This window comes from Rutidosis leptorrhynchoides, chromosome 2 (assembly GCF_046630445.1).
Source record: "Rutidosis leptorrhynchoides isolate AG116_Rl617_1_P2 chromosome 2, CSIRO_AGI_Rlap_v1, whole genome shotgun sequence".
NCBI classification, from domain to species: domain Eukaryota; kingdom Viridiplantae; phylum Streptophyta; class Magnoliopsida; order Asterales; family Asteraceae; genus Rutidosis; species Rutidosis leptorrhynchoides.
Window position 1 is genome coordinate 301728879 of NC_092334.1, and position 72089 is coordinate 301800967.

The window sequence follows — 72089 nt, forward strand, 5'->3', positions numbered from 1 at the left end:
TTAAGATATATAAGAGTATATTTTTATATAAAGTTTTATTTATTAATAAATGAATTATATTATTTACTCTAATAAATCTTTTAAAAATATTTAAAAATATAAAACGACGATATTTAAACTATATAAAAATCATGCATAAATTTCAGAAATCATTTTGAGTCAAATTGACTGTTGTTGACTTTTGCATACTAGACTCGAGCATTAGGATTGTGGTACACTATGACTTGACCTAATTGTCAGACAAATTTTGACCAATATATATATATATATATATATATATATATATATATATATATATATATATATATATATATATATATATATATATATATAAATTAATTTAGGTTCGTGAATCCGAGGCCAACCTTGCACTTGTTCAATGACGTTATATGTATTTTTACTACGAAATACAGTATGGTGAGTTTCATTACTCCCTTTTTAAATGCTTTTGTAATATATATTTTTGGGACTGAGAATACATGCGCTTTTATAAATGTTTTACGAAATAGACACAAGTATTCGAAACTACATTATATGGTTGAATGATCGAAGCCGAATATGCCCCTTTTTGCTTGGTAGCTGTAATAACCCGACTTTTTTACGTTAACGTTTCGTTAAAAACTTAACAACTGTTACTTAAAATTTACAATTTTGTATGTAATATTTTTTTAATATACTATTATTAATATTGGTTATATGTTTTTTTAAAAACACTACGGTTAGTGAAAACGAGAAAAATATATTTTAAGACAACAAAACGTATGATTATTAATTTTAATAATTATGTTATATAACAATTGAGTTTTAAAAATCATTTTAATTAAGTAGGATGTCAATACTTATATTTTTATTGGTATTCAACAAGTATGTTTATGCATATTATACAAACGTTTCTACATGTATGTGCATAGTTATATACACTAATAATTCAAACTAATAATTCTGTTTATTATTATTATTATTATTATATATTATATATTAGATAATAGATACAAAATTCGTGACTCACTTGCCAACTACTCCCATAAATTACGTAACACATGATTTATAAACATTATAATTACTTTATTATATAATTTAAATATAAAAACGATATTTAAATATATTCTTAATAATTGATTTGAATTAAATATAAAAGGTTTCGAACAATATATATATAGATGTATTTTTTTTATAAATATAAAATTTACCGATTATTGAATCATATTTAGATAGGATACATTGGATTTAACTAACGGATAAAAACTTAATTATCACCCTTGACAATATATTATATCTATATTTTCTTACTATTAAACCCGTGACTACACACTAATACCCGTGTTTATCTAACTTAAAACCGTGACTCTATCTTATCTATATTATTTCTGATTCAATCATTCATTTCATCTAATACACACACGTACACAATTTTCTCAAAGAACACCCATCCACTATTCATCATCATCATCGATCTTCTTTCCTCAAGAACACCTCCAAGAAATCACTTGATCATAAAATCGTTTACATATTCGGATTCCTCTCGAAGAGCTCTACACATCCATACCAACAATTTCTTGATTAGAGTTGAGGTCTACGGTTACTTGCATTCCGATTTTCGGTCACATCTCTGTGATTTATTTCTGAAGTTGTCAGGTGAGTTTCATTTGCTCCCTTTTTAATTGCTTTTGCAATCTATATTTTTGGGCTGAGAATACATGCACTTTATTTTAAACACAATGGATACAAGTATATACTAAATTCTACACTGAGTTTAAACCGAAAATCCCTTAGCTTTGGTAACTGTTAACTGCCAGTTATAAGAACTGGTGGGCGCGAGTAGTAGTATATGGATCCATAGGGCTTGACATCCCCGTCTGTTCCAGGTATAGAAACCCTAGCCTGAACTATAAAATAGACGTATGCTATTTGAGGTTAGTACACGTTCGTTTTCATGTATTGTACATGTTGGTTGCATGTATGTTAAAACAGGGGTACTTATTATATAGACGTTAAAGTTTAGTTACCAGGGTGCTCAATCTTGTAGAATATTTTGATAAACGTTTCTGGATGAAACAACTGAAATCTTGTGATCCACCTTTATATACAGATTATGCGCAATATTAAAACTATGAACTCATCAACCTTTGTGTTGACACTTTTAGCATGTTTATTCTCAGGTCCCTAGAAGTCTTCCGCTGTTTGCTTATACGTTATACAAGCTATGTGCATGGAGTCATACATGCTTTATTAGAGAAAACTTTGCATTCATAAAATCATCACTATGTATCTTATTTTGACTGCATTGTCAATGGATGTATTATTATAACTATTATTTACGGTGATTGTCTATATGTAAAAATCATCAGATATCGAAAACCTTGGATTTAGATATTCATTTACGTGTGTCTTTTTAAAAGAATGCAATGTTTACAAAACGTATCATATAGATGTCAATACCTAGCAATGAAACCAGTGAATAACGTACTACGTCAATAGCGATTTTGACGGGTCGTTACAGGTGGTATCAGAGCGTTGGTTGTAGGGAATTAGGTGCATTAGTGTGTCTGACCTAGACTATTTGGATACATTAGTGGTCTAGTCTACAACCGTGTCGTTACACTTATATGTGATTATGTGCGTATTCTGACATTAATATAATATTATTATTACTATCGGTGAGAAAGTATTTCTCCTTTTGATTACAAACCTTCTCCTGCTCAAGCGAGTTCATTTTCAAAACCCCGGTTATTGAAAAACCAGGAAGCGTCATTCAGGACTTTCGAAATTCCAGACATTCCTACGTGAGTTATTACTTATATATTTTTATAGATATCATTTGTGTTATATTATGTGCTTATGTGCTTCGATTAAGAAATTTCGGACATCTCGAATTGTGAATCGGAAGAAGTCTTTTCCAGCTCACGAAGATTCTCGGTAGTTTCAAAGACATTCTTACGACGTTCCGTTTCAATATTTTAATTATAATAAATATTATATTCCTGTACTATTTTTAGTACACCTCTTTTTGAAATCATTTTGATTTATTAATTCTAGAAAATGACAATTGTTTCATATCCATAAATATTTTGGAGTATTGTTGGAATGAAAGCATGAGTTAGTGTAATATAATGACGCCCGATCAACGTGGTTATATTATGGTAAGTCATGCGGAAGTTCTAACGGAACGTGATGGGGTAAAAATTGATCAACCTTACCTTCACCATGTACCATGTTACATGATTCCTTTATTTTCTCTGCTGACATCTGAATATACTAAGACTCTATATGTGACATCATCTAAGGTCACACATAATTCCCTTCCAATCCTTGTCATATCATACTTGCACTCCGAGCAATTTATTCAAAGGTATTCGTCATCAAAGGAACATGATCTTGTTTTACCCAAATTCCATACTTAACTACAAGATGCTCGATCTTTCTACATCAATACGAACATTTCTATCCTCACTTGTTTCCTAAACGTCGTTTAATCTCACCAACCAAAATTTTGGGACGAAATTTTCTTTAAGGGGTAGGTAATGTAATGACCCGACTTTTTTACGTTAACGTTTCATTAAAAACTTAACAACTGTTACTTAAAATTTACAATTTTGTATGTAATATTTTTTTAATATACTATTATTAATATTGGTTATATGTTTTTTTAAAAACACTACGGTTAGTGAAAACGAGAAAAATATATTTTAAGACAACAAAACGTATGATTATTAATTTTAATAATTATGTTATATAACAATTGAGTTTTAAAAATCATTTTAATTAAGTAGGATGTCAATACTTATATTTTTATTGGTATTCAACAAGTATTTATACGCATATTATACAAACGTTTCTACATGTATGTGCATAGTTATATACACTAATAATTCAAACTAATAATTCTGTTTATTATTATTATTATTATATATTAGATAATAGATACAAAATTCGTGACTCACTTGCCAAATACTCCCATAAATTACGTAACACATGATTTATAAACATTATAATTACTTTATTATATAATTTAAATATAAAAACGATATTTAAATATATTCTTAATAATTGATTTGAATTAAATATAAAAGGTTTCGAACAATATATATATAGATGTATTTTTTTTATAAATATAAAATTTACCGATTATTGAATCGTATTTAGATAGGATACATTGGATTTAACTAACGGATAAAAACTTAATTATCACCCTTGACAATATATTATATCTATATTTTCTTACTATTAAACCCGTGACTACACACTAATACTCGTGTTTATCTAACTTAAAACCGTGACTCTATCTTATCTATATTATTTCTGATTCAATCATTCATTTCATCTAACACACACACGTACACAATTTTCTCAAAGAACACCCATCCACTATTCATCATCATCATCGATCTTCTTTCCTCAAGAACACCTTCAAGAAATCACTTGATCATAAAATCGTTTACATATTCGGATTCTTCTCGAAGAGCTCTACACATCCATACCAACAATTTCTTGATTAGAGTTGAGGTCTACGGTTACTTGCATTCCGATTTTCGGTCACATCTCTGTGATTTATTTCTGAAGTTGTCAGGTGAGTTTCATTTGCTCCCTTTTTAATTGCTTTTGCAATCTATATTTTTGGGCTGAGAATACATGCACTTTATTTTAAACACAATGGATACAAGTATATACTAAATTCTACACTGAGTTTGAACCGAAAATCCCTTAGCTTTGGTAACTGTTAACTGCCAGTTATAAGAACTGGTGGGTGCGAGTAGTAGTATATGGATCCATAGGGCTTGACATCCCCGTCTGTTCCAGGTATAGAAACCCTAGCCTGAACTATAAAACAGACGTATGCTATTTGAGGTTAGTACACGTTCATTTGCGTGTATTGTACATGTTGGTTGCATGTATGTTAAAACAGGGGTACTTATTATATAGACGTTAAAGTTTAGTTACCAGGGTGCTCAATCTTGTAGAATATTTTGATAAACGTTTCTGGATGAAACAACTGAAATCTTGTGATCCACCTTTATATACAGATTATGCGCAATATTAAAACTATGAACTCATCAACCTTTGTGTTGACACTTTTAGCATGTTTATTCTCAGGTCCCTAGAAGTCTTCCGCTATTTGCTTATACGTTATACAAGCTATGTGCATGGAGTCATACATGCTTTATTAGAGAAAACTTTGCATTCACAAAATCATCACCATGTATCTTATTTTGACTGCATTGTCAATGGATGTATTATTGTAAACTATTAATTTACGGTGATTGTCTATATGTAAAAATCATCAGATATCGAAAACCTTGGATTTAGATATTCATTTACGTGTGTCTTTTTAAAAGAATGCAATGTTTACAAAACATATCATATAGATGTCAATACCTAGCAATGAAACCTGTGAATAACGTACTACGTCAATAGCGATTTTGACGGGTCGTTACAGTAGCCTAAGAATTAGGGAACATCACTAATTTTGAGAATTGGTGCACGCCTAATTGACGCGAATCCGAAAGATAGATCTATTGGGCCTAACGAACCCCATCCAAAGTACCGGATGCTTTAGTACTTCGATGTTGTTTTATCATGTCCGAAGGATTTCCCGGAATGATAGTGGATATTCTTATATGCATCTTGTTAATGTCGGTTACCAGGTGTTCAATCCATATGAATGATTTTTGTCTCTATGCATGGGACGTATATTTATGAGAACTGGAAATGAAATTCTTGTGGTCTATTAAAATGATGAAAATGAATGATTTTGATAAACTAATGAACTCACCAACCTTTTGGTTGACACTTTAAAGCATGTTTATTCTCAGGTGTTAAAGAAATCTTCCGCTGTGCGTTTACTCATTTTCAAGATATTACTTGGAGTCTTTCATAGCATATTTCGAGAACGTTGCATTCGAGTCATTGAGTTCATCAAAGATTATTATTAATTCAATTTATAGTTGGACAGTGGATATTATGAAATGGTATGCATGCCTGTCAATTTTCGATGTAAAGAAAGTTTGTCTTTTAAAAACAAATGCAATGTTTGTAAAATGTATTATATAGAGGTCAAATACCTCGCGATGTAATCAACTATTGTGAATCGTTTATAATGTATATGAACGGGTCCTTTCACTCGTCTCTACATGAGTACCGCGTATCACCCACAGACGGACGGACAAAGCGAACGCACGATTCAGACTTTGGAGGACATGTTGCGTGCTTGTGTTATTGATTTCGGAAAGGCTTGGGAAAGGCATTTGCTGCAAGCTGAATTCTCTTACAACAATAGTTATCATTCGAGTATTAATGCCGCACCTTCGAAGCGTTGTATGGACGCAAATGCCGTTCTCCTATTTGTTGGGCCGAAGTAGGTGAAAAGCAAATCACCGGACCTGAGGTAGTCCATGAAACCACTGAGAAGATTGTCCAAATTCAAGCGAGACTCAAGACGGCCCGTGATCGCCAAAAGATTTTTGCCGACCTTAAACGTAAAGACTTCGAATTCAACGTGGGTGACTGTGTAATGTTGAAGGTCGCACTTTGGAAAGGTGTGATCCGTTTTGGAAAACGTGGGAAGCTTAACCCGCGATACATTGGTCCTTTCGAAATCTTGGAGCGTGTTGGACCCGTTGCTTACCGTCTGGATCTTCTGACTCAATTGAGCTCAGTTCATCCTACCTTTCACGTATCAAATTTGAAGAAGTGTCTTGCTGAACCAGAATTTGTCATACCACTGGAAGAACTTACGATTGATGACAAACTCCACTTCGTGGAAGAAACTATTGAAATTATGGACCGTGAGGTCAAAACTTTGAAACGCAACAAGATTCCTATCGTCCGAGTCTGATGGAATGCCAAACGAGGACCCGAGTTTACCTGGGAATGAGAGGATCAAATGATGCAGAAGTATCCTCACCTTTTTCCAACTCCTCCATCTACCTCAGCTTAAAATTTCGGGACAAAATTTTCTTTAACAGGTGGGTAATGTAACGACCCTGGATTTTCCAACGTATAATAATTAATATTTATTATTAATACTTGCATTATACTAAATGTATTCTTATACATTTTACTTGTTACCGTATTTGACTTTAAATGTCCCGACTCGTCTTTTCGACACATGCTTTTCTTGAATAATATTTAGAATATTATTTACGTTCATGATTAATTATTATTAATTATTTTTAATTAACTAATGTAAGTAGTTAATTACTTGGGCTTTTTATTTATTTGTTGCATACTTGGACTTGGGCTTATATTATTGGACTTGGAAGCCCACCCTACTTTTCTTAATGGACTACTAGTAAGCCCACTTTTATGCTAGTGATTTATTAATGATAAGCAAGGTTAATTAAGTTAATGAGGAGACAAGAATGTCTCAAGCATGCAAGACCTCTTTCCCATACATTTAACCTTATACCTCATACTAGCATTCACCACCTTCCAATACTTGCAAGTTGAATTTGACTTCCCCTTTTGGGCACCTAGAAACCGTCGGCCACCTTGTGTGGGGAGGGAGTTCAAAACTTTTTTTTGTGCTACTTATTTGCTTGTATTATTTCATTTCACACACACATCATACTTACATTTTATTTTCTCTCAACTTTCTCTCAAACTTTGTAAGTAACAACTTTGTTTTTCTTTTCTTTTTCTTCCTTGAATTTGACTTGTACATCATCATTCTTACTTGTTTGTTGTTAAAGATCAAGTTATCTATCTTGTATCTTCATGTAATCTTGCTTCTTCCATCTTTTGTTTGATGAAGAACCAAGAACAAGGATCTAAGTTTTTATAGCTTATGGTTCTACACTTGAAGTTCATCTTTTCTTTCTTTTAAATTAGTGATTTATTTAATTTTGGGTCAAGTATTACTAGCTAAACTTGATCTCATTTTTCTTGGAACTAAAGTTAAACTTTGTAAGTTCAAGAACATGGAAGTTTAACTTTCTAGTTATAACTTCATACACTTATGTTGGATCTAAGTTTCTATAGCTTATGGTCTTCCAATTTTGTTGTAAATAAAAGCTTATGAGCTTATATACATTTTACAAGATAAAAATTTAAGTTTCATAACTTATGGTTTCATTAAAGTAAAGATCCAAGTTCTATAACTTAGGGTTTAACTTAAGAACACTAGATCTAGACTTTTTAGTCTAGTATCTTTAAGATCTAACTAAGATCTAAGTTCTACAACTTAAGATCTTGTTTATTTTATTTACTTTCAAGTTTGTAGCTTAATATTACTATTAGAACTCATGTATGTGTCGGATCTAAGATCTTGATGTAACTTTGGTTCATCAACCTACTTGCAACCCTTAAATGAGTTGTGCTACATATCTTAGACATACACTAGTGTTATGATAGTTAAAACTTAGTAAAGATGATGCAAACATATCAACGAGTTGTACACTTGAAGCTACAAGCATCAAGGATGAGAACTGTGATGAGCATCAAGCACCAAGAACCCACCGGAACACTTTGCTTACTGTTTTCCAGGTCTGATCAGGTCACCTAGGCTACTGGAAAGATGATTTCCAGTCATTTCGGTTCGAGTAGATGACTTTCCGTTTAGGCCTCGTCTTAATTCGAGTTACGGTTTAGGATTTATAGCCTTCCGAAAGTCACTACGCCCTTTTAACGTTGTGCTGAAATTTCTGACCTACTCGCACTTAAACCATCTCCACGGTCAAAAGAAGACGAGTTTGGTTCTGGAAATTGTTCAAACACTAGGGGACTCATATACGGAGCCATGGCCACTGGTCTCACCTCATTTCAGTTTGTATAGAGGTCATGGCGGCTGAACGAATTCAGCCTTTGTTTCAAACTCTATTCTTGATTGAAACTTACTTTACACTTTTTGATTAATGATGAATGATGATGATACTTAAGACTTAATTTACATAATTTTAAACCTTTGGGAACGATTTACTGACTTAGTAACTTTTGACTTTGGTTGAGGACCTTTCGGACCAACTACTTGCTTACTTATCTCGTACCGACTTTACTACTTTTCACTGTGAGTTATAGCATCTCTTTTTTACTTTAACTATTTTGGGAACTGAGAATACATGCGCGTGTTACATTTTACATACTAGGCACGAGTACTTAAACTTTATATATGTGTAGGTTATACAACGGCATAAACTTTCCCCTTAGCTCGGTAACGTTTAGTCATTGGTCTTTGAACCGGTGAACGCGAATCTTAGATATAGATCCATAGGGTTTGACATTACCACTCGGGCTAGTAGCGCTAGCATTTAACGGATATTTAATACTTCGTAAACTTACGCACTCGCCAAGTGTACTTTTAGGGGGTGATATTACGTTAAGTTAGTTACTAAGTGCCCACGGTTGAACATATACTTTTCATACTATTTTTAAACACTGAAATCTCGTAGCCTACCTTACATTACTGTTATACTTAAACTATAGCTCACCAACATTCGTGTTGACGTTTTTAAGCATGTTTTCTCTGGTGCTTAGAGGTTTGATTACTTCCGCTGTTGTAGTATTGCTGTGCAGACACCCGCTGCTTCTGTTAGAGATGACTCCGCATGAAACATTCATTTTGCATTCAAACTATGTTACTTTTGAAACAATGGATTTGTAATGACCATTGGGTCACGTACTATTATTATTGCCTTTTATTCGTAGAAGCCCACTATCGTATGTTAAACATTTGATGTTGGTTATGACGTCACCTTTTCTTATGAATGCAAACTTATTTTAAAACAGCATATAGTGTTTGACCTTGTAATGATCCTGTTGTTGATGATCCATACACGTTAATTTTGTACGGGGCGTCACAATCATAGGTGGTGGTGGTCGTCAGCGGTGTACATTATGAACGGTGGATAGAGTGAAGATGGTGGATGAATGAGTGTGGGTGGTGTTTGATTTATTTTAGTGTATGCATCCATCTAAGTGTATGCGTTGTATATGTATATATATTACATAGAGAGAAAATGGATAGATCAAGCAACAGCAGAAATTGATTTACACTACTTTTCTGGTACCCACACAAATTTGTTTGTCGACAATAAATCACGAGTAAAATAGAATGGCAGAAAAAACGAAATTGATTGTGATCTCTAACAAAATTCACGCGTAATTATTTATTTTTATATATTATATTTAATACTAATAATTACTAATTATATTAATAATAATATTGTTAATATTAAGAATAATTATTATTATAATAAATTTTATTAACAATGATAATAACAATAATAATTTTTAATAATAATAATTATTAATAATAGTGTTAGTAATGATATTAATACTAATAATATCGATATAACAAATTAATATTAATACATAAAATGAAGTATTATAAATTTTTATATATAATAATTTTATAAATTACTTATATTACAATATTTATATAAATAATTATGTATAGAATTTATATATATATATATATATATATATATATATATATATATATATATATATAACATGTATATATATTACATGTATTAACCTACATTTGTTGATATATAAATATTCGTTATTAACTTGCTTAAGGAAAAAATAAAATGAGTATTTCTAAATAATGAAATCAAAATTCGTAAAATATATAATTACATTTTAATTTACAAGTAATTATTCGTGAATCGTCAGGAACAGTCGAAGGTCAAATAATTTAATGAAAACAGTAAAAAAAAATTTAGACTCAACATTACAGACTTTGCTTGTCGTGTCAAAATATTAAATCGTATCGAGAGTTTGATTTAAAATTAGTCGAAATTTTCTTGGTCGTCATAGTTTCTCATAAACCGTGGTACAGGACACCCACGATCAGACCTGCGGTCGATCGTGGACCTAGCTGTGTACTACTTGGGTTTTGCAAAGGACTCTTTTTGACTTGTTTATTATGTGTATTGGTCGTTTGCTAGAGATCATGTAGGTTTGTGAACTTGTATTGTTCTATACGCATTAAGTACTTAAGGCTTGGTGTCACCATCAAAACAAAGTGATTAACATTTGAATATTATCATTTGATTACTAACCAACATCTATGTATACTATAAAAATAATTTTCCCCATAATATATTATTAACAGTATTAATTTTTGTTTTTGGTTTTATCAAATTTAAAAAATTTAAACTCAAATTCAAAATCAAACTAAAACTTGAATACAAATCCAGTTTGACTTATTTTAGTTTTTGATTTCACTCACTTTGAATTTAGACTTTGTTTCGAGTTTTCTAAGAAAAGAATGAAGTGAAGAGAAATGAAATGAAATGAAATAAAAGGAAGTAACATCTTTTTTATTTAGATAACACTAATGTAAAAAATTGGACAAAATTTTGTCTAATTAGATAAATTTAGACAAAATTTTCTTTCCAGTTTTTTTGTCTTGCTTTTTCTTTTTTAAAAAAAAGTGAACACTAATTTTTTTCTTCTTTTCTTTTAAAACTAAAATAAATAAAACTATCAAAACATCTATATAGTCTAATAAACCTCTAAAATGATGACATCATCATTAAGCTAAATTACCCTTTACTTTTTATAATAATGATGCCATAATTATATATTAATATTAAATTAATTAAATAAATAATACAAAATATTTTATATAATGAAATATTATTCTCTCCTAAAATGTAATTTTATTTTTCTAAAAAAATTTAAAAGACATTTATTATTATTAATAATAATAATTATTATTATTATTAAAAATATAAATATAAATATTCAACTTCGAGCGAACTTTATGTTTGTAAAATCAACGACAAGTTTCTTAGTCAGAATTCGTGGTTTCACGGAGCAATAAACTAAATGACTTTAACATTTACATTCACTTAATACCTAAAACGTATCATTAAACTTAAACTGTTTCGTTTAAACAAACCCGTGTTTCCACCAGTGACGAGTGTAGGAGTACACCTACGGGGTCCTGTGGCACCACTAATTTTTCGAAAATTATCACAATAAAATATTTTTTCTATATAGGACACCACTAAATATAATAATGTGACCCCATATATTTTTAGATTTTAAAAATTCATAGTTTGAACTATTAAAATATTTGAAATTAGCCCGCTTAAAATTTTATAGTATGGGCAATTTATATATTTAAACAAAAATAAACTTAGCCTTATCCAATATTCAATTGACTCTATTAAGTGAGTCGAACATTAAGTGTCGATTTATTGGCGACTTGACTGCCGCTTAGAGTCTAAATTTAATTTCAGACAGGTTTTAAAACCAATGGAAATTTAATTATACTATTTCCGTGGCGTCTCATTTTAATTTTATTATATTATTTTAAAGTTTTCCTACTTATAGACTGGAAGTGCTTTTAAATGCAATCTCTCTATCCATAGAACATTGAGAGTGATGACTTTTAATACTCTTGGGGTGTTTCACTCTAGGTAGAAAAATGACTTGTCTTTATTCTAGGATAGGAGGAGGATTGTCTACATCTTACCTCCTTCATACCTCACTTTGTGGTATTGTGTTTTGTTGTTGTTGTTGTTGTTGTTATTGTTGTTATCCAATTTTCTATTTCCTTTGTATCTAGCGACCATCGATGAGCATATGTGATTTCATTTCGTCATTCCTAATTTCGTGTCCTTCCCTCTTCATCCGAGTCATCCATTATTATGTAAGTATATGTACATTCATAAGGTTGCACTACTCCTTTTGTATGGATGTATATAAATATATATATATATATATATATATATATATATATATATATATATATATATATATATATATATATATATATATATATATATATATAACTAATTAATATCAATAAATTGCCTTTCTAAAAAAGTAACTTAGTTGAGCTTTTTTACTAATGATGTATCATGTATACATGTTTATAATTAGTTTCTCAAATGATTGATTTTCATTTAAGTATATATGTTTAGTTTATGTTTATAATTGTAACTTTTTAGTACTGATCTTTCATTTAAGTACATAGTATTTATATTGTTTATAATTGCAATTTTTTAGTACTAATGTATCATGTATATATTTTAATTTTATTGGTGTACCATGTATATATGTTTGTAATTAGTTTTCTTAGATGAATGATCTTTTTTGATACTAATGTAATTAATAAAATTGTTTTTTCGTACTGTAAATTTTTGGTACTGATGTATCAATAAAATTGTCTTTTGGTTTTGAATTTGACAATTATTATTAACATGTTAAGATACTTCGATTTGTGAATGATTATCTACTTGCATATATTGAGAAATTTTTGTTAGATTATATTAGCAATGATGCAATTATGGATGAATTTTATCGTATGAAATCTCGTAGACAAAAGTAAAAACTTACTTTTAGAGTTGATTGTATTAAATATATGATATTTTTGAATAGGGGTTAATATTTGTGAAAATATCAATTCCGTTTTTGTATAAATGATATCATTTTGTATGGTGGTTGTTGTAATGACAATAGTAAAAAAATATGAACAACCTTTTGTGAGTACTATCCAATATCCCGACCCGACCCGATTGGACCCGAGACATTCAATATTTGTGCAAGTAAGTTATCGAATAAGTTTTTTGAGACCTCATTAAATTTTTATTCTGGAATCGCCACTGGTTTTCACGGGTCATTTTACTAGTTTAGAAATATACGGTTACAATCAAAATATTGAAGGCCCCAATTTTGCGGTGACATAGATGCTGTGGTAGTACATTGTAAAATACTCTGTAGGGTCATACCCCTCTTACCCTCCCTGATGGGACTAATCGAAAAAAAAAAAAAAATTAACTGAATATCTATATAACTAACGGGTCCTACTCTAATCTCAAATCATCTATATGCAATTTTGTTTTATTATATTTTTCAATTATTTTTGAAGCATGGAAAAAAGTATAAGATGATGGGCAAATTGATGGGCTAACATTATCAACTTAATTTAGTTGCTTTATATGTATTTTTTTTTAACTTTATAATTTAGTTTTAACGTCTTTCTATACATTTATTTTTTCTTTAAATATAAATTTGAATTATTTGACGCGACTAAAGCAAAAGCTATAATTATTTGACTGGACTAAAGTTAAAGCTTGAATTATTTGACGGGACTAAAGTTAAAGCTTGAATTATTTGACGGGACTACAGTTAAAGTTGAAATTTTGGTAACTATATTAGGCAAACTTCTATTGAATACTTTCATAACATTGAACATTCAAAACATTTAAACATTCAAAAGCTACAAACTTATATTGATAGTTTCATAACATTTAAACATTCAAAACTTATATCGATTCATAACCTAACAAGAAAAAGATGTCAAGTGTGTCAGATTTTTCCACCGATCAGGTAAAATATTATATACAATGTCAATTTAAATCATATTTTGTTTTCAAGTTCAAACTAAATAAATTCACAATTTCAGGTGTTCAGCAATCGTGAAGAATTGATTGAATGGGTGAAAAAGGAGGCACGTTCTCATAGTCAAGTTATTATCATCAAAAGATCAAAAACAAAAAACGGTTACTTAGCCAAAATTATATTTATGTGTGAGCGTGGCGGTATATTCAAAAGTAAAACAACACCGGAAAAAAGTTTACCAAGTAAAAAAATAGACTGTAAATTTGAGATGGTAGCAAAGTTTTCAAAAACACATGGTTTTTGGTGGATAACAATGAAAAATCCACTACATAATCATGAACGTATAATGTATATGGAAGGTCATGCATATGCAATGCGATTGACTAATGATGAATTTCGTTTCGTCAAAGATTTGTCAAATAATAATGTAAAGCCTAGTGAAATTCTTGCGTCGTTGAAGGAGCGGAATCCAGAAAATGTATCTTCAAGTAAAACGGTGTATAAAGCAAAAGAAAAACTTCGCGCGATCAGTCAAGCAAATATGACTCCTATACAGGTAGTAATGTCATTTTTGAAGTTAAAAGGCTATGACTTTCAGTATCGTACAAATAATTCTACTAATCAATTAGAAGAATTATTTTGGATCCATCCGGTTTCATATGAAATATTTCGTACATTTCCGCACATTTTATTGATGGATGCTACGTACAATACAAATATTTATAAGTTGCCATTTTTTGAAATTGTTGGTGTTACTTCTACCAACAAGACATTTTCAATAGCATTCGTCTTGATGGATAAAGAAAAAACGAAGCAGAATTTTTCGATAGTCGAAATATGACCATCCAAGTTTCCAGCTATTACGGAATTGTGTTTCCATTACTGCTATAAAAAAATCCATGCTGAACTTGGGCATCTGAACGGGCTTGAAATAACAAATGAGAATTGTGGTTGTCAGCTAAGGACGTGTTTTGGGCTACCGTGTGCCCACGAACTTTCAAGTTATTTAAATGCAGGTATGTTTATTCCATTAGAGTCGATTGACAGTTTTTGGAAGATACTTTCGTTTTCGTCGTGTATACCAGCACAAGATGGCAATTTTCATAACGACCCTGAGTTGGGCATGTTCTCTCATATTCTAGAACCTGCTGTTCACAATAATACTCGTGGGCGTCCAAGTGTAAAGGTATAAAAACAAAAGGCTTCATTTAACCAACAACATGAACCTGCAAGACATAGTTCTTATGCACGAGGTAGGTTCAATATACCAGACTTGAACCAAGAACCCGCCAGGCATAGTTCTTACGTACAACGACCTTTTTTTTCCAGATCCATTGTTGGATCAAATTCCATATATATTTCAACCGTTCGTAACGAACATACACAACGTATTAGGTGACGGGAACTGTGGATTTAGATCTGTAGCTTCATTTCTTGATCTTCATGAAAACTGTTGACGACAAATTAGAATGGAGTTGCTAGAAGAATTGACAATGCACCAAACAACTTACACTGAGATGTTTGGAATAGTTGAATTGCAAGAACTTTATCAAGCGATCGATATTCCACCAGATACTATGGCAATTGAAAGGTATTGGATGAGTTTGCCGTCAATGGGTTTTCTAATTGCTTCAAGGTACAATGTGGTTTTGCTTTTTTTGAGCAATTTAGGAGATACAACATGTTTTCCACTTTGGTCACCAGAGTCGCAACAACATAATATATGTGTAATTGCTCGTGTATATGGTAACCACTTTGTGAAAGTGGACTTGCAAGGGTGTTATCCGGTACCTCCAACACATCCACTATGGAATACATACAAATGGGATGGTGAATGGGAACATCCATATAAACATCAACAAGATATGTATATTCAACTTAGACGTTCCAATTATAAGTCTTCTTTTGAAAATCTGGATAAGTGAGCTAATGTAAAATTATTTTATTATTGTTAATGTTAATTGTTTGCTACTCTCTCCGTCCCAAATTAAGTGTTTGGTAGAAATTTTTGTTGAATTTAAGATATGTGTGATAAATATCAGTTTTGTCCTTATATTAAAGGTATGTTTGACTGAATTTATTAAAGATATGAATGAAAGAGAGTAATAAATGAGGGTAAATTAAAGTTATTTTTTAAAAGTAGACAATTATTTTGGGACATATACAAATTGCAAGGTAGATATTTATTTTGAGAAAGAGAGAGTAGTATATAGTTCTAGTTAGTCGTTATAAAAAATAAAAGGGAATGTAATAAATTAAAAGGAATAAAGATTAAAAAATTACGGAGTATAAATATAAATATAAATATAAAAAAATATAAATATGGTGCAGTAGACAAGAGTTGAATCATATATGAATTGGAAAAAAACTAAAACAAGAAGAGAAAATTGCGCGGATAGTCCTTGTGGTTTGTAGCACCCAGCGTGGATAGACAAAGTTGGTGATTTGGGGTTAGATAGTTATTATTTTTGAAATGTTGTGCAAGGATAGCCCAATTAACGTTTTCTGTTTGATTGCTCTGTTAACCCATTCCCACGTGCCTTTCACATGAGGGTATTTTAGTCTTTAAACAATTCCCTCTTGATATCCCCACCCACCCACCTACTTTTCCTTTTAATCTCAATTAAATACTACTTCTTTCCGTATTCAATCTCTTCAATTTCTTCATTTCTTTAAACAATTCCCTCCCGAATGAAAATGTTAAAATCAAACCTGGAAATAAGTGAGATTACAAACACCTCAATCCTTTATCTTCCATCTTTAACAAAAAAAAAAAAAAAAAAAAAAAAAAAAAAACGAACCCTAATTTCATTGAAGGTAGATTAAGAGTTCGGTGGTGATGATTGATTCAAAAATCGGTGACAGTTATTGATTTTGGTGAACATTCTGGTGAAGATGATAAAGAAGGTTCAGTGAAGATGAAGATTTATGGAAAAATATGAAGAAGGATCTGTAACATTTATATTTTCGCATCTAGATCTAGGTAATCCATCTACGCTGTTTAATCTTCTTCATCATCGCTTCATCGTTAATTTGTGGGTTTGTTGAAAAAAAAATGAAGCTTTGTCGTGGGTATGCTCTCATTGTACAATTAGGTGATGATTGATTCAAAAATCGGTGACAGTTATTTTTAACTGTGTTCATTTAAACTCCCATCATTTACGACATGAAATTTATTGTTGGATTCTTTGATTTGATTCCCATAAGCCTATAAACAACAAAAGAATCTGCCAATCCCACCACATAATCCACCAAAAATAGCACATCAAATAAAAGTAATAAAAAAAAAATAGTCAGTTACCAGTTTCATGAAAAACCCACAAAAAATTACTATCTTTATTTGTTCATGAGCCATCGAATTATATCTTTATCAACTGAAAACAAACTCAGATCTTTATCAACAAAAATTAGTATATCTTTATCAACTGAAAACTCAGATCTTTATCCCAATTTCATGAAAACCCACAAAAATTATATCTTTATTTGTTCTTGAGCACCAAAAATTTGATCCGGCCGTCACGCAAATATCCACCAAAAAGAAGACAACGACGGCAGCGTTACCAGTTGAAGTTGTTATTAAGAAAGTGCTTAAAGCTCCTAGTCTTCAAGAATGGTTTAAAGGAGCCATCGAATCTGCAAATCGCGATGCAAAATCCGTACAATTCCAACTCTTAGTTGTGGACACGAGTATGAGTATAAAATACGGAGTATAAAATGATTAAATTGGAATTTGTTTCTACAACTGATGAGATTGGAATTTTACTTTGATAATTTGATTTTGTTATTTTACTCTGATAATTTGATTTTAATGTAGGAAATTGGTATATGTTGAAGAAATATTTCAATATATATAATTATATATGTTGAAGAATTCGTTATATGTTGATGAAAATACCCTCATGGTACATGATTCAGTTTTAACGGAAAAAGTTAACAGTATTAGTGAACTGGGCTATCCTTGCTCCACTTTAAGTCACAAGGACTATCCACACTCAAATCACCAACTTTGTCTATTTACGCTGGGTGCTACAAACTATAGGGACTATCCGCGCAATTTTCTCAAACAAGAAACTAAATAATATTAGGGAGTATTATTATTTATTTATTATTTTATTTATTTATTAAAAAGAATACAGAGATGTCAGATATAGGGGGGGAGGGGGGGTCGATTGGGACTATCCGTATTCTGTATCGGTGTAAAATTATTCCACTTGGCGGTGAACCATCAGACAGTGATGCAATAATACTGATTATTCCTTTAATTATATATTCTAATTTCTAAATAAGTTTACTTTAACCAATTTAGTTGTTGAAATAATCATCATCATGTTGTACATAAAAGCAGAGATTCATCATTTGAAAAATACTAGATTTATGTTCATCTAGTGAGAGAGAAACAATTTGACCAAAAATTTGTTCGCTAGTCACAATCAATTAACCATTAACCATTATCCACCATTTTCAGATCCAAAATTGGGTCTCAAGAAACCATTTTTACAGATTTCTGAACTGATCGGAACTTGCTTCACCTTCATCAACAATTAATCATTTGTTTATCAATGGTGTCAGGTAAACTTTCTTCAAATATCTAATCTTTTACATTGATTTTGCTTTAATTCAGTGATGCTTGAGTGGGGTTCCTAAACTTACAATTAGGGTTTTAGTTTGTAACATATTTCACAACATAATTAATTAAGTACCAATCATTTGACCTTTTGATTACCAATTCGGCAAACTTTTATGGCTTCGGTAAACATAATAATTCAATTGATTGATAGTTATAATATACTCGTAGTTCAAGATTAGAAATTTAATAGTACTATGTTGAATCTTTTACTAATGGGAAAATAAATATCATCTCAAGTGTATAATAAATAATAATTCATACATAGGTTACCTTTTCTTAACTGCAGCATTATTATTTTATTCTGAAGGTTAAATGGAGAATAAAATGAGGATGAGGAACAAGTACAAGAAACCAACCACTTTACATTGGTATGCAGGAAGTAGATATAAGTTATCCGTTGTATGCAGCTGCTTTATAGGATGCCTTGTTTTGTTCTACTTTTATTTCTTGAATCAAAGTCAACATAGTCAAGGTGTGGTAACAACTTCAATGCACACGAGCCTTGATCCAATTTATCGTGAACTTGTTGAAGTGGAGGATGAGGCGATTAAGATTCCTCCTCCAAGGAAACGGTCCCCACGTGCTATAAAACGAAAACCTAAGAAACCAACTACTTTAATGGAAGAGTTTTTTGATGAGTCTTCGCAACTTAGATACATTTTCTTTCCTGGTCAAAGGACTGCAATTGACCCGATTAAGGACGCCGGTAACGAGAGTTATTATTATCATCCTGGTAGAATCTGGTTGGATACGGATGGGAATCCTATTCAAGCTCATGGTGGAGGTATTCTATATGATTATCGATCGAGGACCTATTATTGGTATGGTGAATACAAAGACGGACCCACTTACCATGCTCATAAAAAGGCAGCTGCACGGGTTAGTATTCTAACTGTTTTTGTAGTATGTATGTATAAGTATATATACACAGACATTAGATGCTTTTCCCTATCATGCAAGGTTGAAAAACTCTCTACTTGGGGTTTACTCAGTTGGGCACTTTCTAGGGAATAATCGGCAACTCGGAGAGTAACTAGCAGATTACTCGAATGTTGACCAAGTTTGACTTCGACTGATTTTGACCAAATTTTGACCGAGTTTTGACCAATTTTCATAGTTTTAGCGTAGATTTTCCAAATAATCCCGAGGTTTGGCCCAGTTTTGATCGAGTTTGATCTAGTACTCGCCGAGTAATTCCGAGTTCCGGAACACTGTTGTGATGTAACTTATATTAGCACCTCATTGGTATTTTGGTGATCGAACGGTACTGCAATACAACAATAATGACCTTTTTTTTTGGTTGATTTGGTCACTGGTATTCTTAGAAGTTAATCAAGTAATTTTCTGAAATATTGAGCTAATGGACTTTTTACTAACCTGTTTCTAATAATCGTCACATTTCAAAACTTGTATGAGTGTCATTCTTACATTCAAAACTTGCATATTGTGAGTTAATGGAGATGAATGGATTATGATGGTCGTATTAATTCATCTTAATTCATTATCATGTACTCTAAAGGCGACGAGTTAACCCGTTCACTTACAATTTTTCAACTCAAATGACTCAAATTGAATAGTTTAGATAAAAAGGGAAGAGAGAAAAGGTCAAATAGGTTGAACAGGTCAAATGTAGTCCAAAGAGCAAATTTACTCTTTACAACTTCAGAAATTTTTCGGATTCAAAAACTTATATTGGTTTAACACATTAGTTATTGATTGAAAGTTGTAAAGCATTTTTCAACCTGCACTGTCTATTTTGTCACATTTAATTGAAATTGAGTGTTGGCCTTTCATAAAAGTTTGCTCTGTAAGTACAATCTTTCTCTTCATCCTTGTTAGAAACTTTCAAATTCGATCATGCATAATCGTTTTCATCGCAGGTTGACATCATAGGTGTAGGTTGCTATTCTTCAAAAGATCTATGGACATGGAAAAACGAGGGTATTGTTCTTGCCGCAGAAGAAACAGACGAGACCCATGATCTTCACAAGTCTAACGTGTTAGAACGACCAAAAGTAATATATAACGACAACACAGGTAAATATATAATGTGGATGCATATAGACGATACCAATTACACCAAAGCGTCCGTTGGAACCGCAATTAGCGATTCTCCTACCGGGCCCTTCGAGTACATTAAAAGTTTCAGGCCACACGGTTTCGAAAGCCGAGACATGACAATTTTCAAAGACGATGATGGTGTAGCGTATTTAGTATACTCTTCAGAAGACAACAGTGAGCTTCATATCGGGCCCCTCACTCAAGATTACCTTCACGTAACAAACGTTATGAGACGAATATTTGTGGGCCGGCATCGTGAAGCTCCAACGTTATTCAAACATGACGGGATTTACTACATGGTCACCTCGGGTTGCACAGGTTGGGCCCCAAATGAGGCCCTGGCCCATGCGGCTGAATCTGTTATGGGCCCGTGGGAGACCATGGGGAACCCATGTGTAGGTGGTAACAAAATATTTCAGGTTACAACATTTTTTGCACAAAGTACGTTTGTACTTCCTTTAAAGGGGTATCCGGGTATTTTCATATTTATGGCGGATAGATGGAACCCGTCGGATTTAAGGGACTCGAGATACGTATGGTTGCCGTTAATAGTAGGGGGACCTGTTGACCGACCTCTTGACTACTCGTTTGGGTTTCCGTTGTGGCCACGGGTCTCAGTTTATTGGCATAAAAGATGGAGACTTCCTTATACTAAGTGATGATGTAGAGATATTTTTTTTTTCTTCCCATTTTATGGGCTTACAGTATACTTATTTTGTGTACATTATATATATATATATAACGGTGGTAGGTTGTGTTCTCTATGAGTGTGCATTTAGTGTTAGAGAAATAATATTGATCAGGCACATATTGTATTTCATATGTATCAAATTGAGAATGTAGGAAAGAAATTTGCAATAGATTCACTCCAATTTACTGATATTATACCTGCTAGTTATTGTTCGTACATGAATCTTTGGTCATGTATCATATGTACAATATGTACAATGGTGTTCATGAGTTCAGTTTTTCGTTTCCTCAGTTATTTCGGTTTTGTTTCCTCAGTTTTGAAATTTTTGAAGATATAATTGAAAACTGAATTGAAATAAATTCAAATTTCAAAACCGAAACTGAATTTAAATTTTTGAAGAAAAAAAGTTGTTTAACAAATAAATATCTGTGGCTAAAGTTTATTTAACCTTTATTTTACTTTACTAAATGTTGATGGTATAAAATCTTGAGGTAGTCTTCAAAAATCTATCCAACTATATGAGGAGGAGTTGTATGCGACCTGTATTTTTACTAATGTGGCATTTCTGTACGGTGTCTCATCATCAAAACAACCGGTTTACAATTTGTAAGAGGTCACATATATATATATATATATATATATATATATATATATATATATATATATATATATATATATATATATATATATATATATATATGTATATGTATATGTATATGTATATGTATATGTATATGTATATATAGGGGCAGGATCGATGGGGAAGTAACCAATCGGGGGGAAGCGGGGGGAAGCAAAATTTTTATTTTTTTTTCGTTTCTTTTGAAATTTTTTTTTCCGGCATCAAGATCACACGAAAATATGAACATTTAGAAGAGACACTTCGTGATGAATGTTATTATTTAGGCGGGAAAACGATCGACAAAAATAACATTCAAGATAATATTGTTCGTGAAGAATATGAACGTTTTTTTTCTCCATGTTTTGTGAAGTAAAATTTAGCCCGATTTAGAGTTTAGGGTTTAGGGTTTGGTGTTTTGGGTTTATTCCATAAACCCAAAACACCAAACCCTAAACCCTAAACCCTAAAACCTAAACTCTAAACTGTTCGTGTTAAAAACTAAATCTAAACCCTAAATCTAAACCCTAAACCCTAAATTTCTAAACCCTAATATCTAAACCCTATAAACCCTAATATCTAAACCTCAATAGCTAAAACCTCAAAATACGCTCGAAAAACACGATAATTGTTATATATTACTTCTTCGAGTGTTTTCCCGCCAAAATAAAAACATTTATCACAAAGTGTCTCTACTAAATGTTCATATTTTCATCTCATCTATAATGTTCGCGAACAAAGTTTTTTCAAAAAACGAAAAAAAAAAACTATTTGCTTCCCCCCGATTGGTTACTTCCCTCTTGATCCTACCCATATATATATATATATATATATATATATATATATATATATATATATATATATATATATATATATATATATATATATATATATATATATATATATATTCTAGAAAAGCCGCATCAACCAACTACAATGGATTAACGTTCCAAGAAACCCAAAACATATTATAAACGGCAGTTTTCACTTTTAGCTAAGCCACTGAAAATGAATATGAACAAAACCAAATCATACAGTTTGCTATTATAGCTTGTGCCTTGTAGCGGGTCACCCTTAGAGTCTCTTGTGTGGACAACTATCCTTGTTCTGTACTCGTCAATAAGAGCGTAAAAGTCTTATAATGCAACTGTTCCTAGACATTAGAATAACCACTACTATCAAAAGTAATACATGTTTGAGGTGCAGAAAGATTAACATAATCCTACGATTTATCAACTTTAGAATAACCATAACCATTACTATAATAACCCAAAAGCAAACAACGTATTGTTATAGGACTTGTTAGTTGTTACAAGTGTTGCAAACATCGGCCGACTTGGCGGACGCATCGTTTTTTTAGGCATGACCGATGCGTCGTGGCAGAAAAAATGGTCAATAGTAAAGAGTTGGTTAAAGTCGGAAAAAGTCAGTCAAAGTTGGAAAAATCGGTCAAATTCGGTCATAGGTGGTCAAAGTCAGTCAAAGTAAAAAATATTATATATTTTTATTTTGTAAGATTTATTCATGTTTATTGTAAATATAGTTTATATTTTAAGATTCGATTTATATATAATATATTATATATAAATATATATTTAATAAAACTATTTTCAAAAGTCAACGTTGGTCAATGCCCGACGTGTCCGCGTTGCGTCCCCGTCTCGACCGACTCGTCCCTCCAAGATCTTAACCGATGCGTTCCCGGCTCGCGTCTTTTACAACCTTAGTTGTTACCCAATCTATTCTATACTTGGTTATTATATAGTAGTAGTATTAAACATAAATTAACTTTAGTATCCCATAAACAAATTCCTACACATTTTGAAGCATCCCAATCTATGCTTGATTAGGCTATATTTGTACCTACATTTATCCAATCAATGCGTCTCACACTTTTAAACTATAGATATCAACTGATTCAAATTTGTTCGTGTTTGTAATTATTCCAGTTCTCTAGGGACCTTTATTTGCCCAAATTACAGGTCATCTTAGAGCAAAATTTGTTTTCAATAATTGGCGAACACTTCTGTGATCTTAGACTCGCTACTTTGTTGACTAAACTTGTTAGGCAACTGAATTTGCCAAAATTACTGATATAAGACAAGATGCTCATATATTCAATAAAAGTAATAAAAAAAATAAAAAAATAAAAAAAAAATAACATGTTTTGACTCAAATGACTAGTGCATAAAATAAACTATTCTTACATCTTTACAGAATTAACTCATCAATCAGTAGGCACGTTACATTATTGAACAAGAGCTAATTCCTCTTTTTCTCTGTTTTCAGTTCATCTCTGTTACGTCCCAAACTGGATTTACGAAATGCACTTTTTAACCCGTTCATAACTCGCTTACCAAACCGTCTCGGACTCACTTGATCACCCGAATACTCCGAATCATTTCCCATATCCACAACAGGAAAACTACCCGAAGAAACCGACCCTTTTTGCCCTCTTTCAACTTTCCTCTCGGAACTAAACCGAAAACTCTCCGACTTAACCCGCCCATTTGCAACTTGGACCGTATCCGATTTCTTAAGAATCTTCCTCATGCCATCAAGTTCTTCTTCCAAGCTTTGAATTCTTGAACTAGTATACTCCATAGTGGCTTTTAAAGTCGCCACCTGGTGAAGTGCGGCGTCACGTTGGAGGATCGCACCAAGTGTGACAGAGTTGGTAGCCGAAGGGTGTTTGATCGAGCCGTGGTTTTTAAGGGTTTGGGTGGCCGAAAAAACGGAGCGGCGTGTGTTGAGTTGTTCGATAAACATGGCTTGAACTACAAATCGTAACGGCATTCTAGGGTTTTGAACTGCGTGCATTAGAGTTTCGGGAGATAAATTTGAACAATCTATGTAATTGCATATCTTGCTTCCTTCCTCTTCACTCATTTTCCCACCTTTTTCCTATGTTCAAATTTAAAAATTAAAATTACAAATATAAAGAGGATGTTTCTAGCCACAACTTTAAAAACTCTCGTTAACGTGGATAAAGTGTTGTACATTTCAATAACCGTCACGTTATATTGATATATACTCCGTATTTGTTACGTGCAACACTTTTATGCACATTAATGAGAATCTAAAGGCTATAAAAAATCAATGGATGAAATTAAACATAAATAAACACCTTAATATAGAAGTCGACGATTTTATATAGTAGATCATGACTTCCATTCAACCTAGAATGCAAGGCCGCAACGAACAATTTGAAGTCCTGACCGGACAAGTCTTGAACACCATCAAACCAAGTCGAAACATCACCAACTACACCAACATTTAACTTCATAGCCGCTATACATCGACTTACAACTCCACTTATTGTCTCTATATCCGGCAAAAGTCCCATACACGACTTTAGAACAACGGCACCATAATCATGGTCAACCGCAACCGTTCGACAAAGGTATGCTTCCGTCTTTTGTCGGAGATTGATGTCTACGTTTTTTGAGTCGTGAGTCATTTCCAACAACTCGGCTGCTAGTAAAAGAGAAGCCACATTGAATGGTGTAATAAAAAGGTGGCCCCCGTAACAAAAGTCCATAACTAGTGTAAACGTGTGAGATGTTATTTTTAACGGCGGAGATATAGTAACTTGGGAGGATTCCGTTAACTTCCGTTTCAGATATCCGCTACATCGCGTCAGAGGATCCTATGTGTAACGCAAAATTTAATAAATTTTCAAATTGTTACACTAAATTACCACCGATGCAAATTAAAACTCTGTGTTTTAAATAGTGATCTTAAATATAGAATTACCGTTTTCCAAATATATAATAAAAAGGAATATTATTTTATTTGTCAGCTAGCTCCTACTATTTATTTACCGAGTATAAATACTGATTGATTTTGTAGCCAATTTAAATTCTTATCTTAATCTTAATCTTAATTCACACGTAAGATCCGGTTAAAAACACGTCAGGAAAATATAAAAGTACATAATAAATACTCCACTATTGCATTAAAATAAACTAGATTAATAAAAAAATACATAAATATGTGTCTATTAACACATATTTAGATGATGTCCATTATCAATCTAAATTAGAAGCTACGTGACTTAAAAACTAGAAAAAGATAATAAACTAGAATAGCCGTCCTCTACGTCTATATTCTATAAAATAATATACATTCTGTGATATCGTTAATGGTAGGGAATAATATATGGATTTAATTAATCGATTCAATACGGAGTATAAAATACTAGTAAAAATAATAATAATAAAAATAAAAAAATAAAATAAACATTTGACATCGACTTTTTGTGCAGGCTATTAAATGTACAATGTTATATTAGTTAATAATAAAAATTAATTTATGAACATTAAATATGTGACTGAGAAAGGCAAAACATAATGTTTCATCTTCAGATGATGGCAATTAATTCGAACGTAGTTTTTTAGCTTCATATGTCATGTCATATATATGTATAATAATGTATGTATGTATGTATGTATGTATAAATCGTATTATAATTATTCTAATAATAATTAAGTTATAGTTATAAGTATAATTATATCTATAATTGCAATTTATAACTATATTTTATTATAATTATGTATTATGAATAAAATAGGAGTATTAAAATTGTAAGTGTAATAATATTAAAAAAAATAAATAAATAAATAAATTGTAAAGTGTAATAATATTGGAAAAAGTGGTACATACCTTGTGTAAATGAAAATTTGTACCTTGAACATGTACCGTCACATCGGTTTCAGTCCCATAAGTGAGAGACCTAAAACGTAAGATTAAAAAGAATTGAAGTAAATCATGTTTGAATTAAAACCATAATTACGATGTAATTAAGTACATTCAAAGGAGAACTAATTGAATATGTGGTGAACTCTATGTCAAATTAAAATATATTTTCTCAAATCAAATCAATTTTGCATCTAAACAAATAATAATAATAATAATAAAAATAAAATAATAAGTCAAACTGAAATCGCACAAATACATGAAGAAGAATCTAAACACAGACAAATTGTAACTGTTATGTATATCCAATTTAAACAGTCAAAAATCATAAACAAGAATAACAAATATAAAAATTGTCAAGTTTATGAATTTGGGCACTAGAAAACATTTTAGTCATAGAAATGAATATATATATATTTTGTAAGAATACAAATTACTACCATAGTTTAACTCGAGAACAAAGAGAGGTGGTGGAAGGGGAGAAAGGAGGGTGAGGAGAGGTGAAAGAAGGGGTAGTTGAGGATGATGAATCATCGCCCGAATGTTCTTCAAAGATGGTTTCCACCACCTTCAAAATTGGCCAATCTTCCAATAATTCAGACTTCATATATGGTTGTTGAGATATAATATGAGGGGGATAAAAGTGTACGTTATGTTATTAGGACTAACAACTGAAGTTACATTTAAAAAGCGATATGAGGATGAAGATTTATTAATGTGTGTAATTGTTGGGATGTTTGGAGCAATTGATAAGCTATAAACAGGTTAGGTGCATTCATGACGTTGCATGTGATCTAAATTAAATGCCCTTCCACCTTCTTACTGTACCATTCTTTTGCCCTTCTTTATTTTTATTATTTGAATTTCCTGGAATTTTGGCGCTATATCGTTTTTCTTCAAAATGACAGGTGATTAAAATTATACAACGTATAAGGTATATCAGCCCAATAAGGACTTGTAGTTTTTAGGCTTTCTTTGTCGTTTAAGAGGATTTCATGGGTTCCTATTCGCTTACTAGGCATGGAATTAGGTATGGAAATATTGTTCCTTCCTTACATCTTTTTCCTCTTTCGTCGTATCTGTTGCACTCGCAGAGGTGTCTTTGAGCATAGGCAACCGCCTAGGGCCCAAAATTAAGAAGGGTCCAAAATTTTGAATATGTAAATATTTTTCTCAATATATTTAATTAAGTCAAATAAAAAAATTTCAATTAAAGTTAAAATATTTTATTTTTAATAGTTAAATACAATATAAGTAAATATATAGATAAATTGAAGTATTATTTGTTATGCGTAGTAAAAAATTTTAACGTATATTTGGCCCATTTTTATTTTCGCCTAGGGCCTTTAAATTGTTGAGACGGCCCTGTGCACGCGACAACCAAAATTCACACAAGAAAACACACCTCTTTCTCAATCATTATCGCTTCCTCCGACGAATTCTTAATTCGTTCAGTGAATTCAATGTCTCTTCTTTGTCATCACCTTCATCTACTTCGACGGTAATTTTTTTTCTTCTACTTTCTTTGCCGGTAATCTAGGGTTTTTCCCGTCAGAGTTTTGAATGGTGGTTTATTTCTTAAATTGTTAGATGATGAAGGTTGTGGAGAAGATTACAAATTTAAGTCAATTGCGCCGATTGATGTTATGGTTGGTCTGTGCTTCTTTAGATCGATGGCTTCAATCCTTCTAATAAAACTATGCCATCGCTATGATCTTCCTTTCCGGTAATTTCTCTACTGTTTTTTTTCGCGTCATCTGTGGTTTATTTCATAATTTATATCAACGTAGGGTTTTCGATTTTGATGGGTTTACGATTTAATTGCTACATTTCATCATTTTCTGTTCACCTGTTTCGATTGCCAAAAAAAAAAAAAATTTGGTTTTTTTTTTTTTTTAGTTTGTGTGGTTACGATATAAGGCTAGGGTTTATGATTTGGTGGGTTTACCTTGGTAATTTTGGTGGGTTTTCGATTAGTGTAACCCATCTACTGTTATTTGCTGTTGATAACCCATTTATTTGTAGCTATATATGTATATTTTGTGTATGTGTGTGTGAATTTTGAAAAAAAGGTAGAATTTTGCTAAGGTTTAATATATTTTATAATTTTAGGTGGTTGATTGCATAATTGAAAAGGGTTAATTAGATTGTTTATACCTAAATAACACACTTTCAAACTGGTGTATGCAATATAATGAAGTTACGACATTTTGTTTGATTTGTTGTGTTTTGTCTACAGTTATTAATGTGTACAGAATGTATGTGGTGTTAAAATACTATATGTCGTATGTTGGTAGTGCAATGTATGTATTGCAGCCTTGGTTATCTCCACTGCTTTCCTTTATTTAAATTCAGAGTATGCTTTTGTAGTGACCCGAACTTTTCCATGATTATATATATTAAATGAAAACTATATTTGCATGATTAAATGTTTCCAACATGTTAAGCAATCAAACTTGTTAAGACTTGATTATTTGAAATAGGTTTCATGTAGACAATTGACCACCCAAGTTGACCGGCGATTCACGAACGTTAAAAACTTGTAAAAACTATATTATGATATATATATGGACATATATATGGTTAACATGAGATTATGATAAGTAAGTATCTCACTAAGTATATTAACAATGAGTGATATACATAAAAAATGAGATTATTGAATTAAGAAGCTCGAAACGATATACATAACGATTATCGTTATAACAACGTCTTACTAAATACATATGAATTATATTAAGATATTGTTACACTATATTTAACATGATAAAATGATAATTATATATCATTAAGTATGTTAACAGTGAACTACATATGTAAAACAAGACTACTAACTTAAGAATTTTGAAACGAGGCATATATGTAACGATTATCGTTGTAACGACATTGTAATGTATATATTTCATATTAGGATATATTCATACATCATAATATCATGATAATGTAATAATCTAACATCTCATTTCATATTATAAACAAGGGATTAATTACATTTAACTGGATCGTTAACTTAAAGGTTTCAAAACAATACTTACATGTAACGACTAACGATGACTTAACGACTCGGTTAAAATGTATATACATGTAGTGTATTAAGATGTATTAGTACACTTTTGAAAGACTTCAAGACACATATCAAAGTACTTCTATTTAGCAAAAATGCTTACAATTACATTCTCATTCATTTTCATCAACAATTCTACTCGTATACGTACAGCAGATGTACTCGTATTGTACGCAGCTTTTAGACGTATTTACTATTGATCTATACCAATAAAAATCTGCTCTTAGCAGCCCTCATTTAGTCCATAAATATGTGGAACCATCATTTGGCAACTAGCATGAATTATTACACTAAAAATCAAATTACAATTTGCATATAATGACACCATGGTTCACGAAATTTAGCACTCACACATACACTTTCATTTTTCAATTTTCTTTCATCCATTTGATCTCTCTCTTGTTCCATGATGATGTTCTAAGTGTTCTTCATCATCTTCATCAAAATCTACATCAATCTAGTTCAAAAATCCTAACTTAGATCAACTTACAAAACAACTACTCAAAAATACATCAAGAACACTTTCAAGTTTACAAGTCTACTTCCAAGCTTTCTAATCCATTCCAAGTAATCATCTAAGATCAAGAAACCTATGTTATTTACAGTAAGTTATCATTCTAATTCAAGGTATAATTCATATTCAAACTTTGATTCGATTTCTATAACTATAAACTATCTTAATTCGAGTAAAAATCTTACTGGAACTTGTTTTCGTGTCATGATTCTACTTCAAGAACTTTCAAGCCATCCAAGATGCTTAGAAGCTAGATCATTTCTTGTCACTTCTAGTAGGTCTACCTACTAAACTTGATGTGACAACCCGAAAATCTTCGACCAAATTTAAACTTAATCTTTATATGTTTTCGATACGATAAGCAAAGTTTGTAATGTTGAATCTCAAAATTTTGGAACTATATTCATGTAATCAATTACCCTTTGACCGTGCTCAACGATTCACGAACATTTATGTGTATAGATATGTATATATAATATATGGTTATATTAATTGAAAACGTTAACAAAGTATTATATGTATAATACTTTACATGAACGTATTTGTTTCAATATAAGTTTATTATAATTATCGACGAGATTATAAGATGATATCAAATGATTGAATTATCAGATATATTGTGATATGATTTCGGGTCTCTGTTGTAAGGTCCACTGAGAATTAAGAAATCTATTCTTTTTAACGGTATTCAGAATAATTGGTAAACTGATTTACAAGTAAGAACAAATGTGTCAATTAACGGGAACTAGACAAGGGTTAGTGGAAATTTCTATTTAATTTCCAATTCATGTTTTATAATATTTTCCTCGTGACCTTGATAAGATAACTATGTTAACTTCCATTTTATTTAATGTGAAAGTAAGAACGTGAAGTGTAAATAGCTTAGATGTTGGATATCGACAAGTTAAGTAACTCGACATTTTTCATTAAGATGATTTCATATGTTTATTTAACCTTTGGACTTTATCCCATGCTTCACCAACAGACTGTAATTTAAAAACTTGAAACCTATTATGAATATATATAATTCTACTTTTCTAAAACGTTTTATGATATAACGATTTCTATTATTTTAACTTTTTAACAAAATGATTTTTAAATATATTTAGTTTTGGAAAACAAAATTATCATATTTATTTGATTTAGTTTTAAACGTACAAAAACGTTTATAGTTTAAAAAGAACAAAGAACTTTATTATTAAAACGTATATAACTTTTATAAATATCTAGAACCACTTTTGATAACTCATTTCTCAACCATTATGATAAAGATAACGATATTTATATTTTATTTTATTAAATATATATACAGATTTAAATTAATATTATTATACGTGTATTATATGTATATAGTTTTATACTTTTACTATACTTTAACTTTACCTTTACTTTATTTTTACTTTACTTTTACTTTACTTTAACTTTAATAATTCACTTTAATGATTCATACTTTAATAATTCACTTTAATAATTCATACTTTAATAATTCACTTTAATAATTCATACTTTAATAATTCACTTTAATAATTCATACTTTAATAATTCACTTTAATAATTTAAAAATCTATTATAAATAGAATTCAATAGGTTTCATTATTTCATAGAAACTTGAAAATATATTTCTCTAAACTCTCTCAATCGATTTACATATATATATTTACTCAGTATTATTTCAAGATATTATTAGTATACATAAAATACTACGACGGAGTTATGTTCAGGCGATTTCAAAATACATTTTCAAACGGGATAGAGCTAAGGAAATTATGGGTTATAGCTATGAAAGTTATGGGTATTGTTCGGGGTTATAGCTCGTGAGGTTAACCTAGTATTTATCATCTCCGTTGCGTCTACGTACTTTCCTGCAATATTGAATCTCAATATTGATACGTGAGCATTCATACCTTATCTTTTATATATTAATAGTGTATCCCTGACTAGTGCTCGAGTATATATGATTATGCATGTTTGTATGCTTAGTTTCGTCGTTAAATAGTTTATGATAAATCTTGAATTTAATACATATGCTACTAAGATAAGGTATATGATATGCATGTCGTTGGAAAGCTGGCGAAAAATTAATAACTTTTCATTTAGAAAGCTTATGGTTTCGATGAACGAATTAAAAGATATGGTCAACTGAATTATTATTAATTTTAGTATTATTATTATTATTAAAATGATTATTATTATTACTATCGTCGTTATGATTATCGTTATTATTATTATCTAATAACTATTATTATTATTATCGTTATCATTATCAATATACGTATTATCATTAAAATTGTTATTACTATTATTAATACTATCGTATTATCACTAAGGTTATTATTATTATTATTATTATTATTATTATTATTATTATTATTATTATTATTATTATTATTATTATTATTATTATTATTATTATTATTATTATTATTATTATTTTTATTATTATTATTATCATTATAATAATTATCAGTATTATCATTAGTATTATTATAATTATTATTATTAGTATCATTATCATTAAAAACTAATATTAGTATTATCTAATTATTATGATTATTATTATTATCACTATTATAAATGCGATATAAAAGATGACTAAAAGCTATTAAACAAATCGATTTAGGAAATAATGAGTATAAGTATCATGATGAAATTAAAATATTGTAAGATATTGAATTAGATAAAAATATCGTTTTCATTATTTTTTTATCATTATTATTATTATTAAAAGTATCATTAATATTAAAACTATCATTTTTATTGAAATTATTATTTTAATAGAAATATCATTGTTATTATAAAATAGCATTATTATTATCATTTTAGTATTATTATAATTAAAATTATCATTTTAAATAGAATTATTATTTTTATATAAAATATTACTATTACAGTTAATATTAAAAAGTATTGTTATTACTAAAATTATCATAATCAGAATTATCATTTCATTATAATATCATTATTAGTAAATATAAATATTGTTATTATTATTATTAGTAGAATAATAATTATTAATATTATTATTACAAAATAATACAACCATTACTCATTATTATTATTATCAATATTATTTTATCAAATAAATATGTGATACAAAGATATTTTTACCACACGTAATATAATAATACATACCACTATATTTTTATGATATTAACTGAGCTGTATAAATTTTATTTGAGATATATAAAAGAATATTTTTATCATATATAAATTTTAATATAAATTTTTATTTATTAATAAATGACTTGTATTATTTACTTTAATAAAATCTGATAAATATATTTAAATATATATAATGACTATATTTAAGTTATATAATAAACATGTATAGATTTTGGAAGTCATTTTGGGTCAAGATGACTTTTGTTGACTTTTGCATATCAGTCTCGAGCATTAGGATTGTGATACACTACGACTTGACCTAAATTGTTAGACAGATATTGACCAACACACACACACACACACACACACACACACACACACACACATATATATATATATATATATATATATATATATATATATATATATATATATATATACACACACACACACACACACACTTAATATAGGTTCGTGAATCCGAGGCCAACCTTACACTTGTCCAATGACGTCATATGTATTTTTACTACGAAATACATTATTGTGAGTTTCATTTGCTCCCTTTTTAAATGCTTTTGCAATATATATTTTGGGACTGAGAATACATGCGCTGCTTGTATAAATGTTTTACGAAATAGACACAAGTAATCGAAACTACATTCTATGGTTGGATTATCGAATCGAATATCACCCTTTTTAGTCTGGTAATCTAAGAATTAGGGAACAGAAACCCTAATTGACGCGAATCCTAAAGATAGATCTATTGGGCCTAACAAACCCCATCCAGGTTACAGATGCTTTAGTACTTCGATTTTATCATGTCCGATGAGAGTCCCGGAATGATGGGGATATTCTAGACGCGTTTTGTTAATGTCGATTACCAGGTGTTCACCATATGAATGATTTTTTATATCTATGCAGTTTTTTGCGAAATGCCTGATATGAGATGATGTTTATGAGAAATGGAAATAAAAATCTTGTGGTCTATTAAAATTATGGAAATAATCGATTATGATAAACTAATGAACTCACCAACCTTTTGGTTGACACTTGAAGCATGTTTATTCTCAGGTTTGGAAGAAATCTTCCGCTGTGCATTTGCTCATTTTAAAGATAATACTTGGAGTCATACATGACATATTTCAAAGGACGTTGCATTCAAGTCGTTGAGTTCAATAAAGATCATTATTAAGTAAATGACATTTTAAGTCATCTATAGTTTGGATATATTATGAAAGGGTATGCATACTTGTCAACTTTCGATGTAATGAAAGGTTGTCTTTTAAAAACGAATGCAATATTTGTAAAATGTACCATATAGAGGTCAAATACCTCGCAATGTAACCATATGTTATTGTATTCGTCCTTATGGATTAGGACGGGTCGTCTCACTTGAGGTAGTAATGATGTTCAAAACATCATTCGATTCCTATATATATAACTATCTTATTCGAAGATTTAAACTTGTAATAAGTAGAACATAGTTTAGTTAATTCTAAACTTGTTCGCAAACAAAGTTAATCCTTCTAACTTGACTTTAAAATCAACTAAACACATGTTCTATATCTATATGATATGCTAACTTAATGATTTAAAACCTGGAAACACGAAGAACACCGTAAAACCGGACATACGCCGTTGTAGTGAAACCGGGGGCTGTTTTGGGTTAGATAATTAAAAACTATGATAAACTTTGATTTAAAAGTTGTTCTTCTGGGAAAATGATTTTTCTTATGAACATGAAACTATATCTAAAAATCATGGTTAAACTCAAAGTGGAAATATGTTTTTCAAAATGGTCATCAAGACGTCATTTTTTTCGACTGAAATGACTACCTCTACAAAAATGACTTGTAACCTATATTTATGACTATAAACCTATACTTTTTCTGTTTAGTTTCATAAAATACAGTTCAATATGAAACCATAGCAAGTTGATTCACTCAAAATGGATTTAAAACGAAGAAGTTATGGGTAAAACAAAATTGGTTAAAAATGGTTAATTTGACTACGGGATGAATTGACAAAAATCTATACTAAACATATCCTAACTAACTTATATTGTATTATACATGTATTCTAATATATATTATGTAATCTTGATAGATCATAGACACGTATACTATGTTTTGACATATCATATCGACGTCATCCATATATATTATTTGGAACAACCATAGACACTCTATATACGGTAATGTTCGAGTTACCTATACAGGGTTGAGGTTGATTCCAAAATAATATATATACTTTGAGTTGTGATCGAGTCTGTGACTTGTATACACTGGGTCGTGGATTGATTCGAGATAATATATATCGATTTATTTCTGTACTACTAACTGTGGACAACTAATTGTGGACTACGAACGTTGGACTGTTAAACTTAATAAACTTAAATCGTTAAAACATAATAAAACATATTGTGAATTTATTTCGATCATACTTTGATATATATGTATATATATTTGTTATAGGTTAGTGAATCGACCAATGGCCAAGTGTTATTTTCCGACGAAGTGATAATCTGTGAATGTGAGTTTCATTTGCTCCCTTTTACTCTTTATATTTTTGGGACTGAGAATACATGCGTTGCTTTTATAAATATTTTACGAAATAGACACAAGTAATCGAAACTACATTCTATGGTTGGATTATCAAAATTGAATATCACCTTTTAGCTTGGTAGCCTAAGAATTAGGGAACAGACCCCCTAAATGACGCGAATCCTGAAGATAGATCTATAGGCCTAACGAACCCCATCCAGGTTATGGATGCTTTAGTACTTCGATTTTTATATACAGATGAGTGTACCTGTATATTTGGGGATATTCTATATGCATTTGTTAATGTCGGTTACCAGGTGTTCTTCATATGAATGATTTTTATACAGATGAGTGTTCCTGTATTATATTTTTTTGCAGATGAGTGTTCCTGCAGTTAATCATAAAAAATGAAATCTTGTGGTCTATTAATATAATTTGATATATAGGTTAAACCTATAACTCACCAACATTTTTGTTGACATTTTAAGCATGTTTATTCTTAGGTGATTATTAAGAGCTTCCGCTGTTGCATGCTAAATAAAGACAGGATTGGAGTCTACATGCTTGTAAAATATTGTTTAAAAACTGCATTCGAAGATTTAAGTTGTTGTGTAATATTATTGTAAACTATTATGTAATGGTCGTGTGTGTAACATCCCGCATTTTTCCGTTAAATTATTTTAACGCCCGTCTTTTTATTTTAAATAATATCCTCCGTGACTAGATTCGTATCCTCCGTTAGCTAACATTCTTAATAATTTTCGTTATTGGATTATAACATCTCCCGTTAATGCGCGTATTTAAAATAATTCGTTTGATTAATTCCCGCACCCGACTACAAACTTGAGGGACTAATCTTGCCACTCGGGCAAACTTGACTAACTAGTAACTCCTCACCACCACACACTTCATTTCATCACCTCCTTCCTCTTTTTCTTTCTTCCCTTTTATGCTCTCAAACACCTAAACCATTGATTCATCATCTAAATTCGGATTTGGAAGCTAACATCAAAATAAATTACATATTTGGAATCCTCTCTTCATCCTCTACAACTTGATACCAATTTCATCTCATTTGGGAACTTTCTAAAATCACTAGATTTTGTGTTCTTGATGTTTTTGAATTATAAAGTTGTTAATTAGTGTCTATGGCTCAAGTCTAACATGAATATATGACTTGTATGCTCGATTTGTTGTTTTGGAGTAACTAACATGAACTTGAAAATGGGTTTGCTTAATCTTTGATTTTGGATGAGTTAATGTTGTTAAATTGTTTAAGTTCATGTTTTAATTGTGTTACTAGTATCACTAGCTTCGTTTTGATGCGTAGGTTGATTAAGAAAACTTCAAATACATGATTAGTGATTTTTGTGAATTTTGATTAGGGTTTGATGAACTTGAAATGAACTTTTGATACATTGAATGCCATGAAATGTTGTTAGTAAGTGTTTAGTTGTATTGCATGAGTAATTACCTTCGAAACAGCATATCACATGTGTGGATTGGATTCCCGAATCATGTAATGCATTTCAAGAACTTGAAACTTTAAAAATGGACCTTGAATGACCACTTGGCGAGAAATCGGTTATTTTAAATGATGTTTTCGCTTGATGAAAAGTAGTTAGTTGTGTTCCTTGTCAAAAGAGCTTTCCAACGATATAAGATACGCATTCTAAGTGTTTACGGTTTGTGTTTTGTGTTTGTTTGAGTTTTGATTTGGGACTTAGACAATTGAGACTGGCCAGGTACCAGCACACGTTAAGTGCCGCGGCGCGACCAGCCTATGTCGCGGTGCGACATTAGGCGTGTTCAGGTTCTGACCCACTTGTCAATTATAAGAAAAATGTGTGGCATGCTATGGACCTCCGATTCACATGTAACTTGTTCTAACATGCTTATATATGAATAACATGCTTATAGATATAAGTATATACATAATATTTTGAATTAGTAAAATATCTTTAATCAATCTGAAATTAAAAATGTAAATTTAATAAACAGAATAATTAAGTACAACTAAAAAGAATATATATAAACATGAATAATGATATCATTATAAATCCATGATTTCCTATTAATGATTGTAGTATAATGTAATATATATAAAATATATAAATATTCAATATCTAATAAATGTTGTCATAAGATATATAATATAATTATGGATTATTACATAGTTATTAAAATGTAGAATCCACACATTAAATTTAATTACAAGATAAAATATAAAAGTTATACTAATAATCTTACTTCTATTAAAAATGTTAATAATAATATTTGTATTATTATTTGTATTAAAATATATAAAACTTGAGGTGTGCAAGTATTGTTACTGATATTTATTATTAGTAATTTTATTGTTTTTATTATTATGTTTACCATTACTGTTATTAAATATTATTATGTCATGAATATAAATATGAAGTTTGATTCATATAAATAATTTTATCCATACTAAAATGATTAGTGTAATTATAATAATTAGCATTAATAATAATAATAATAATAATATTATTATTATTATTATTATTATTATTATTATTATTATCAATTTCATTAAAATTTTTGTAACTTATTATTATTACTTTTATTATATATTATTAAGGTTATTATTATTATTTATTTAGATTATTATTAATATAAATATAATTATAATTATTAAATATTAAAAGAAAAAGAAAAAAAATACAATTCTGTTGTAGGTTACTTTCAACCTTTTGGTAATTGGTACTACTGTCCCTAGTTGTGAAAACGAATCTGAATGCCAACAAAATTCAGTGATACATCTAAATCTGCTTTAATTATTTTATTTTTATCTATCCTTTATATTTTTTCTTTGTCTGAGTAAATGGTGGACTATTCGATTTTATATAACAAATGAAATTCACCAAGAGTTGAATAAAAATCAGTCAACATTACACTACAATAATCAAATATCAATCACAGATCACTGCATTCTGTTGAATCAATTTGAAAAGTCAAGAACACAACTGACGGTCCCTGTATTCAATTTCAAGGTTACTAAATCACAATTCCTAGTGAATTAAGAAAATCTAGTAATGCAATTATGTTAAGAAATCCCTAGTGAATCTTTCTGCAGAGTTTAAGCTTTCAATTTCTAAAATCGAGTAAGAATTTGCGAGTCAAACTTTTAATTTAAAAAGTCAAACATTATGTTCTTGATAAAATTCAAACTCGTTTTAATGTTTCTGATTCAATTGATAGTTGATAAAGATTCTAGGAGTAATTTAAAACACATTTCATTCTATAAGCATCATCTAACGGAGTCTGGATTTCAAAATCAAAGGTTGAGTTCGATATGTTCTTTGAAGTCTGCAGCAAGTTTTTTTTTTTTTTTTATTTCTTTTCACTTCCTGTTAATACAAACACCCCAATTCTAGTTATTTCTGGTTCTGTTGAAGAATCTAAATCGGTAAGATAATGAGTTGTTTGGTTGATTGAGTCCCTGGTCGATGTAAATATGAAGAAGAAGGTGAATAAGGACTGAAAAGAAAATACGGGTTATATACTAATGTTTTCTGTTATATTTCAGAAAAACGGGCACAGCCCACTGGTTCGAGGTGTTTGCGTGTAACGAGAATATTATTATTAATATGAATATTATTGTTATGTTAATTATTAATATTAATACCATGAATATTATTATTCTTATTAATAAAAGTATTAACTAATAAATATTATTATTATCATAATTATAGTTACAATTATGACTATTATTATTATTATTATTATGGTCGAGTTAATTATCAGTATATTACTATAATGATACAATTTCATATTATTATCATTAAAAATGAGTGTTACTATCATATCTATAATTATTACTATCATTATAAATTTTAATGTCCAGATTACTATTAGTATTACTAGCATTATTATTTAGGTTATTATTATTAGTATTATTATTGAAATCATTATTAATATAAGATTACGAACATATAGCATCACTATTATTATCATATGTATTATCATCACTATTATTATCATTATGAACATAATACAAATTATTATTATTTTCGTAAATATTAGTATTATTATCTTTTTACAAATAATAGAATTGTTAATATTAACATAGGTATTATTATTTATGTTATCACGAGTATTATTATTATGTAATTACTAAAAACAATATCATAACTATCATTAACATTAAAAATTAACATTTTTACAAGTATTAATAATAACATCAATGTTATTATCACTAATAGAGTTATTATTAACATAAGTATATTATTAATATTATTATCATTATTTTTACTAATACTAATTTAACATAATTTGAACTACTGTTTTGATAAAAAAAATGAAATACATAGATATATATATTTAACATATATAACATAACAACATATTTTATTATATAAAAAGAATATATGAAATATAAGTATATTATTAATATAAAGATAATATCATTAAATAGGTTATATATATAAACTTATTCGATTACGATTATGTGTATTAATAAATATTTACACAAATGATATAGGTTCGTGAATCCAAGGCCAACCTTACACTTGTTCATAGATGTTATATGTATTTTTACTACAAAATATAGTATGGTGAGTTTTCATTTGCCTTTTTACCCTTTATATTTTTGGGCTGAGAATACATGCGCAATTTTTATAAATGTTTTACAAAATAGACACAAGTAATCAAAACTACATTATATGGTTGAATTATCAAAATCGAATATGTCCCTTTTTATTAAGTCTGGTAATCTAAGAATTAGGGAACAGACACCCTAATTGACGCGAATATTAAAGATAGATCTATCGGGCCCAACAAGCCCCATCCAAAGTACCGGATGCTTTAGTACTTCAAAATTTATATCATGTCCGAAGGAGGATCCCGGAATGATGGGGATATTCTTATATGCATCTTGTTAATGTCGGTTACCAGGTGTTCAATCCATATGAATGATTATTTTGTCTAGGTATGGGACGTATGTTTATGAGAAATGAAAATATGAAATCTTGTGGTCTATTAAAAGTTATGAAATGATTATTTATGATAAACTAATGAACTCACCAACCTTTTGGTTGACACTTGAAAGCATGTTTATTCTCAGGTACGAAAGAAATCTTCCGCTGTGCATTTGCTCATTTTAGAGATACTACTTGGAGTCATTCATGACATATTTCAAAAGACGTTGCATTCAAGTCGTTGAGTTCATCAAGATTATTAATAAGTCAATTATAGATAGATATATTATGAAATGGTATGCATGCCGTCAACTTTCGATGTAATGAAAGATTGTCTTTTCAAAAACGAATGCAATGTTTGTAAAATGTATCATATAGAGGTCAAGTACCTCGCAATGTAATCAACTGTTGTGAATCGTTTATAATCGATATGGATTTTGTCCGGATGGATTAGGATGGGTCTTCACAGTTGGTATCAGAGCGGTGGTCTTTGTAACGACCCTGGAATTTACAACATTTATTTATTAATAATTATTATTATTAATACGTGTGATTAAACGAATGTATGATATTACATTTACATGTTGCCTTAATTGCCCGTACTTGACTTTTTATGGCCCGGAACGTCACTGCGACACACGAAACTTCACGAATAATATATTTAAATATTATTTGCATTCATGATTAAGTTTTATTAATCATTTTAATTAACTAAAGCTATTAGTTAGTTACTTGGGCTTAACTTGGACTTTTATTGGATTACTTGCAACTTGGGCTTTAATTAGTTTAATGGACTCATGAACATGGGCTTATAAGCCCACCCTACATCTAAATGGTTTCACTAGCCCACTTCTTCCATGTGTAAGTATCATTTAGGTTGAAACTAGTTAGTTAAAGGCTTTTAGAATCTTGTTACAACCTAATCCCCATGTATGGCAAACAAATACCCATCTTTTTAAACTTTAACATGCCATTACCTTGTGGACTAATCCCTCCCCCCCTAGGAACCCCAAAACCGTCGGCCTCATGGCAAGGGTGGGGGAGTTTTGTTTCATTTTATGTATTACTTACTCACTCTCATTCTCTCATTCAAAACACACTTCAAACTTACTTTCATTTTCTCTCCTTTCTCTCTAACTTTTGTAAGTAACTTGAAGCATTCTTCTCTCTTTTTTTCTTAAACAAAACCGAATTCTATATCCATCATCATCATTCTTTTGTTACTTGCTACTTGTCTTTGATTACTTGTCTTATTGTTGTTTAGTTATTTACATGTTATTACTTACTTACTTACTTGTCTTTCTTTACATGTTTCAAGAATCAACTTCTTAGTTTGATTCTTCATTTATATCTTGTATTTAACAAGAACATCAAGAACATAATCTCTCTAGTTATGTTCTACATATTTTGTTTCAAAGAATCAAAGTTCATAGTTGTATAAACTCTTTACTTGTAGTTCTTGAAGTAACTTTGAAGTTACTTCACTTAAAGATCAACTTGGGTTGAATCTTTAAAAGTAAGAGCAACTATGAATCATCTTCTTGTTTAGATTAGCCTTCTACTTTATTTATTTCAAAGATTTAAAGTTTATAATCTTTAATTTTTGTTACTTGTGTTCTTGTTTGTTGTATGTTACTAGAATACCACCTTCATGGTTGGTTTAGGCTTATCATTCATTTTCTTTATTTCTTATTGTTAGTTGCTTACTACACATTTGAACAAGGACATGAAACCAACAAGAGCTTACACTTTGGTGCAAGTATCATGGATCCAACACTTGGTTGTGATCTTTCTTAGTGTTCATGAACTTGTTCATAAACTTACATGTAACCTTGGTTCATCAAACACCTACAACACTTGCACTTGAGTTATGATGGACAAACCTTGGTCAAAATGATGTTAACATATCAACGAGTTGTACACTTGAAGCTATACGCATCAAGAATGAGAACCGTGATGAACATCAAGCACCGAGACAACCGGAACTCTCCAAAACCCACTGTTCTGTCCAAGACCTACTGACCTGATGCTTCTGGAACAGACCAGTAGACCTGGGCTGTTCTAACCTTGATTTTTAGATAGAACTTTTCGAGTAGATAACTTTTCATATAGGACTCGTCTTAATCCGAGTTACGGTTTAGGATTTATGGCCCTCCGATCGTTACCATGTCCTTTAACGTTGTGCAGAAATTTCTGACCTACTCGCACTTAGACCGTCGCCACGGTCAAACCAAGACGAGTTTGCTTCTGTAAATTTTACCACACTCAAGGGACTCATAGACGGAGCCATGACCACTGGTCTCACCTTAATTCAGTAAGGGTAGAGGCCGTGGTGACTGACCGAAGTCAGCCTTTGTTTTAAACGACTTTCATAAACGAGTCTTACTTGTTACCTTTTGTTTAATGATGATTGATGATGACCCTTAAGACCTTAAATACATACTTTTAAACCTATTAAGACGATTTACTGACTTAGTACTATTTGACTTAGGTTGAGGACTTCGGACCGTTACTTGCACACCACTTTCCGACTACTACCTTACCATTACTACTAATCATTGTGAGTTATAGCATTCCCTTTTTACTTTAACTTATTTTGGGAACTGAGAATACATGCGAATTTTATGTTTTACATACTAGGCACGAGTACTTAAACTTTATATATATGTGTGGGTTATATAACGGCAGAAACATTCCCTTTAGCTCGGTAACGTTTAATCATTGGTTTTTGAACCGTGAACGCGAATCTTAGATATGGATCCATAGGGTTTGACATCCCCACTCGGGCTAGTAGCGCTAGCATTTAACGAGTGTTTAATGCTTCGAGGTTATACGCACTTGCCAAGTGCACTTTAAGGGGGTACATTAAACGTTAAGTTAGTTACCGGGTGCCCACGGTTAAGCATATACTTTTACATACTTTTGAAACGCTCGTTGTAGCACTGAAATCTCGTGGCCTACTTACATTACTGTTATACTTAAACTATAGCTCACCAACCTTTGTGTTGACCTTTTTAAGCATGTATTTTCTCAGGTGTTTGAAGTCGCTTCCGCTATCTTACTAGTCGTGCTGTAGAACCCGCTGCCTAGAGTTGTTATCGCATGACTACTTATCTTGCATTCAACTTTTTACTTATGAACTTATGTTATGTAACGACCATTATGGTCACGTACACTTATTTAATGCTTCTACTTAGCGAAGCATACTTTTGATTTGTAAAACAATTGACGTATGTTATGACGTCACTTTTATTTATAAATGTAAACTCTGTTTTGAAAACGCATATAGTACTTAACCTTGTAATGATCCTGTTGATGATGGTCCGTACATGATGATTTAGTACGGGGCGTCACATTTGGTATCAGAGCATTGGTTGTAGGGAATTAGGATGCATTAGTGAGTCTAAGACCGACCCGAGTAGGATTCACTAATAGGGCTAATCTACAACTTGTTAGTTTACTTGTTTCCGCTGAACTTACTGCATGCTGCTGCTTACTGTTACTGCTATATGCCATATGCTACTACGTGATTTCACTACTGCATGCTATTACTTGCTTTCGATTGCATGCTAGTTTCGTACGATTACTGATATTGCCATGCTACTTATTGTTATACATGATTTAAACTGTTGGCCTATTATTTGCTTGCTTTATGACATACTGACATGGAAAATTTATTTTTCCTTGTTCAGATGTCGGACGTTCCACCTACTGACATCCCGAGCGGCTCAGGCCCCGTTGTTCCACCCACTGCTGCACCTGTTGCTGCTGCTGCTGCTGCTGCTGCTGCCGACATTCCGGCCCCGACACCCACTGGCGACCCCGGCGCCTCTAGTTCTGGAGCTAGCTCTAGTGTGCCTATCCCGGCGTCCTCTTCCAGACCCCTGAGGCAACTGGCTCGCATTGGTGGCATAGATATCCCCGCGGAGTTTGGGGAGGGTCCTTTCCGTAATCATTGGCGCACACCTTGCCGACGCACTGCCGACGGCCGCTTAGCCGTGATTACGCCAGGCCGACACCGACAGATGTTGGCCGCTTTCGGATATGTTGAGCCACCCGCACCACCACCGCATGATTCAGACGACGGTTCTTCCACCGATGCTTCTTCAGACGACACCTCATCTGACGACTCCAGTGATGAGGAGGATCCCGCTGACCGACCGATTCAGGCACCTTCTACCCCGCCGAAGAAGCGGTATCGCTTCGCTGGCATAATTCCTGGTCGTACTGTCACTGACGCTTATGGTCGGCGTCGTAGGATCACTGCTCGTAAACGGCTGGTGCCGTACCCCGCCGACCCACTGATATTACCGTCTCCACCCAGAGCCGGACCATCCACTTCAGCACCACCGGCTCCACCTGCACCGCCAGCACCACCTGCCCCACCATCTTCCTCTAATGAGGAAATGAGGCGGGAGATTGAGATTCTCCAGACTCGAGTTACTGAGCTCGAGGAGCAGTTGGCTCATGTTTTGGACATCTTGTACCCACCATCGCCGTAGGACTTTGTACTAGATTCTGTATTGTAATCTCTTTTTGTAATTTCATATTTCACTTATGTAATGTACGAACTTATTGTAATGTATGAACTTATTATCATTAATGAATGGAATTTGTGTTGTTTCTTTGTGCGCAAGAGTTCTATTTACGTTATCATATCATGGTTTTGTGGTACTTATATATGCTTGCATTACTTAATCAACATGTGTTGTGCTGTTTTCATGTTGGTTGTTATATACTATATTATTATTATTTGCATAATGGATTTTGACTTGAGTCAAAATGTTTGTATAGAACATCATGGTCAACGGGAGATCTATCCCCACCGCGGCACAAATTGAGGAAATGATTAACGAGCGAGTCGCTGCTGCACTAGCTGAAAGACAACCCCAAGTTCCACCACCACCGCCTGTCAATCCACCTGTCGTTCGAGATGGGTGTACTTACAAGGAATTCCAAAACTGCAAGCCACACTACTTCAGTGGCACTGAGGGACCCGTCGGTCTCACCAGATGGTTCGAAAAGTTGGAATCGGTATTCAGGGTTAGCAATTGTTCTGAGGCTAACAAAACGAAATTTGCATCTTGCACGCTGTCTGATGGCGCGCTCACATGGTGGAATACCATGGCCCAAGCGAAAGGAATTGATGAGGCGTATACTACGCCGTGGGAAGAATTTAAATGTGCTATGATCGAGGAATACTGTCCGAGAACCGAGATTCAAAAGATGGAGATCGAATTTATGCAATTGAAAACCGTAGGGAACGACCTTAACAGCTACAACCGTAGGTTTTTGGAATTGGCTCTTATGTGTCCAACCATGGTCACCCCCGAATTTAAGCGTTTGGAGAAATACTTCTCGGGACTTCCTAAGTCCATCAAGGGTAATGTTACCTCATCCAAGCCGCCAAGCGTTCCCGAAGCAATGCGCATGGCGCATACTCTCTTGAATCAAATCATCCTTGACGAGCCGGAGAAGGCTAAGTTCGAAACTGTTAGTGGTGAAAAGAGGAAATGGGACAACAACCACAACAACAACAGGGGTAGGAACTATGATCAAAACCCGGCAAAACGACATGAAGGGTTCAGGCAAAACAACAACATACACAACAACAACACCAACCCCAACAACAACAACCGCACCAATCCGAACTACAAAGGAACCTTACCACAATGCAATAGGTGCTACAAGCACCACACTGGGTATTGCAATGTTATCTGTGAGAAGTGCCAACGATCTGGACATGTTGGCAAGGATTGCAAGGTTACCACTTTGAACGTGAAGCCAAACCACAACAACAATGGGCCTAAGAAGTGTTATGAATGTGGGAAGACGGGCCATTTCAGAAACGAGTGTCCTAACAAGCGTAAGGATGGCGGACCACCACGTGCTAGAGCCTTCAATGTTAATGCAAGGGACGCTCGCGACAACCCCGACTTGGTGACAGGTATATTCAAGATCAACAATCTTTTAGCTTCTGTCCTATTTGATACTGGTGCCGATAGGAGTTATGTGTGTAGACATTTTTGTGATAAGTTAGATTGGTCGTTAGTTCCTTTGAAGGAAAGTATGCTTGTCGAGGTCGCCAATGGAAAACTTGAAAAGGTTGACCATATTAGTCGTGGAGCTATTATCAACATAGCTGGTGCAGATTTCGAAATTGATTTGATACCTATCAAACTGGGAAGTTTTGACGCGATCGTCGGTATGGATTGGTTGAGCAAGATAAAGGCCGATGTTATCTGTGGAGATAAAGCACTTCGCATACCACAAGGAGATGGCGAACCACTGGTTATCTATGGAGAGAGATGTACCTCGAAGTTGAACCTCATTAGTTGCGTGAAAGCACAAAAGATTATGAAGAAGGGACGCTTTGCTGTCCTAGCACATGTGAAAGCGGTAGAAACTGAGGTGAAGAACGTGAACGACGTTCGAATTGTGAACGAATTTTCTGATGTCTTCCCAGAGGAATTGCCTGGATTACCGCCGCAGAGAGCGGTAGAGTTTCAGATTGACTTAGTGCCAGGAGCTGCACCTGTAGCTCGCGCACCTTATAGACTCGCACCTTCCGAGATGCAAGAATTACAGAGTCAACTACAAGAGCTATTAGATCGAGGGTTTATCCAACCAAGCTTCTCGCCTTGGGGCGCACCTGTGTTGTTTGTAAAGAAGAAGGATGGATCCTTCCGTATGTGTATCGACTACCGTGAACTCAACAAATTGACTATCAAGAATCGATATCCTCTTCCACGAATTGATGATCTTTTTGATCAACTACAAGGATCGAGCGTTTATTCAAAGATTGATTTGCGATCCGGATATCACCAGCTGAGGGTGAAGGAAAGTGACGTGATGAAAACTGCATTCAGGACCCGTTATGGTCATTATGAGTTCCTCGTGATGCCATTCGGTTTGACAAATGCACCTGCCGTGTTCATGGATCTCATGAATCGTGTCTGCAAGCCTTACTTGGATAAGTTTGTTATCGTCTTCATAGATGATATCCTCATCTACTCTAAGAGCGAAGAAGAACATGAGCAACACCTTCGGCTAGTGCTTGAACTCTTAAGACAAGAGCAACTTTACGCCAAATTCTCCAAGTGCGAATTTTGGTTGAAGGAAGTACAGTTTTTGGGTCATGTTGTGAGCGACCAAGGTATCAAAGTTGATCCCGCCAAGATTGAAGCCATCAGCAAGTGGGAGACCCCCACTACTCCAACGCATATTCGCCAATTTCTAGGTCTCGCCGGTTATTATCGAAGGTTTATCGAAGGATTTTCTCTGATTGCGCGTCCTTTGACCGCACTGACTCACAAGGGCAAGAAGTTCATTTGGGAACCCACACACGAATCAGCATTCCAAACTTTGAAGAAGAAGTTAACCTCCGCACCTATCCTATCACTTCCTGAAGGCAGTGACGACTTTGTTGTTTATTGCGATGCATCGAAGAGTGGTTTTGGTTGTGTACTGATGCAACGATCAAAGGTTATTGCCTATGCCTCCCGCCAATTGAAGATTCACGAGCGGAACTACACTACACATGATCTTGAACTTGGAGCCGTTGTCTTTGCACTCAAATTGTGGAGACATTATTTGTATGGAACTAAGAGCACTATCTTCACCGATCACAAGAGTCTCCAGCACATCTTCGATCAGAAACAATTGAATATGAGACAGCGTCGATGGATCGAGACGCTCAACGACTACGATTGTGAACTCCGTTATCACCCTGGCAAGGCCAATGTTGTAGCTGACGCTTTAAGCCGAAAGGAGAGGACGGCACCTCTCCGTGTTAGGGCTCTGAACATCACCATCCATTCGAACCTCAACAACCAGATCAGAGTAGCCCAAGTTGAGGCTCTCAAGGAGGAGAACATATCTCACGAGCATTTGAACATACTTGTCTCTCGATTCGAGGTTAGAGAGTCTGGACTCCGATTTTATGCCGGAAGAATTTGGGTACCTCACTATGGAGATCTACGAAGCCTGATACTTGATGAAGCACACAAATCGAGATATTCGATTCACCCCGGTGCAGGTAAGATGTACCACGACCTTAAAGAACAGTATTGGTGGCCGAATCTTAAGAAGGACGTTGCGACTTATGTTGGCAAGTGTTTGACTTGCTCGAAGGTTAAAGCCGAACATCAGAGACCTTCTGGGTTACTTCAACAGCCGGAAATCCCACAATGGAAGTGGGAAAGGATCACAATGGATTTCATTACTAAGCTGCCGAAGACGGTGGGCGGATGCGATACTATTTGGGTTATTGTTGACCGCCTCACCAAATCTGCACACTTCCTAGCGATGAAGGAAACTGATACAATGGAAAGACTTGCTCAGCTGTACATCAAAGAGGTTGTATCTCGTCATGGTGTACCTTTATCAATCATCTCCGATCGCGATCCCCGTTTTGCTTCCAGATTTTGGCGTTCTTTGCAAGAAGCCATGGGAACTCGTCTTGACATGAGTACTGCTTATCATCCTCAGACTGACGGGCAAAGTGAACGAACGATTCAGACCTTGGAGGACATGCTGCGTGCATGTGTCATTGATTTTGGAAAGGCCTGGGAAAGGCATTTGCCACTCGCCGAATTCTCGTACAATAACAGTTATCACTCAAGCATTAATGCTGCACCTTTTGAAGCATTGTATGGTCGTAAGTGCCGATCTCCTATTTGTTGGGCCGAAGTAGGCGAAAAGCAAATCACCGGACCCGAGGTAGTTCACGAAACCACGGAGAAGATTGCTCAGATCCAAGCTAGACTTAAGACTGCCCGTGATCGCCAAAAGAGCTATGCCGATCTTAAACGGAAAGACTTTGAATTTAATGTTGGTGATCGTGTAATGTTGAAGGTTGCACCTTGGAAAGGTGTGATCCGTTTTGGAAAACGCGGAAAGTTGAACCCACGATACATTGGTCCTTTCGAGATCTTGGAACGTGTTGGACCAGTTGCATACCGTTTGGATCTACCAGCACAATTGAGCTCAGTTCATCCTACCTTCCATGTGTCAAACTTGAAGAAGTGTCTTGCTGCACCCGAACTCATCATACCTTTGGAAGAACTTACTATTGATGACAAACTCCACTTTGTGGAGGAACCTGTTGAGATTATGGATCGTGAGATCAAAACTTTGAAACGCAACAAGATTCCGATTGTACGAGTACGATGGAATGCCAAACGAGGACCTGAGTTTACTTGGGAGCGAGAGGATCAAATGATGCGAAAGTATCCTCACCTTTTCCCGACTCCTCCATCTACCTCAGCTTAAATTTCGGGACGAAATTTTCTTTAACAGGTGGGTAATGTAACGACCCTGGAATTTACAACATTTATTTATTAATAATAATTATTATTAATACGTGTGATTAAACGAATGTATGATATTACATTTACATGTTGCCTTAATTGCCCGTACTTGACTTTTTATGGCCCGGAACGTCACTGCGACACACGAAACTTCACGAATAATATATTTAAATATTATTTGCATTCATGATTAAGTTTTATTAATCATTTTAATTAACTAAAGCTATTAGTTAGTTACTTGGGCTTAACTTGGACTTTTATTGGATTACTTGCAACTTGGGCTTTAATTAGTTTAATGGACTCATGAACATGGGCTTATAAGCCCACCCTACATCTAAATGGTTTCACTAGCCCACTTCTTCCATGTGTAAGTATCATTTAGGTTGAAACTAGTTAGTTAAAGGCTTTTAGAATCTTGTTACAACCTAATCCCCATGCATGGCAAACAAATACCCATCTTTTTAAACTTTAACATGCCATTACCTTGTGGACTAATCCCTCCCCCCCTAGGAACCCCAAAACCGTCGGCCTCATGGCAAGGGTGGGGGAGTTTTGTTTCATTTTATGTATTACTTACTCACTCTCATTCTCTCATTCAAAACACACTTCAAACTTACTTTCATTTTCTCTCCTTTCTCTCTAACTTTTGTAAGTAACTTGAAGCATTCTTCTCTCTTTTTTTCTTAAACAAAACCGAATTCTATATCCATCATCATCATTCTTTTGTTACTTGCTACTTGTCTTTGATTACTTGTCTTATTGTTGTTTAGTTATTTACATGTTATTACTTACTTACTTACTTGTCTTTCTTTACATGTTTCAAGAATCAACTTCTTAGTTTGATTCTTCATTTATATCTTGTATTTAACAAGAACATCAAGAACATAATCTCTCTAGTTATGTTCTACATATTTTGTTTCAAAGAATCAAAGTTCATAGTTGTATAAACTCTTTACTTGTAGTTCTTGAAGTAACTTTGAAGTTACTTCACTTAAAGATCAACTTGGGTTGAATCTTTAAAAGTAAGAGCAACTATGAATCATCTTCTTGTTTAGATTAGCCTTCTACTTTATTTATTTCAAAGATTTAAAGTTTATAATCTTTAATTTTTGTTACTTGTGTTCTTGTTTGTTGTATGTTACTAGAATACCACCTTCATGGTTGGTTTAGGCTTATCATTCATTTTCTTTATTTCTTATTGTTAGTTGCTTACTACACATTTGAACAAGGACATGAAACCAACAAGAGCTTACACTTTGGTGCAAGTATCATGGATCCAACACTTGGTTGTGATCTTTCTTAGTGTTCATGAACTTGTTCATAAACTTACATGTAACCTTGGTTCATCAAACACCTACAACACTTGCACTTGAGTTATGATGGACAAACCTTGGTCAAAATGATGTTAACATATCAACGAGTTGTACACTTGAAGCTATACGCATCAAGAATGAGAACCGTGATGAACATCAAGCACCGAGACAACCGGAACTCTCCAAAACCCACTGTTCTGTCCAAGACCTACTGACCTGATGCTTCTGGAACAGACCAGTAGACCTGGGCTGTTCTAACCTTGATTTTTAGATAGAACTTTTCGAGTAGATAACTTTTCATATAGGACTCGTCTTAATCCGAGTTACGGTTTAGGATTTATGGCCCTCCGATCGTTACCATGTCCTTTAACGTTGTGCAGAAATTTCTGACCTACTCGCACTTAGACCGTCGCCACGGTCAAACCAAGACGAGTTTGCTTCTGTAAATTTTACCACACTCAAGGGACTCATAGACGGAGCCATGACCACTGGTCTCACCTTAATTCAGTAAGGGTAGAGGCCGTGGTGACTGACCGAAGTCAGCCTTTGTTTTAAACGACTTTCATAAACGAGTCTTACTTGTTACCTTTTGTTTAATGATGATTGATGATGACCCTTAAGACCTTAAATACATACTTTTAAACCTATTAAGACGATTTACTGACTTAGTACTATTTGACTTAGGTTGAGGACTTTGGACCGTTACTTGCACACCACTTTCCGACTACTACCTTACCATTACTACTAATCATTGTGAGTTATAGCATTCCCTTTTTACTTTAACTTATTTTGGGAACTGAGAATACATGCGAATTTTATGTTTTACATACTAGGCACGAGTACTTAAACTTTATATATATGTGTGGGTTATATAACGGCAGAAACATTCCCTTTAGCTCGGTAACGTTTAATCATTGGTTTTTGAACCGTGAACGCGAATCTTAGATATGGATCCATAGGGTTTGACATCCCCACTCGGGCTAGTAGCGCTAGCATTTAACGAGTGTTTAATACTTCGAGGTTATACGCACTTGCCAAGTGCACTTTAAGGGGGTACATTAAACGTTAAGTTAGTTACCGGGTGCCCACGGTTAAGCATATACTTTTACATACTTTTGAAACGCTCGTTGTAGCACTGAAATCTCGTGGCCTACTTACATTACTGTTATACTTAAACTATAGCTCACCAACCTTTGTGTTGACCTTTTTAAGCATGTATTTTCTCAGGTGTTTGAAGTCGCTTCCGCTATCTTACTAGTCGTGCTGTAGAACCCGCTGCCTAGAGTTGTTATCGCATGACTACTTATCTTGCATTCAACTTTTTACTTATGAACTTATGTTATGTAACGACCATTATGGTCACGTACACTTATTTAATGCTTCTACTTAGCGAAGCATACTTTTGATTTGTAAAACAATTGACGTATGTTATGACGTCACTTTTATTTATAAATGTAAACTCTGTTTTGAAAACGCATATAGTACTTAACCTTGTAATGATCCTGTTGATGATGGTCCGTACATGATGATTTAGTACGGGGCGTCACAGTCTTAGCGAACCATATCTGCATTAGTGTGTCTAACTGATAAGTCGTTAGGATGCATTAGTGAGTCTGGACTTTGACCGTGTCTGCATGTCAAAAGTTTTGCTTATCATTTTGTGTCAAAAATTACCTGCTTATCATTCTTAGAGAATCACTTGCTTATCATTCTTAGTCTAGACACGTTTTACTGCATTGACTGCATGAATAGTGTATAGACAAAATTCATATCTTAGCGTATCTGCTACTTCATATCTTAGCGTATCTGTTACTGTAACTTTGCCTGACAACTTTCGTAGATTCCTCCGTAACTTATGGGATTTTAGTATTATATATGCATATGTAAATTATGTATTGCAGGGTACTAATCTACATCCTATAATCTATTTCTTATCGAAAATCCTTCATCTGATCGTACGAGATGAATCCCTCAACCAGTTCGAATTCCTCGGATTCCGACAACTATTCCAATATGGAGTTTCACCTAAGCTCCGAAAGCAGTGTCACCAGAATGAATCAACCAATCATCTATCCCCAATTCATCTGATGAGTTCGTAGTCGACTTAATCAATGGAAACGAGAAGAAGGCGATGCTTTCCATCAGCCAAATTTCCCTCTTAGCGGTGAACCTGAAACACTCACCGGCGAACCCATTCGAAACATTATCTTCACTCTCATTTCCTGGATACCACGCAACGACTATATGATATACAAAATTTTGAATCTTATTCATTCGCTCGTTCCGACCGACAATCATCCTGAAATAATAGAAAAAGTCAACGAACTTCGCGCTCGAGTAATCAATTTGGAAAACATGGTGCAAAATGTACCAGCTTCAGCAACATCACCGGCACCAACAGTATCACCAACATTATCATCAACCTCAGCACCAACAACACTTGTAGCACCGACAGCGATAGTACCATCATCAGCAGCACCAGTAGCATATCTAGTACCAACAACGAAAACATCATCACACGTCACCACCTCGCAATCTATACCTCAAGCATAATCATTGTTCTACGTATCGTTCTACATCGATTATCTTCGTTCTTCATGGCGATTAAATAATCTCTAAATGTTTTAGAGATTATGTATTCTAGTTCTAACGGTAAACCAAACGAGTTTAATATCATATTAACTCAATGAATCCACGATTACATCTGAAGAAATATATATGTATATATGTTTTCATAAAGATTGTAATTAAAAATTCTTTCGTACAAAGTGTTAATTGTGAAAATATTTTAACGGGTAGGTAATACCCGAGGAATATTCAGATTTCACATTAATAAATTACACTGTACATTCTTCGAAGCTGATTCAACAGTCATTTACTATCCTACTTACATCCACTGATATACAAATCCGTTCACCACAGAATAACCATATTATCCAATTTCATATTCGGATTTTGATTTATCAGAATCCAACAAGTGGCATAATGAAGAAATAATGGACACAATAAAAATTGATTAGAAACAGACTAATTGACAATATGAAATTTTGTTAAGAAACCACGCTAACAAAATCCTAGCTAACTGTTCCTATCTAACTGTTAATTCTATATTACATTTTATTTATCGCAATTTATTTTATCGCAATTTTAATTCTCGCAATTTTATTTATCGTTATTTAATTTCTGTTATTTACTTTATGCATTTTATTTATCGTCATTTAATTTCTGTATTTATTTTACGCACTTTAAATATCGGGACACGTATACAAGGTTTTGACATATCATATCGATTCATTTATATATATTATTTGGAATAACCATAGACACTCTATATGCAGTAATGATCGAGTTCTCTATACAGGGTTGAGGTTGATTCTACAATAATATATATAGTTTGAGTTGTGATCGAGTCTGAGACATGTACACGGGTCACGATACGTATTAATTAACTCAAATATTATAAATTAAACTATATATGAAATATTGGACTATCAACTGTGGACTATCGACTGTGGACTATCAACATTGGACAATTAAAATGAATTAAAATATTGATTATAACATATGAAACTAAACATTTCTTCAAGTTTGCCACTTGTTTTCATGTTAAACCTCATTTGTATCTTGACGATTCCAATCTGCGTTCAAACCTTTCATGATTCTTGAAAACACCCCAATCAAGAGTATGAACCAACCGCACTTCATCTACGGAAGAAAATATTTATGTATATAGTTATGCACCTAAGAAACTCTCGGCAATTGAGTAAAAGTTTAACACGTAGCCGCGTCAGATCCTTTGGCATTTATTATCAAAAATAACCTTGCGATCCCTTTTCAAAGTAGCCAATTTTGTCACAGCTCCAGCAGGTCAACTTCGACTTTTCATTCGAAGTAGCCTTACTATAAATCCTGATATATACGATTACCCTTTTGATACCGGATAATTCTTTTATATTCCACCATATTACCAGCAGACGTACCAGCAACCTCGTTGCTTCTTGGCTTAAATCTCTCTGACAAATCATTATATTTATTCATTGAAACCCTATCATATACTCATCCGCATCTTGTAACGAGAACTGACATACCAATTACCAGGAATCAGCAATCAGTACTTTGAAAACTCACAACATATCTATATCAACAGTTAAATGTATGACATTTATCTCTTAGAATTATGATCCCTCATTCTGGAATTCTGAAAAGCACTCAGTCACAAATCAATACTCTGAATGTTGAAAAAGCTGAATGAAGCAGCAGAAACCATAGACAACCATAAACGCCCTTAATCATCGGAAGTTTGATGATAAAGAATAGTATGTTGGAAAAGCTCATAAAAGTTGGAACTGGAAAACGGATTGAGCTAACCATGAAGGAGACCAAGGACAAATACAAGGACCAAACCCTATATTCAAAGAATTCAGGTAATTCTAGATTCGTTGAAATCTTTAGAGAATATCTTGCTCTGAAGTCATGTTAAAATCTTGCGGAAAATCTTTCTCCATCAACCATCGAACTTAGAAATTCCAGAATATCATCATCAATATCTTCGATATTTCTGAGGATATTTTCATAAATATTCTTGTCTGAAATTATATACCTCCTTGTGCTTCCTGTGTATCATTATATTGGAAACATTCAATAGAAAATTTAGTACCGAAAAGCAGATTATGCGAAACTAGGAAGAAAGCCGTGGACAAATTACAAAGAATAAGTTTGACTTCAAAGAATCCAAATGATTCAATGTCTGCTAAAGTCTTTAGTGAATATCTTGCTCCTTACTCTAAACCCTTGCAGATAATAGTTTCTATCATCCTCTGATCTTAGATATTCCGAGATATTATCGTATCTTTCATTATAAATATCCTCCAAATTTCTGGAGATATTTTTATAACTATTCTTATCTGAAATCATTAATCTCTTCGTGCTATCAGTGTTACCTCATATAGAAACTCTTAGTTTCTATATTCTGTAAACTTTAGAGCTTAAAATATGAATGTTATCGAAGTAATGTTGCCAACTGATGCATGAGTTAGTATAATATAATGACACTTGATCAACGTGATTATATTACAGTAAGTCATGCTGAGTTTCTAATGGGACGTGATGATTCATAGATCCTAACGTCATCACGTGCCATGTTACATAACTCTTTCATTATGCTTAACTTCTGAACATATCAAGAAAGTATTTTCTTGATAGTTCTATTCTCAGTGATTCTGGTAATTTGATAAATCAAATCGTGCTAATACATTAGTTCTTATTTAGAACACGATGTTTATTCGAAATTCCATACTTACAAATTCTGGACCATTACTCGCTTTACTAGAGGTCGGGAGGAAAATAAAAAGGCAAAGAGCTCCAAAATATAAGAGAAAATATAAAGCCCAACAACAACACCGAAATTACAAACCGTGGATATCAGTGCGTATAGCAATATAAAGACACGGAAGGATTATAATTACAATAATCCCTAAAGCATAGTAGAAATAAACGGATTCCTCTAGTGGAAGTTGGAAAAGGAGAATGATTGTTGCGATAATCAGCATAAGGACAACGATCAGAACTGGATTAAGCATTTCACAATCTTTTGAATTTGGGGATTGAGTATTGAAGTGGTGAAGATTAATGGAACGAAAAAGGTAAAATTTATAGTGAAAATATCAGACAGAGGAATTGAGGCAGATCACCGTATTTAATTATAGAGATCTTAATTTCCTTACTCGCCGAAGAATCAAATCTTTTAGATTTCGAAGATTTTTTTCAAATCCCTTAAATTCCGGAATTCAACCAAAACAACGTCAAAAGTTAAGACGCATCCTGTTTTCTAAATTCAATCGTGACTACATCAAAAGTTAAGATGCATCTTACTTTCAAAATTCAACCCTGACTCTGTCAAAAGTTACGACGAATCTTTACTTATCCTATTTCAATCTTTTGTGATAATTTCACTCGTACGCTTCGAATAATTGAGTTGTTTTTATTCAAATCACTTGATGGTGATAAAACTTTAATTATTGACTCATATTCGTCATGAAAATTTTTTTATTGTTAGCCATGACGACCACACTCAAATTTCGAGACGAAATTTCTTTAACGGGTAGGTACTGTGATGACCCAGAAATTTCCGACCAAATTTAAACTTTAATCTTTATATGTTTCCGACACGATAAGCAAAATCTTTAATGTGAAGTCTCAAAGACTTTGAACTGTGTTCATGTAATCATTTGACTTTAGACTGTTCTCGACGATTCACGAACAATTATGTATAACAAATATGTATATATATATATATATATATATATATATATATATATATATATACATATTTATAAATATAGATATAAGTATATACATAATATTTTGAATTAGTAAAATATCTTTAATCAATCTGAAATTAAAAATGTAAATTTAATAAACAGAATAATTAAGTACAACTAAAAAGAATATATATAAACATGAATAATGATATCATTATAAATCCATGATTTCCTATTAATGATTGTAGTATAATGTAATATATATAAAATATATAAATATTCAATATCTAATAAATGTTGTCATAAGATATATAATATAATTATGGATTATTACATAGTTATTAAAATGTAGAATCCACACATTAAATTTAATTACAAGATAAAATATAAAAGTTATACTAATAATCTTACTTCTATTAAAAATGTTAATAATAATATTTGTATTATTATTTGTATTAAAATATATAAAACTTGAGGTGTGCAAGTATTGTTACTGATATTTATTATTAGTAATTATATTATTTTTATTATTATGTTTACCATTACTGTTATTAAATATTATTATGTCATTAATATAAATATGAAGTTTGATTCATATAAATAATTTTATCCATACTAAAATGATTAGTGTAATTATTATAATTAGCATTAATAATAATATTATTATTATTATTATTATTATTATTATTATTATTATTATTATTATTATTATTATTATTATTATTATTATTATTATTATTATTATTATTTTAATTATAATTTTTGTAACTTATTATTATTACTTTTATTATATATTATTAAGGTTATTATTATTATTTATTATTTATTTAGATTATTATTAATATAAATATAATTATTAAATATTAAAAGAAAAAGAAAAAAATACAATTCTATTGTAGGTTACTTTCAACCTTTTGGTAATTGGTACTACTGTCCCTAGTTGTGAAAACGAATCTGAATGCCAACAAAATTCAGTGATACATCTAAATCTGCTTTAATTATTTTATTTTTATCTATCCTTTATATTTTTTCTATGTCTGAGTAAATGGAGGACCATTCGATTTTATATAACAAACGAAATTCACCAAGAGTTGAATAAAAATCAGTCAACATTACACTACAATTATCAAATATCAATCACAGATCACTGCATTCTGTTGAATCAATTTGAAAAGTCAAGAACATAACCGACGGTCCCTGTATTCAATTTCAAGGTTACTAAATCACAATTCCTAGTGAATTAAGAAAATCTAGTAATGCAATTATGTTAAGAAATCCCTAGTGAATCTTTCTGCAGAGTTTAAGCTTTCAATTTCTAAAATCGAGTAAGAATTTGCGAGTCAAACTTTTAATTTAAAAAGTCAAACATTATGTTCTTGATAAAATTCAAACTCATTTTAATGTTTCTAATTCAATTGATAGTTGATAAAGATTCTAGGAGTAATTTAAAACACATTTCATTCTATAAGCATCATCTAACGGAGTCTGGATTTCAAAATCAAAGGTTGAGTTCGATATGTTCTTTGAAGTCTGCAGCAAGTTTTTTTTATTTTTTTATTTTTTATTTTATTTCTTTCACTTCCCGTTAATACAAACACCCCAATTCTAGTTATTTCTGGTTCTGTTGAAGAATCTAAATCGGTTAGATAATGAGTTGTTTGGTTGATTGAGTCCCTGGTCGATGTAAATATGAAGAAGAAGGTGAATAAGGACTTAAAAGAAAATACGGGTTATATACTAATGTTTTCTGTTATATTTCGGAAAAACGGGCACAGCCCACTGGTTCGAGGTGTTTGCGTGTAACGAGAGGTCGGGGGTTCAAGCCCGGGCATGGGCTGTTTTTTTTTTTTGGAAAATCATTCTTTTGAGGTAGCCTTTATATATTTATTTATTATTACTACTACTTATTATTATTAATTGTTATTATTATTAAATTGAATATTATTGTTATGTTAATTATTAATATTAATACCATGAATATTATTATTCTTATTAATAAAAGTATTAACTAACAAATATTATTATTATCATAATTATAGTTACAATTATGACTATTATTATTATTATTATTATTATTATTATTATTATTATTATTATTATTATTATTATTATTATTATTATTATTATTATTATTATTATTATCATGGTCGAGTTAATTATCAGTATATTACTATAATGATACAATTTCATATTATTATCATTAAAAATGAGTGTTACTATCATATCTATAATTATTACTATCATTATAAATTTTAATGTCCAGATTACTATTATTATTACTAGCATTATTATTTAGGTTATTATTATTAGTATTATTATTGAAATCATTATTAATATAAGATTACGAACATATAGCATCACTATTATTATCATATGTATTATCATCACTATTATTATCATTATGAACATAATACAAATTATTATTATTTTCGTAAATATTAGTATTATTATCTTTTTACAAATAATAGAATTGTTAATATTAACCTAGGTATTATTATTTATGTTATCACGAGTATTATTATTATGTAATTACTAAAAACAATATCATAACTATCATTAACATTAAAAATTTACATTTTTACAAGTATTAATAATAACATCAATGTTATTATCACTAATAGAGTTATTATTAACATAAGTATATTATTAATATTATTATCATTATTTTTACTAATACTAATTTAACATAATTTGAACTATTGTTTTGATAAACAAATGAAATACATAGATATATATATTTAACATATATAACATAACAACATATTTTATTATATAAAAAGAATATATGAAATATAAGTATATTATTAATATAAAGATAATATCATTAAATAGGTTATATATATAAACTTATTCGATTACGATTATGTGTATTAATAAATATTTACACAAATGATATAGGTTCGTGAATCCAAGGCCAATATTACACTTGTTCATAGATGTTATATGTATTTTTACTACAAAATACAGTATGGTGAGTTTTCATTTGCCTTTTTACCCTTTATATTTTTGGGCTGAGAATACATGCGCAATTTTTATAAATGTTTTACGAAATAGACACAAGTAATCAAAACTACATTATATGGTTGAATTATCAAAATCGAATATGCCCCTTTTTATTAAGTCTGGTAATCTAAGAATTAGGGAACAGACACCCTAATTGACGCGAATCTTAAAGATAGATCTATCGGGCCCAACAAGCCCCATCCAAAGTACCGGATGCTTTAGTACTTCGAAATTTATATCATGTCCGAAGGAGGATCCCGGAATGATGGGGATATTCTTATATGCATATTGTTAATGTCGGTTACCAGGTGTTCAATCCACATGAATGATTATTTTGTCTCTATGTATGGGACGTATGTTTATGAGAAATGAAAATATGAAATCTTGTGGTCTATTAAAAGTTATGAAATGATTATTTATGATAAACTAATGAACTCACCAACCTTTTGGTTGACACTTGAAAGCATGTTTATTCTCAGGTACGAAAGAAATCTTCCGCTGTGCATTTGCTCATTTTAGAGATACTACTTGGAGTCATTCATGACATATTTCAAAAGGCGTTGCATTCAAGTCGTTGAGTTCATCAAGATTATTAATAAGTCAATTATAGATAGATATATTATGAAATGGTATTCATGCTGTCAACTTTCAATGTAATGAATGATTGTCTTTTCAAAAACGAATGCAATGTTTGTAAAATGTATCATATAGAGGTCAAGTACCTCGCAATGTAATCAACTGTTGTGAATTGTTTATAATTGATATGGATTTTGTCCGAATGGATTAGGATGGGTCTTCACAGAACCAACCGCACTTCATCTACTTAAGAAGATATTGATACATATAGTTATACACTTGAAAACACTCGGAACCTGAGTAAACATTTAACACGTATCTGTGCTAGCTCTTTTGGCGTTGTTATTACCGAAAATAACTTTGCAATCCTTTTCCAAAATTAGACAATTTTGTCACAGCTCCAGCAAGTCAACTTTGATTTTCATTCGGATTAACCTTATTATAATCTTGATATATATGCATGCTCTTTTGTTGTTACCGGGGAACCTTTTATGTCCCACCATATAATCAGTAGACGTACCAACAACCTCGTTGCTCCTTGGCTTAAATCTCTCCGATAAATCACTATATTTATCTATTGAATTCTTATCATATACTCATCTGCATCTTGTAATGAGGACTGCCATACCAATTATCGGGAATCAGCAATCAGTACTTTGAAAACTCACAGCATATCTACATCAACAGTTATATGTATAACATTCATCTCCTAGAATTATGATCTTTCATTCTGAAATTCTGAAAAGCACTCAGTCTACAAATCAATACTCTGAATGTTGAAAAAGCTGAATGAAGCAGCAGAAATCGTAGACAACCGTAAACGACCTTAATCATCAGAAGTTTGATGATAAAGAATAGTATGTTGGAAAAACTCAAAAAAAGTTAGGACTGGAAAACGGATTGAGCTAACCAATAAGGAGACCAAGGACAAATACAAGGACCATACCCTATATTTAAAGAATCCAGGTAATTCTGGATCCGTTGAAATCTTTAGAGAATATCTTGCTCCGAAGTCATGTTAAAATCTTGCGGAAAATTTTTCTTCATCAACCTTCAAACTTAGAAATTCCAAAATATCATCATCAATATCTTCGATATTTCTGAGGATATTTTCATAAATATTCTCATCCAAAATTATATACCTCTTCGTGCTTCCTGTGTATCATTATATTGGAAACATTCAATAGAAAAATTAGGACCAAAAAGCAGATTATGCGAAACTAGGAAGAAAGCCGTGGACAAATCACAAAGAATAAGTTTGACTTCAAAGAATCTAAATGATTCAATGTCTACTAAAGTCTTTAGTGAATATCTTACTCCTTACTCTAAACCCTTGCAGATAATAGTTTCTATCATCCTCTGATCTTAGATATTCCGAGATATTATTGTATCTTCCATTTTAAATATCCTCCATATTTCTGGAGATATTTTTATAACTATTCTTATATGAAATCATTAATCTCTTCCTGATATCATTGTTACATCATATAGAAACTGTTAGTTTCTATATTCTGTAAACTTTCGAGCTTAAATTATGAATGTTATTGAAGTAATGTTGGGAACTGATGCATGAGTTAGTATAATATAATGACACTTGATCAACGTGATTATATTACAGTAAGTCATGCTGAGTTTCTAAATGGAATAGGATGATTCACAGATTATAACGTCATCATGTGCCATGTTACATAACTCTTTCATTCTGCTTAACTTCTAAACATATCAAGAAAATATATTCTTGATAGTTCTATTCTCAATGATTCAGGTAATTTGACAAAACAAATCGTGCTACTACCTTTCCTTTCTACCTTGCATATTATGACAATTCAAAACTCCATACCTATGAATTCTGGACCGTTACTTGCGAAAAGTAAACAAAAGCATGAAGCTCCGAAGTAGAAAGGGGGTATAAATCGCAGCAAATAAGAGAGCGCATTAACTGTGGATGTCAATAATTATAGGAGACAGAAGCAGGGACATTGAAATATAAAGGAAGATATAATACCCAATAACAACACAGAAGTTACAAACCGTGGATATTAATACGAATAGCAATATAAACACACGGAATAATTAAGAATAGTATTCCCCAAGGCAATAGTAGAAGTAAACAGATTTTCGGGTGGAAGATTTAAAAGAAGGATGACAGATACATAGATAGGAAAATATCAAGAATCAGAACTGGATGGAGCATTTCCACAATATTTTAGAAGTAGAAATAGAGGAAGAAAGTATAGGAATGGTGAAAGTAATGGAACGGAAGAAGTTCATTTATAGTGAAAATACCGGACAAAGAAATCAAGGCAGATTTCCGCATTAATTATAGAGATTTAATTTCCTTACTCGCCGAAGAATCAAATCTTTTGGATTTCGAAGATTTTCTCTAAATCCCTTGAATTCCGGAATTCAACCAAGGCAACGTCAAAAGTTAAAAAGAAACTTCATTTATTTATTTCACTCTTTTGTGATAGCTTCACTCGTACGCTTCGAGTAATCAAATTGTTTTATCCAAATTATTCAATAATGATAAAACTCTATTTATCAGCTCATATTCGTCAAGAAAACATATTTATTGTTAGCCATGACGACCTCACTCAAATTTCGGGACGAAATTTCTTTAACGGGTAGGTACTGTAATGACCCGGGAATTTCCGACCAAATTTAAACTTAATCTTTAATTGATTTCGACACGATAAGCAGAGTCTATTAAATTGATTCTCAAAAATTTTGAACTATTTACATTGATTCGTTACCCTGTGACTGTTCCCGAAGATTCACGAACAATTAGTTACAAATAAATATATACTGTTATATAAATAAATGTGTGTGTGTATATATATATATATATATATATATACACACTTATATAAACATAAACAAAAGTATATATAATAAATTTGAAATAATAAATTACAATTCAATCAATTAAAATTAAAAAGGTAAACTAATGAACAAAATAATTAGGTTGCTATGAACATATTTTATGAAATCTTTACATAAGTAATGTTATATATATATATATATATATATATATATATATATATATATATATATATATATATATATATATATACTCGATAAAAGATATTATATACATTACATACCTATTAAATATTACATCAAATTAATTACAAGTTAAAATTAATATTAGTATTATTAATATCATTATTATCATTAATAACATCAATATTATTGTAATTAGTATTATTATTAGTATCATTATTTTTTTTCATTTTCATTAATTATGATTAAACATACTATCTTATTAAGTTATTCATTATTGTTATTATTAATGTTATCACATTATTATCATTTTATTATTAGTAATTTTTATTATTAATATTATTATTATTTCTGTAATTAATATTATCTATTAATATTATTAGTATTAATATATATATATTAATTATTAATTTAAATTAAATTGCATATTATTCGTACAGGTTGTTACCAGTATCAATCCAATTGTGTTAAAGTGATACTTTTGTCTCCAAATTATTATTCCAGTCCAAATTGAATAACAAACACAGACAAAAATCAACTTGGGGTCGTTTTCCTCTTTTTATTTATTTAGTTATTTTTATTTTCTTGTATTTTTTACTGACCTTGATCGATTATTGTTATTAGACATCGACATCCAGATAAATTGGATAGATTAAAAGTACTACCACTCACTCAACTACTCAAATCATTTCCATTCTAGTTGCAAAAATTATACCAGTTATATTTTTTTGCAAACACCTCTGTTTGAAACCCAAACTGCAAAATCACAATTTTGAAACAAATTTAAAAATGTATAAATGCAGTTAGGTTAGGAATTTTATAGTCAATCTTTCTTTAAAACCCCATCTTTTAATTCTTAGAAACGAAGGTGAATTGTGGAGTCAAAGTTTTAAAAATCAAAAAGTCAAATCTTGTTCTTGAATCAAATTCGTGGTGTCTGTTACAAGTAAGATTAAATTGATGATTCCAACTGTTTTTATGAAAGATTTATAAACTACTTTATGTTAAAAACTTTGTTCAAAACATTATAGTTTGTGAAATCATTATTTTTTTTTAAAACTAACCGACGCCAGCAGCAGCATACAGGAATATATTTATATTTTTTTTTCTTTTTGTTCTAATTTAATCAAACACTCGATTGAAATTATTCCTTTGATAATGAATCTGATAACATAATTGATGTATGCATCTTTTATGATTAAATGAGTATAGTTGATTGAGTATGTCAAAGAGGAAGAAGATGGAAACAAGTAACCAGGATTTAAGATTTTCAATTGGGTTTAAATCAGATAAGTAGGCATGGAGGAATGGTTTAAGGGAGTGTTGTGTTAGCATATGGGCGCGGGTTCGAGTCTGTCTGTGGGTAGTGGACATTTTTTTTGGTGAAATTATTTAAGAGGTAGTTTTCTTTTTCTTATTATTATTATTATTATTATTATTATTATTATTATTATTATTATTATTATTATTATTATTATTATTATTATTATTATTATTATTATTATTATTAGTATTATTATTATTATTATTATTATTATTATTATTATTATTATTATTATTATTATTATTATTATTATTATTATTATTATTATTATTATTATTGTTATTGTTATTAATATTAGGATTATAGTTATTATTGTTATTAATATTACTAAAATGTGTTGTATGTAACAACTACTATTATTATTACGTACTAGTAAGATTATGATTAATATTACTATCACTTTACTATTATGTAACATCATTATTAATGTTATTATTAGTATCATTAATAACAATAGAGGTACTATTAAAAATTAAGGTTATTATTATAAATGTTATTATTAAACTATTAAAAACTATTATTAATATTAGTATTAGTATCATTTATGTAATTATTAGTATTATCATTATCAATAAAATTATTATTATTATTATGAGTAAATCCTTGTTATCAAAACTAATATTTTTAACAGCTAAATATTTTGTACATAAAATATACTCTTTACATATATTAAAAGTACATTAATATTTCATATACAATATTTCAAACATATTAATAGTATTTATATAAATACTTACATATAACCATTTAATGATTTTATATATAATACTGATCATATAATATATTTAGATATATTGACACAACTAAATATATAAAAATATTTATCATTTGAAATATATATACAAAATATACAAATATAACATAAGATATATTATATATAAATAAAGTTTATATTCAAATAGATTTTAGTATAAATTCTATATAACTATACGTATCTAAAAACCTATACAATTAATGAATGAAATTATGAAATTTCTATTAAATATTTTAATAATTATACAAATGATATAGGTTCGTGAATCCGAGGCCAACCATGCATCGTTCAGTTGTTCAAAGTCGTCATATGTATTTTTATTACAAAATACAGTATTGTGAGTTTCATTTGCCCTTTTTACTCATTACATTTTTTGGGCTGAGAATACATGCAAATGCTTTATTAACTGTTTTACAATACTTATATGCGTGAGTTTCATTTGCTCCCTTTTTAAATGCTTTTGCAATATATATTTTTGGGACTGAGAATGCATGCGCTTTTATAAATGTTTTATGAAATAGACACAAGTAATCGAAACTACATTATATGGTTGAATGATCGAAATCGAATATGCCCCTTTTTCTTAAGTCTGGTAATCTAAGAATTAGGGAACATACACCCTAATTGACGCGAATCCTAAAGATAGATATATCGGGCCCAAAAAGCCCCATCCAAAGTACCAGATGCTTTAGTGCTTCGAAATTTATATCATGTCCGAAGGAGGATCCCGGAATGATGGGGATATTCTTATATGCATCTTGTGAATGTCGGTTACCAGGTGTTCAATCCATATGAATGATATTTTTGTCTCTATGTATGGGACGTATGTTGATGAGAAATGGAAATATGAAATCTTGTGGTCTATTAAAATTATGAAATGATTATTTATATTAAACTAATGAACTCACCAACCTTTTGGTTGACACTTTAAAGTATGTTTATTCTCAGGTACGAAAGAAATCTTCCGCTGTGCATTTGCTCATTTTAAAGATATTACTTAGAGTCATTCATGACATATTTCAAAAGACGTTGCATTCGAGTCGTTGAGTTCATCAAGATTATTATTAAGTCAATTATAGTTAGATATAATATGAAATGGTATGCATGCCGTCAACTTTCGATGTAATGAAAGATTTTCTTTTCAAAAACGAATGCAATGTTTGTAAAATGTATCATATAGAGGTCAAGTACCTCGCGATGTAATCAACTGTTGTGAATCGTTTATAATCGAAATGGACTTTGTCCGGATGGATTAGGACGGGTCCTTTCAACAATGGCTCACCAAGGCCAACACAATACTCCTCTAGAAACTCTAGAACAAGCTCTTCAATGAATGATAACCACCGCCGTGGGTGCGATCGTGGCCGAGCACTTTTCCAACAACAACAATCATGGAGCCGGTAATTCAAGCGAAAGTTGCTCCTACAAAAACTTCATGAAGTACAATCCTCCCACTTTCGATCGAACCGGGGGACCGGTTGCTCTCACCCGATGGTTTGATCAAACGAAAGCCATTTTTACCATAAGCAGTTGTCAAGACCAAGATAAGGTCATGTTTTACACCCTCACTTTCACCGGCGTTGCTCTCTCATGGTGGAATAAATATGTACAATCGGTGGGTATCGATGAAGCCCACACACTCTCTTGGACCGAATTAAGAGAAAGAATGATCGCCGAATACTTCCCGCGCAACGAAACTCGAAGGCTCGAACAGGGGCTAAGAAATTTAAAAACGGTCGGGAATGACCTCGAAGCTTATAATCAACGGTTTGTCGAACTAGCCTTAAGTTGCCCGAACCTCATGACTCCTGAATCCCTAAGAGTTGAACTTTACATGGAAGGCCTCCCAAAGAGCATTCACCACGAGATAGTATCATCCAAACCCCCTAACCTGCAAGAGGCTTTAACAATGGCCAACCAGATTATGGAAATGGTGGGTGAAATTAAAGTGCCGGTACTTACGGCCGAGAAACAATCGGGCGGCAACAAAAGAAAATGGGAAACCTCTCAATCAAACAACTACAACCACAACAACTTCGTCAAGAAACCTTTCACCTCCGGCTGCAAGAAAGGGTATGCCGGAAACCTGCCCTACTGTAACAAATGTCGCAAACATCATTTGGGTGAATGTGGCAAACCATTTTGCATCATGTGTCAAAGAAGTGGCCATGTGGCCCATATTTGTAAAAGTACCGTTACCGTCGCTCAAAGGACGCCCAATGCTCCAAGGGTGGTTGTTTGTTTCGAATGTGGCCAACCGGGTCATTATAGGAATGCGTGCCCAAGAAGAAAGCCAACCCCAACGTACGCTGTTGAATTTTCAACATTGACACCTAGGATGCCCGAGACGACGATGGACTAGTCACGGATACGTTTCTTCACAACAACCCGCATATTTCATACTTATTCGATTCGGTTACCGTTAGACGTTTTATAACCAAGGCTATGACTCGTACTCTTTGCACTCCACCTTTTTCCTTTAAATACTACTTAGGCAATTTAATTGACCAACGGAAAAATATTGTGTACCTATAAATTTATCGGAGGATATACGTTAAACTTATTGGGTGGATAATTTGAATTGTGACTTGACACCTATAGAACTAAGGAGCTCAAAACCTATTCGTTAAGGAGAAATGTTTCCCTACAATTATGTATAGATCATTGGAACTAAGTAACTTTCGGCTGAAAACCGATACCCTCTTCCTTGTATCCATGAGCTCATGATTATTTACATGAATCTCGCGTATATTCCAAACCGACCTCTGTTCCGGTTATCATCAATTGAGAGATCAGGGAGAAGATGTCTCCTAACCCGCTTTTAGAACTCGCTACGATAGTTGTAAATTTCTTTTAGTACCGTTCGATTATCTAGGCCTCCGCCCGTATTCATAGGCCTCCTGAACCGCGTTTGTAAACTTATCTAGATGAATCCGTTATCATATTTATAGATGATGTCTAAACCTATTCAAGTAAAGAAGAAAATGAACGACATCTCCGTCTTACGCTCGAACTCTTGAGAAAAGAGCAACTCTATGCCGAATTCTCCAAGTGAGAATTTTGGTTAAACGAAGTCCAATTTTTAGACCATGTTATTAGTGGTCAAAGTATTTCAATACATCTCGCAATCGGAACCACTTGTAATCGGGAAACCCTCACAACTCAGACTTGTATTCGTAAAATCTTAGATCTCGCCAGTTATTACTGAAGACTCATTTCTGACTTTTCTCGTGTTGCACGACCTTTAAACTCGTTAACTCACTGAGGGAAAAATTTAAACCTCTTCGTGTCCGAACTTTGAACATGATCTTTCACACAAACCTTACTAGCTAAATTCGTTTAGCACACTGGAACTCAAATATGGAAATATTTCTACTTGAAAGCCCTAAAGGCATACTCTCTCGACACGAAATAAAGGAAACTGAAATTCTTTATTTAGCACGAAGAATTTGGAATAATTAATTATTTATTCGATCAATTTTCTCGTCATCACGTACCACATTACATAACTCTGTTATTTCACCGTTACCGTCTGATATTACTGGAACTTAAGGTAACACACAATCCCATGATGCTTCTTTCTTCTTTGACTTATCGTCCTCATTCTCCTGATACGGCCAACTACCACTCAACCCCGAACTATACAACTACGTGTACTATCTCATTATCCCACCAAGCCCCAACATTCGACCACTAAGTGCGCGACATGGTTACCTCAAGGTGTGAACTCATCCTATTCTAAGTTCTCATTTCACTCCTGTCTTATCGCTCGCACTTCCGTGTAAGGAAACTTTTTATAAAACTTCTCAATGGAGAGAGAAACTCTTCACATTATATTAGTATTCGCCACGAGGGTGAATAGTCCTAACAACCATTTTCGAGAACCGATGGATCTTCCGCGGTGCGAACCTCTTGAGAAACGAAACCTGTTCAAACGTGTTTTAAAGAAAATTCTAGCTCGGCACGGCGTACAATCTCCATTAAAATTTCAGATCGGGATACTCATCTCACTTCTAAATTCGGGATGCCTTACAAGGAACCTTGGGGACCCGTCCAAACATGAGTGCCGTGTATCATCCACAACCAACAGACCAAACAAACTTACATTTCACATCTTGAAAAGACATGTTACAAACTTGTATTGTTGCCTTTAGTTGTCTCCTCTCGCACAGTAGTTACCACTCGTGTATTAACGCCGCACCTTTCGAAACCTTACATCACCACAAGTGTTGTCCTCCCATTTCGTTGGACCGAAGTAGGTGACAAGCAAATCATCAAATCCGAAAGCATTTAAGAAATAACTGTTGAGATAATTCAAGTCCGAGAAGGGCTCAAGACGACCCGTAATCACCAAAGGAGTTACACCAAGGTTAGATGAAAATCTCTCAAGTTCAAGGTCAGTAACCGCGTAACATTGAAAAATCGCACCTTGGAAAGGTGTAACCCATTTCCAGAAATCGTGGAAAGTTATATCCGCAATATTGATCCTTTTGAAAATCTTGGGGCGTATTGGAACCGCCTCCTACCGTTTAGATCTCCTGACTCAATTAAAGTTTATGTTTACCTTACATTTCGTGTAACAAACTTAGAGACGTGTCCTGCGGAATAGGAACGTGCTATCCTTCTAGATAAACCTACTATTGATGACAAACTCCCCTCCATGGGAAAACCGGTTGAAATGGTGGATCGTAAACCAAGCCTTAATACAACGTGAAACACCGACTATCCAAATTCGTGGAAATGCCCAAGGACATATCTTCACTTATTCATAGCATTGACAACACAAGGTCTCGAGGAAGAGACATCGACTATTGCTTCCAACTAAATTTCGGGACGAAATTCCTTTTAAGGTGTGGGTAATGTAACATCCCGCATTTTTTTGTTAAATTATTTTAACTCCCGTCTTTTTATTTTAAATAATATCCTTCGTGACTAGATTCGTATCCTTCGTTAGCTAACTTTCTTAATAATTTTCGTTATTGGATTATAACATCTCCCGTTAATGCGCGTATTTAAAATAATTCGTTTGGTTAATTCCCGCACCCAACTACAAACTTGAGGGACTAATCTTGCCACTCGGGCAAACTTGACTAACTAGTAACTCCACACCACCACACACTTCATTTCAGCACCTCCTTCCTCTTTTTCTTTCTTCCCTTTTATGCTCTCAAACACCTAAACCATTGATTCATCATCTAAATTCGGATTTGGAAGCTAACATCAAAACAAATTACATATTTGGAATCCTCTCTTCATCCTCTACAACTTGATACCAATTTCATCTCATTTGGGTAACTTTCTAAAATCACTAGATTTTGTGTTCTTGATTTTTTTTGAATTATAAAGTTGTTAATTAGTGTCTATGGCTCAAGTCTAACATGAATATAT

The 72089-nt window shown here is 32.1% G+C and overlaps 3 protein-coding genes across 4 annotated transcripts; 2 read left to right on the plus strand and 1 right to left on the minus strand.

Annotated features, from left to right (window-relative positions):
* The first annotated feature begins 15764 nt into the window (after positions 1 to 15764).
* Positions 15765 to 16220, plus strand: LOC139888729 (uncharacterized). The gene has a single exon (XM_071871721.1). It carries the CDS (start codon positions 15765 to 15767, stop codon positions 16218 to 16220), a length of 456 nt encoding a protein of 151 aa, XP_071727822.1.
* A 2515-nt stretch (positions 16221 to 18735) lies between these two features.
* Positions 18736 to 21825, plus strand: LOC139891823 (uncharacterized). 2 transcript variants are annotated; one of them, XM_071874831.1, is made up of 3 exons: positions 18736 to 18864; positions 19230 to 19801; positions 20803 to 21825. In XM_071874831.1, exons 2-3 carry the CDS (start codon positions 19235 to 19237, stop codon positions 21640 to 21642), a joined length of 1407 nt encoding a protein of 468 aa, XP_071730932.1. In that variant the 5' UTR covers positions 18736 to 18864; positions 19230 to 19234; the 3' UTR covers positions 21643 to 21825. The 2 variants fall into 2 exon arrangements, with proteins under 2 accessions (XP_071730932.1, XP_071730933.1); XM_071874832.1 differs by having other exon boundaries at positions 19299 to 19801.
* Positions 21826 to 24555: 2730 nt separating this feature from the next.
* Positions 24556 to 27598, minus strand: LOC139888730 (BTB/POZ domain-containing protein At3g49900). Its single transcript, XM_071871722.1, has 4 exons — positions 27432 to 27598; positions 26959 to 27028; positions 25421 to 25942; positions 24556 to 25197 (listed from the first exon to the last, which is right to left on the minus strand). Exons 1-4 carry the CDS (start codon positions 27596 to 27598, stop codon positions 24556 to 24558), a joined length of 1401 nt encoding a protein of 466 aa, XP_071727823.1.
* Positions 27599 to 72089: the final 44491 nt, after the last annotated feature.

What these genes read in the sequence shown, in the direction of transcription:
- LOC139888729 (XM_071871721.1), top strand. Translation starts at nt 15,765, where the DNA reads ATGGAGTTGCTAGAAGAATTGACAATGCACCAAACAACTTACACTGAG.
- LOC139891823 (XM_071874831.1), top strand. Translation starts at nt 19,235, where the DNA reads ATGGAGAATAAAATGAGGATGAGGAACAAGTACAAGAAACCAACCACT. An exon ending in ATAAAAAGGCAGCTGCACGG is followed by an intron (nt 19,802 to 20,802) that starts GTTAGTATTCTA and finishes TTTTCATCGCAG; the next exon opens with GTTGACATCATAGGTGTAGG.
- LOC139888730 (XM_071871722.1), bottom strand. Translation starts at nt 27,598, where the DNA reads ATGAAGTCTGAATTATTGGAAGATTGGCCAATTTTGAAGGTGGTGGAA. An exon ending in TGTTCTCGAGTTAAACTATG is followed by an intron (nt 27,029 to 27,431) that starts GTAGTAATTTGT and finishes CTTACGTTTTAG; the next exon opens with GTCTCTCACTTATGGGACTG. An exon ending in CAAATTTTCATTTACACAAG is followed by an intron (nt 25,943 to 26,958) that starts GTATGTACCACT and finishes CGTTACACATAG; the next exon opens with GATCCTCTGACGCGATGTAG.